This window comes from Rhamphochromis sp. 'chilingali', assembly GCF_963969265.1.
Source record: "Rhamphochromis sp. 'chilingali' genome assembly, chromosome: 15".
Classification (NCBI taxonomy): domain Eukaryota; kingdom Metazoa; phylum Chordata; class Actinopteri; order Cichliformes; family Cichlidae; genus Rhamphochromis; species Rhamphochromis sp. 'chilingali'.
In genome coordinates this window covers 21280698-21341645 of record NC_137942.1, presented here as the reverse complement: position 1 = coordinate 21341645, position 60948 = coordinate 21280698, and the positions used below count along the sequence as shown (strand labels likewise).

The 60948-nt window shown below is 39.8% G+C and overlaps 2 protein-coding genes across 3 annotated transcripts; both read right to left on the bottom strand.

Moving 5' to 3' along the window:
• Window positions 1–18157: 18157 nt before the first annotated feature.
• On the bottom strand, window positions 18158–21834 carry nptx1l (neuronal pentraxin 1 like). The gene is made up of 5 exons (XM_080905655.1): window positions 21309–21834; window positions 20822–21029; window positions 19946–20190; window positions 19655–19834; window positions 18158–19323 (listed from the first exon to the last, which is right to left on the bottom strand). The coding sequence occupies exons 1-5, from the start codon at window positions 21750–21752 to the stop codon at window positions 19102–19104; spliced, it is 1299 nt and encodes a 432-aa protein (XP_080761781.1). The 5' UTR covers window positions 21753–21834; the 3' UTR covers window positions 18158–19101.
• A 22330-nt stretch (window positions 21835–44164) lies between these two features.
• LOC308411318 (uncharacterized protein) lies at window positions 44165–46479 on the bottom strand. 2 transcript variants are annotated; one of them, XR_013974365.1, is made up of 4 exons: window positions 46426–46479; window positions 45605–45722; window positions 45327–45495; window positions 44165–44814 (listed from the first exon to the last, which is right to left on the bottom strand). XR_013974365.1 is itself a non-coding variant. In XM_080905202.1 (3 exons), the coding sequence occupies exons 1-3, from the start codon at window positions 46293–46295 to the stop codon at window positions 44715–44717; spliced, it is 960 nt and encodes a 319-aa protein (XP_080761328.1). In that variant the 5' UTR covers window positions 46296–46389; the 3' UTR covers window positions 44165–44714. The 2 variants fall into 2 exon arrangements, 1 of the variants encoding a protein (XP_080761328.1); XM_080905202.1 differs by lacking the exon at window positions 46426–46479 and having other exon boundaries at window positions 45605–46389.
• Window positions 46480–60948: the final 14469 nt, after the last annotated feature.

The following is a 60948-nucleotide window of genomic DNA, read 5'->3' as shown; positions in this document are numbered from 1 at the left end:
TGTTTCAATAAAATATTGTTGTTGAATTTTGCTGTCTTTTCAAGTTTTGCATTGTGTTATTGTTTTGGCCATAAGTTTAACAGTTTTGCAAACAGTATGTAAGCACATGCAAAATGTCCTGTCCGTACAAAGATTTTTGGCAGTTGTTGTGTCTGAGTGAGAAGATAATTCATGAAATTTGAGAGATGTAGTCATTGAATGCATTTTGTGCCAAAACAATGATAACTGATCCTCAGTTTAGCCCACATAGACTTCTGTTGTGCTCACTGTGTGAGGAGTTTTGCAAACGTGACCTAAGTATTGAGAAATGTGTCCTAGCGTCTGTAAAAAACTGTAAGAATTTAATGTTTGCTGAGGTCGTCATGAATTGGGGAGGCCAGAGAGGGTGAACCCTGTGGAGCCTTTTGGAGCACGACCATCTTCTCTTTGGCATTTTCTGTATAGAGGCCTCAAGACCAGATTGTTATCTAGTTTGGGAGATACAAAAGCTCATGGTTACTTTGGGATTGAAGAATGGACAGGGCAGTGGGTATGAAACGAAGCTCTCTGTGAAAGAATAAACCTCAGAATCGGGGTGATCATAGCTCCTGAAACATGTTTGCTCTCTTCCCCGTGATATCAAGTATTTCCATGATAAAAATATTCATCCTCTTATACCTCACTTTTGAAACCTTGGTCTCACCAATTTGTACTATAATTATACTGCTAAGAAGATGCTCTGACCTTGTTAGGGCAGATAATGTGCTAGAGGTTTGGGTGACTTTTAAGGTCGCAGCCTAACACAACAGTTCGCACATTTGGATGCTGAGCTTAATAAACTTCATTCACTTATTTGAATTTGTGTGTGTGTGTGTGTGTGTGTGTGTGTGTGTGTGTGTGTGTGTGTGTGTGTGTGTGTGTGTGTGTGTGTGGGTGGGTGGGTGGTTTGGAGTCATAGAACGGCTTATTTCTGTGTAGTTTCAAGAAAATCACCTCTCATTTATCCTGACTGACTGCAAGTATTTTCCAAGGCTTTGTAAATGTAATGCTGCGATAACCTAGATACCGTGTTTATTTCTTGCTGAGCCCTTTTTGTGACTTATTCACAGTTTGACCGAGGCTATTGTCAGTGGGTTTCCTTTTTCCTTTTTTGTAATGCTTTATGGAATGGAGGCAGTCTGGGTCATCAGAGCAGAGCTATCAGCTTTTTGATGTGACTGGTTGGATTATATCTCTGCTACTAAAGTCCTCAACTGTGTGCCAGAGAAGAGATTTAGATAATTCTAGTTAACATTCCCTTTGAACTCTAAGGTGAAGGTTACACAGAGGACTGCAGCAGTTAAAAGGAAGAGGCTAATAACGGGCTCAGCTAATACAGCTAGCTGCATTTCTTCTTCTTTCATTTATTTATTTAGAGATTTTAGGCTCCTCTTTTCTTAAGCAGAGTTTTTCGGTCCCCTGCACTTTAGCTTAAAAGTTGTAAGTTTCCCATGACTAAAAGAAGCACACAGATTTGTTACTATATCTATCCTCTTTTGATTACACTTATCAGGGTTGTGTTGGCCTGGAGCCTATCCCAGCTACCACAGGAAGAGAGGCGGGGTCCTGGAGATCGCCAGTCTGTCACAGTGCTATATGGCTGTAGCAGTAAAGAACACATATCTGTTTTCAAAAAGATGGAGCTGTATATTCTGTGCCGAGCCTCTGTGTACTTATGCAGACTGTTGGTAGCAGTCCTGAATACATCTCAGTCAGTGCAGTCCAAGCACGACTGAGCATCAGGTGCCTCACTGGCCCACAGCTTTGATGTCCTTGCAGCAGGTTTAGAAAACCTTATTTTTCTGTTGTATGTAGGCATTAGGTGGTCAGTGAGCTAGTGCATCTTTTAAAATAGTCAACAGTGATCCAGTATGTTCACCTCTCTGATCAGGTATTTCCTTAATTGTCATTATTTTTCAGTTCATGGGTGATAACTACTACATAATATAATATCTTTGACATCAGACTATTGTCACTGCTGTTGGAAAAAAACAATTGAATGAACATGGTTAAATTCCAGTCAATTTCTGATACCCATTTTAAGTCCTATTACTGTTTTTATTACTATTAATTTAAAATTTTTTAGTAAGTCTAGAGTAAATTCATAAACAAACTACAATAAAAAGTCATTAAGTTTTAATCTGACTCTCCCTGTCACGTTTTCAAGAGAACAGTTTTTGAGCCGACACGATGACAATGTGGGTTGTGGGAAAGCAGCCAGTAAATATGCAGAAGGGCTGGAAGAGGAGGCGTAAAAAGTTGAAGTTGTCACACACAAAAACATACACACACATACACCTACAATGTGCAGGTTGCTCATTAAGTGTGCCATAGGGACTTGGTATGTGAACCTGCCTAGTGCTGCAGTGCCGTGCTGCAGAATAGAGAAAAGATGGGACAGTCATTGCCAGAGGAATGTTTTCTTCCAGGTGAAAGAGATGACTGTACTATTCTAGTCTACTGTCAAAAAAGACTCACATAACTTTCCAGTCTTATTCTCCTCAGTGTGGCAACTATTGTACAAGCAGCAGCGTAGTTAACAAGCTGGAGGTGGCTCTAGTAATTAAATCATCACAGATTTATGTGAAAACATATGCGCTCCAACAAGTGTTCAAACTCTTAAATGAGGCCTTTTATAACATGTAACATTCTGCAACTAAGTTTCACACAAAGTACTGTCTGTACAAAATACCCACAAGCTGTCAAAGAAATCTGTTTTCTTAAACACATGGTGAACATCATTTGAATTATGCTAATGTATCAAAAATGTGTTATTCCAAATGAATATCCAATCCCCCACAGCCTAATGTGCACCTCCTGACAAAATGTAACTGCAGACCACATGAGCTGTGATTGTGGCCATGCAAACATGTGTGAAAATGTAATCTGTAAAGGGCTGCTGTTGTTTTTGGCTTCTTCATAATGTTAATGCAGTAGCCAACATTCTGCCAATGTAGCCATCTTCCATTTCCTCATTTTCACTGCTCTGCCAATCCATGTTTAAACTCATTGCAATCCAAAATTCTCTTGTTTTAGTACAGCAGTAATTTCAATATTGTTTTTGGGGTTTTTTTTTTACATTCATTACCTTGATCCCTAACATAATATTGTCATGACATTGCTTAATTAAAAGAAGCAGCTAAGAAATGATGATGAAAATATCGGATAAAGTGGGCTATACTGCAGTTCATTTACACCTGGATTTGCTTTGTTCAATGAGCCAGTAACCTGTTGTTTGTGTGAGAGTATAAGCCTAAGGTCCTCTCGTTGTCAGCAGTCAGTGTTTTATTATGAACATTAATTGACACGTCAATTTTAAAAAAGCTGCTTAGAACTGGTTGAAAAAATTGCAGTTCCTACATTTTTTGAAATATAATGTACACATATTCTTACAAGATATAACTCTTGAGTAGAAAACAGTAGTTCGCAAAAATAAATGCACTAATATGCATGTAGAATATAAAGAGAACGGACACCCTCTTTCTGTCTGAGAAGGTTCTCAGTCATCCAGGTCATCGTAGAAACCTTGGCTGATTGTGACCCACACCCGTTTTCACACCTTGACTCATGTGATTAGGTAGAGGATCAATAAGAGACCCATGACCCTCTTGGGGACACTCCCATAGAGCTTAAAATCTGCGACTCTCCACCAATTGCTCTTAGAACTGAAGAAGCTTCTTGGATGAGAGGTGAAACGTCTTTAAGGAAACTTAAAGAAGTCCAGACGCTTTTCTTTTTTACACATTTACACAGGTTTTTAACAGGTTAAATTAGGGAAAACACAATCTAACAGGATCAAAACATCACATATGTAATTTATTTAACAAAAAGTAAGCCAACATTCATAAGCAGTGAGTGAAATCTTAGTACACACTTACTGTTTCCATAGGATATAATGGGGTAAGTAGCAGCTGGGTGCTGCCAGTCAAATGCGCTTGATTCTTTGATCATCGGCAAGTGTAAGCACCTCTATAAAAGCAGAAATTCTGTTTATTTGCAGGTCAGATGTGGGCTAACACAACGCCAATGAGGCAAGATATCAGCAGTGACCATAGAGAAGCCATTGTTGCTGCCTGTCGGTCTATTAAAGGTTATAAAGCCATTTCCAAGCAATTTGAACTCCATCTTTTTACACTGAGAAAGTTTATTCATAAATGGAAAGCATTAAAATTCAAGCCTTTGATTTATGCAAAGTACTTAGTTTTTCACACGCTGGTCCTACATTTTGGCTTTTTTAATGATCTGAGATGCTGTATTTACCTAAATGTAAAAGGAAGTGAGGACTTTTTTCATTTGTAAGGCAGACTCAGTATTTTTTATTATGTCCTGATTTGTAAAACCTTAGAACTGAACAAGAATGTACTTTATTTTTTTCCACAACTGTAAATTCTATATCAGAAGTGACCCCAAAGTACTAATTGGGTGCCATTATTTGGAGTGATATATCAATATTTTATTTTATTTTATTTTATTTTATTTTATTTTTTTACTTCAACCATGCATCAGTCTTTGTACCATTTTGTGCATTAACTTGATTGTGCCTAATCTTTCCTTGTTAAATGACGTTTCAGTGGGTCAGCGCTATAGGTAAATATTAGCTTCACCTTGTCATATAAAGGCACTTAATTATAATGTATATTATTTCCATTAATTAATATAGTGAAATATATTATTATATAATATTTCTTTTTCTTGTTGGCAGCTTGTGAAAAAGCAGATTGTCTCACTTATAAACAACCCTGCAAATACCGTAAACAGTAATTGTACACAAAGAGAACCAAAACCGCTGATGACCCTTATCATCAGGTCTGATTACTGAAATTGTTGTGCACACGTGTGTCGCAAAGAGGACAACTTAAAAGTCTGTTTTTTAATTTTAATATTTGTTTGTTTATTTTCTTTTTTTTTTACTGATGTTCTTAATTAATCTGCGAGTATTTCAGGCACACCCTCAGTAGTGGCTTGTTCATTGCCGTCTGCACCATGCTGAGGCCAGGGGCATATGATGCAGCAGTGAAAAGGATCTCTGTGTTTGCTGTCTGTTTTTGTAAAGTAAAATCTGTAGGAGTGCTGCTTGAAGTTGCACAAAAGCAAGTAGGCAAGAATTTCAAAAAGTGGCATCATGGAGATGTCTGCTTTTCAATTAAATATGCCAAGGCAAGTACAATTCAGATATGTTGCTGGCTTTCATCACAGTGAAAGAGGACTTCTATCATTTAATCTTCGTGTGTTAGATGGATTCTTAGATTTTCTTCTTTATTGGGGTGTTTTTTCACTCACTTCCTCTGGTAGTATTATATCCACCCTGCATGTAATTAGGAGAAGGATTTTTGTTTCTACTGGCCACACCTTTAAGCATATTATTACAATATGTGCTACTGATGTCTTGTGAAACCAAGACCAATCTCCCTACATCAACTTTAAAACTCTTTTTTTAAAATCTGTCAATTCTGCTGTGTGTAATATCCTTGAGACAGTGCGCTCTTACATTTCCACAGGACTGAAGGTTTGTAGTAGAAACACATCTTCCAACCACTCATCGTCATTCATCCTGTAGCCTTTCTGGTCTTTCTCTGTCCTCCAATCTTCTGGCTCTTCTTCAGTCCATTTCTTTACTGATGTTGCTTAGCACTACATTTTTATATTTGCTGATATGTTTGTGTCTCTTTCTGAGTGAGCAGTAGTGCAGGTACATTCAGTATTGTGAAATCAGAATTATTAATGTGCAATGGGGGCACCACTTTTAGCTTAGGCGAAATTAAATGACCAGTTCATTTTCACAGGTTTCAAATACCTAACAATTAATATTTTAACTTTGAGCATAAGGGAGTCAGAGTGCACCAACTTCATTGTGTATAAAACATCTCTTATATGATAAAGTATGTTATAGGTAAGTCAAACCTTTGGACTGTGATGCTGTTAAGTCTCATAGTTGTCTCATAACAGCTTTGAACCCAACAGCACTCAAAAAACAATGGAGGACAGCAGGATGAGACATAACTTATTTTCTACTGCAACAACACAAAAGCCTGGTTGAAAATGGCTACCCTAACAATAGATGGTATGAAAAATGGATGTAGTTGCCATGAAAAGATGAGGGATGTGATACAACCACTAGTTGCTAGGGAAACCTGTTTTCTCCAACAGGTTGGCAGTGGTTCCTGCAGGTTTCTGGCTCTCACTGAGTAAAAATGGGTTGCAAAGGAATTGCTGCACCAAAAACATCTTAGCGATTGCCACTGTTGCCGATATTGTTCGTGTTTATTTGCAAATATGTGCTAAGTGTTAACTGAATTGTAGTACTTGAAAACTCGAAAAACTATAATACAGGTTCGTCTTCAAAGTAAAAGCCTCAGCACTGCAGCCAGCATCTTTCACATGGTGCAAACTTGTGTCGCACTTTTCAGTTTCATTACAGCTCAGAGAGTATTTGCCAGTGTTTGGGAAAACTTTTCTCTAAAACCTTCCCTAGCAACAGGTCACTGGCCGGCCTGAAGGCTTGTGTAACTGACGCTTTAGCAATCATTTTCCCAGCAAATGCCATCAACCTCCAGCAGCCAATCAGGGAATAGTGGTACTATCACTTGGCTAGCTGTTAGAGAGTTCTAGCTTATTGCGACTGGGGTCTTGTTCATTTTTATCTCACACAGTCACTATTATTGTCATACAGCCAAAATAGCAGACAAGTTAGTTGCAATGTTGGGTGAAATGCATTCCAAAGTAACCTGTTACTGCAATCACATACATTTTTTAGTAACAGTAATGAGATATATATATACTCAGTCACAATTATGTCATTACTTGCAGTACAACGGTTCATAAGTTATCTGCACATCTGTCTTTTTCTTAAATGCGCTTATGCTATAATCACCTGATCTGATTTAGCGTGCAGGGAGTAGGAAAAGGGTGTAGCCTTTGTGTGTTTGTCTGTTAGGGTTTTTTTGCATGAAAGAAAGCATTTGATGGTAAAGTGCAAACTGTGTCCAGGATAGAATCAGCCAATTACAATTGAATCAAGGTGATGATCATTTTGAAGACTAGATTTCTATTTTGCATGTTGTTTTTGGTTTTGTGCTCATACATAAACACTAAAAGAAAGATTACATGTGTGTCCTCATTAACATAAAAATGTGTCAGTGTGGGTGACTGTAGCCTCAGTTTTTTATAGTTAATAATCTTGGATTATGGCTAGTTGTTAGATAATAATGTGACTCTCCATTTACTGAAGACTTTCTCTGACAAGTAATTAAGTAATGCCCTGCATTACTTTAATGAAAATTAATGAGTAATGCGTAATAACACTTAAAAAAAAACAGCAACACTGTTTCATGGTCACTTGTCCAGGCATGTTTTTGCAGCCATCTTCTGGTGGCCTTTAAAGAGATTGCAGGCTTAAAGGTTTAAAGATTTGCAGGCTCCACATGGGCTTCGCTTTTCAGTCTGAGAATTTACATCTATTTGTTACACTGTCTATGGTGTAATCATCACCTACAAGTATAAACAAGTTTAACTAGTATGAGCGGTTGACATTACAAGCAAGAGCAGCCCCAAAGTTATCACTTAGTCCCAACAGGGAGAATGAAATTATGGATTTTTACACCTGAAAATACTGCATTCAGTGATCCAACTGTGGAAACACCATCTAATGAAGAAAATCATTAGCTGTAATATGCCTAATTTTTGTTTCTTCTTTTTTTGTGGTATTTTTTTATTTTATTTTTTGCATTCAAACTAACCTTTGGTAACCTGGCAACATTATCCCACACAGGTTATGTTGACTTGGCTTAATTAACAACGACATTATTGAGGAAATTCAAAGCTACCCTCTGACCCTTTTTTATCCCAATCCCTGCATCACGCTCGTAGCCTCAATCCTGGTTAATCTTTACCTTTTGCTTCACCTTTGTGTCTTTCCACCCTTTACCCCCACTCTTATCCTAAAGCAGCATTTCTTTAACCTTATGCTTGTCCATTAAAGTTCAATAACTTTATTTTTTCTTCTAGCATCTAGTAGAGAGTACTCTCCAGCTTGCTGAATTATTCATTGTTATTGTATCAGTGGCAATGGTCAAACATCTGTCTAAAATAGTGGGAGCTGTTTCTGATGTGCTAGCAGTTGAGGCTAGTGTAACACAATCAGTGTGCTTTTAAGCTTTCCAGTCGTCCTTGCGTTTTTGTGCTGAGTGTTAAGTCCTTTGAAATATGTTTTTGCAGCGTCACCTTTCAAAGCTTCACTTGTGCATCCTTGAGCAACTCTGTCCAGTCCATCTCTTTGCAAATTGTCATCATGGTGCTTTAGAAAACGATAATAAAGACAAAAAGGCTTATTCATTTCTTTGTACATTATATGGGAGAAAAACATGACCTTCAGATGTTTTAAAGGATAAGCTGATTGAATACTGCAACAGTCAAGTGTAGACTAAAACCAGATTACCTTGACTAGAAAATCCATCTATTCACTACACTCATATGAAAAACTAATGACACCTTTACTGCTTGCACAGGAATTAATAGGGCAAGTAGCAGCCAGGTGCTGCTAATCAAATGCAGCTGATTAACTGATCATCAGCACACTGCTGGTTGCTCATCTGGAGCATTCAGGTGTGCCACAATCTTACCAGGAGTGGACATCCCAGCAAATTCACCCCAATTCACCCTTTACAGAAAACTGGAGGGGGAAAAAAAGGACTAAAATCAGTAACTACATTGAACTTCTTTTGCACAGGACCTGAGCAGCTGGCAGTCATTGAGTCAGCCATGAACTCCTCCGTATAGGAATCAAATGTGAGGCCATCTGTCTGACAGCTAAAACATGGCCCAAACTGGATCATGCAACAGGATAATCACCCCAAGCATAGCAGCAAATCTCCAACAGAATGGCTGAAAAAGAAAACAACCAATGTGCTGCAATGACCCAATCAAAGTCCAGACCTCAGTCTGACTGAAATGCTTTGATGAGACCTTAAAAGAGCTGTGTGTAACCAAACGTCCACAACAGTCAATGAACTAAAGCAATGCTGTGCAGATAAAGATAAATGGTCCAAAATTCCTCCACAATGATGTAAAAGATTTAGTTTTCACAGGACAGCACCGAGTCCTGTGCAAAACTTTTTGTGTGTCACAATGAAACAAAACCACAAAGAAATCATTGTATACACCTTTATAAGGTAAATCAGTATAAGACTGTTACAAGGGTAGCAATATCCTTCATCACTCTGTTAAATGGCAAATGAACTGGTGCTTATGTTTTTGCTTTTCTACTCAATGTGTCATGGTCGCTGTGTGGCAGGCAGGATGAGGACCCAAAATGCAAACTCACGGACTCAGGGGATAAACTCAAAATGCAGCTTTATTGCTGACAGGTGACAAACGAAAGCAGTGATACCAAAGCAATAAAAAACTAAACTACACTGGGAAAAGCTAATTGTAACATATACCAGAAGACACGGGGAGAACCACACACAGCATGAGGGAGAACGTGACGCCGAACAGAGGGAGACGCAGACAGAAATACACAGAGGGTTAACGAGGAAAGTGGGAACACACGGGGAACACAGCTGACACAGATAACCATAACGAGACAGGGCGGGGTGAACATAACACTGACGGGAGACGGGCAGAGTCAAACAGGAAGTACAGAGGTTCAGACAGGAGGAGAGAGAGCACGGGGAAAACACAGACATAACGGGCTGGGGAAACATGGAATAAAACATAAGGAGAGACGAGGGCTCACAGATACACAGAGGGGCACACAGGGGGTAAAAGCCACGAAGGGAAAACACTTAGGGAACAACACAACAGGGCAACTCAGGAAACATGGCCTAAATAGGGAACAAAATACAAACATACAAGAAAACTAAGAATACTGGGCCAACATGGCCCAGGACCATGACACAATGTGAACACTGAAAGTGTTTTCTTACTATAGGCCTAATTCAGTCATTTACACACACATTCATACAGGTGGGGAGTTTTCTGTGTACTTTACAATAACTTGCTCTAGGATACTTTGTCATGCAGGCCGTAGTATTGAACCACTGACCTTGTGATTGGTAGACAAGCCATTTTACCTTCAGAAAAACAGCTGCCCCGACTTATGTTACAGTTAACTTGACTCTCTGCTAACATCATATTTCAGAACTGCATACTGGGTTCTCCCACACCTCGTCACTTGTGAGTTGAACACATAAGAAGAAATACCCCACCTTTCCTTTTCTATAAGATTTTATTTTTCATATAATTTCTGCTTTGCATGCATAACATTTCTCACTTGACAATTATTGTTAATTTTCTTGTGTTTTGGGTAAAAAAAAAAAACAATACAAAATCGACTTTGCTGCTTCATGGTGCATCTTAGGAGAGGACACCTGTGTTGCATCTTTCTCTGCTTGCCTTGGTGCTGAGTACTCACAAACAGAGCAGACCTCCTCAGTCCACTCCACAAGCAGTGTGTGGGGGGTGGATGTAAGGCATGGAGGGCTTTGCAGTGGCTGTTTTTTGATTGACCTGATTATGGAAAACAGCCCCTGGCATAACTCCCAGAGGGTGTAGGGACCGTGGCATCTTCGTGAAATATATTCCTGTTGTGCCAGCTTCTGTCATAAGATGCCTGTAGATAAAGCCAAGGCAGACTGCCAAGAGGGAGAGTGTGAGAGACAAAGATAGCTAGAGAGAGAGAGAGAGAGAGAGAGAGAGAGAGAGAGAGGGAAGAATTGGGAGGGGCATTTTAAATATGGAAAATGAGAGCAGGAGGCCGATTGATGATGAAGAGGAGATGGAATAATGACATATCAGATTTACAGGCAAGATCACTGATGTTACTAACAATATTTATAACAGTGTGTATTTTTTTTCTTTGTACCATAGAGGTTTAATTCAATTTTCAATTCAGTTTTATTTACATAGCACTAGTTCACAACAAGACCCTATAATATTAGAGAGAAAACCTCAACAGTCAGACAATGACCTATGAGCAGCATTTGGTGACAGTGGGAAGGAAGAACTCTGTTATGATGAAGAGACCTTCATCATAACCAGATTCAGTGAGAAACAGCTCTCCACCTTGACTTTCTGTGGGCTGAGAGGAAAAAGAAAAAGAGAAAAAAGGCATGTCAATAATGACATGTAGTAGTAGCATTAGAAACACACGAAAAGTGAAAAGATGTGAGTGAACAAGAAACTCTGCATCAAGGGAAGTCTCAGCAGCCTGAGCCTATAGCCCTCCTGATCCCAAACTACGAGCATGTTCCACTGGAGTGGAGCCTAAAAGCTGAAGGCTCTGTCTTAAACATGTCAACAAAAAAGGGAAAATTGTCAAAGTTTGGCTGTTTTGTGACGTAGATGGACGGTGGACCCAATTGCAGGACTCAGAGACAAAAACGTAAACTCAAAAAGACAGTTTTATTGCTCAACTCTTATGAAGACACAAAATGGACTCAGAAGCACTGGGAAACATTAATACTGTACTCCTGGGTCTGGGTGCACACCACCTGGGTCTGGGTGCAATTCCCCCCTCCAGGGGCAAGGGTACCTAGACCCGGTTTGTAGAGTACGCTTGGGGAGTGTGATTGTGTGTACAGCGTCTCTTTATGTCTGTCTCCACGTTGGTTGAGTGTGGAGTGAGTGCATATGAGAGCATGAGGGTGGGAATGGATGTTTGTGTCTGTGTGTGCCTGTATGTCTGTGTCTATATGTCAGGTTGGGTATCAGACGCCACCTCTCTGGGGACACCTCAGGCCCTCCAAGGTTTGGAGGCCTATCTCCACCCACCACCACTTCCCCTGCCGGTGGCGGACTCCCTCAGGTGTCGGTGTGTTGGTGGTTCTTTGTGTCTGGGGGTGGGCGTCCGGGTACACACCGGCTCACTCCTTGGCGGCCGCTTGTCGGGGCCTGGGGCCTGGGGCTCGCTCGGGCCCCTTTGGAGGTGGGGTGCCCCCGGCCTCTTGGCCTGGGGCTCGGTCACTCAGGCACAGCTGGGGGCCGGCGGAGCTCACGGGCGCGTCACTGCAACTCCCCCTGACTTCTGCTCCGCGGCTGCTGGGCGAGCCCTCATCTGGGACTCTCCTCAGCTCTTACTGGGACAGTGGCGCGGCTGCCCCTCTGTTGGTCTTCCATGGTCTCTTGTGTTCTGGGGGCCTCTGGATGTCTGGAGTTTTGATCTCCTCCATACCCGCTTCACACCCTGGAGGACAGGGCTGTGGCCCCCCCACACTCCCTAGCAGATCATTACATGGAGAAACCTTTGGAATGCAAGCATGCTGATCCACACAGGTATGCACACATGGGTATTCACAGACGCGGACTAAAGCTTTCTTGGCTGCTGCCTCAAAGCACACTGTGCGCTGTCTATCTTGCGTGCTGCACAATATCGTTTATTATTTAGTAAATATTGATATCTATGACTAGCTAGTTTATTGTGATGGTGCTTTGTTTTCTCTATTATTATGTTACTCTTTGTTGTTTGCTGTCTCCTCTGTTTGTTTTTTTTGTTTGTTTGTTTTTTTTTCTCCATACAGGTGACCCAGGAGTTCTTTTTTTTTTCTCTCTCTCTTCCCCCCCCTTCTCACCGTCTCTTCTCCCCTTTGGTTTTCTCTCTTTCTCTCCCCCTCTTTCTCTCATTCATTCCCCCTGTCCTATTTATTAAAAAAAAAAAAAAAAAAAAAAGACAAAGGATGAACTGAAGCTCTGCCATCACGTAATGTCGCATACTGCTGTTTCTGATGTCATTTAGAAAAAGAAAAAAAAAAAAAAAAAAAAAAAAAAAAAAAAACAGAATGACTTCTCAACAGCCACCTTTCCACTGAGATCATTTTCTTCTGTTATTTTTTTCTTCCATTATATGTATCCAAAAAGAATTCTGTCCAATAAATCAGTATGAGAATTGTTTCCGTCAAGCTTTAGTTTGTAGCATAGTTATCTTAGCATAAGTCAGCTTGACTCAACTGTAGCCCGTGGAATCACCTGAGGAAACGATCATAATACATTTTCCATCAGTGTTTTGTTTTTAGTATGTGCAGCGGGTTGAATCAAAGCTGGGCAGCTAAAGCTTTGATACTTAAGACAATCAAAAATAATTCTCCCTCTCAGATATCTGGCAAACACTTCAAGAAAGCATTAAAGAAACAGTAGTTTGCGTTTGTGTTTGCCCAGAGGAAGGACATTTTTGTATACATTTGGACAGAGACACATTGGTTGATGATGTGAAACGGAATATCCCATGTTGGGAGAAATCAATTATGCATTGAGGGGCACTACCCTGACTGCTGAAGTAGCTGTGAGATTAAAGACAAGTATAGATGGATGTGTGCCTCATGTATATTCTCTCCAAGTAAGCCAAAATCCTCTTTGACTGTATGCTAAACAACTAATGCTCTGCTAACAGCAGCCTTTAAAACACTTGCACAACAACCTGTTATGGATGAAGAGTTTGTCCACTTCACAGACAGTCAGAGCTTTCAGATGTAACTGTGTAACAACGGGATGTTCTTCGTAGCAACTCTGAGATTAAATTTAAAAATTTGAAATTTGGGAGATGACCACCCCGCTTTAAAATAAAAATAGTATCAGCACTTTTGCAGCAAGTGCTACAAAAACTAATTTCTTTACAGGGATGGAAAAAAATAAAAACTCTCAGTATCACAGTTTTCCTATTTGTGTGATGAATCTTTTTTCCATTAAAAATGCATTCCTCTCAGCAGCATTCATCAACAGATTGCCGGTGTCATCAATATTACTTTTTTTTCCCAGCAAAAACAGCTCTTACTCAGCATCAGTGGGCCAGCTAAATTTCTCTCAGGCCCACATTGGGCTTTTGTTTGTTTTTCAGATCTGTCGTCATGAATTTTTCATTAGCCACTTGATGAGACATTTCTTGTGTTTTCCTTAAAGTATAAAGCACAGTGAGCGGTGTTATGGTGTGGGATTTTTTTCCACTGTGCAACTGCTACAGTGGCTTTGTTTTCATTCTGGCAGTAGTCAGAGTAGTTTGAATAAATTCATCAAAACTTAACCCAAATGGACATTTTTCACATAACAGCAAATACACTAATTTAGCAGTTTAAGGATATAAAATGTTTTTGTACCTGATAGAGATGTTTTATTTTATTTTATTCTTTAAGCTTATTATTTATGTTTAATAGCCTGAAATATGTTCATAACTATGTACTAGATTACAGTGACATTTAGTATCGAGACACTCATGGTCCCCAGAGGACAAACTGGAATGACTCTAATCTACTGACTGTCTTCTATGAACCTTTATGTTCAGTACTTTGATTCAAAACTGCTCAAAGAAAAGTGAAATTCTTACTTGGTTTGAATTGTAACCACTTCTCCCTTCAAGATAACCTCCTTCTGCACCTCCAGATCACTTTCATCACTTCCAGCTTCCACCTCTGCTATTTTTGCTCTACAATTCCACTGAAAGCTCCTTTCTGGTTTCTAAGTCAGCTCATTTCAGTGAGTGATAATCCTTGAAGTGAAAAGGGTTCTTTGTCCAGGATGGATGGTGCAGAGGATAAAAAATATGGAAGCACTGTGGGTGTCATTACTTTTGCTAAAGGTTATACAGTATGTTCTTTAATTACTCCCCAGATAAAGTAATTCATTACACTGCTTGTTACATTACTTTCACGTCCCTCTTTAACAAGGTCTGAAATGCACTGTTACATAATTACTAGTTAACAATATAAAACTGAGCTACATTGCAACATGCCGACACAAACACGTATTCTAACACAAAGCCAGCAACACAAAGCAAAGTTAATAATCACCCAAATTAGACTTTAAAGCAATTGCCACAGTGATTCTACTGTGGAAATACGTACAGGTGGAAATGGAAGCTACATACAAGCCTGACTGCTCATCAAGGTCTCTGTTACTTGTGGGAGGTCAGGCTCTGGCTGCTGAGCTGGGGTCAGCGTACACTCAGCTTTAACGTCAGTCTGGCTTCTTTGCTAGCTTCGCGTTAACAACTTGTCTCCAGATGCTTGCAAAGAACATGCTGTGACTGAGTATAATGCAAGTTTTTTTTATCTGTCCTTGATGCAATTTGCACTTTAATATCTTACTCTTGTTCTTTCCTTATATAAAAACAAAAGTAATGCTTGTTTCTTCACTCCTTAAAAGTTTGCCATCCTTATTGCACACAAACCAAACTCAGGTGTGCAAGAAGAAGACCCATTTGATTCTTTCTATCCACCTGTTGTCCTGATAACTGAAGAACCTTTGCAACACAAGTAACAGCACAATGGTAACCGGAATATAATTACTGAATTTAGTAAAGAAATGTATTACACTACTGCATTACTGAAAAATGTCCTGTGATTACTGTACTTTTGAATTGCATTATGCCTAACATAGCATTTTGGGTAATTTTGAATAAAAAAATTAAGTCTGTTTTTGTAAATCTTTAGCATACTGTAACATTTAAGTAGATTATCTGTGGTATGAAACCTCATGCTAATCAGCTAAAGACTGGAAAAAACACAAGCTGTTAGCCAATGAACGAGTCAGACACACCCACAACCATTAATATTTCTCTACACACCTTAAGTGTATCGTTGCATTTCTGTGCCACTTTTCACTAGATGAAGATCTAAAACTTAGCTTCTATGCTAGGATTTAAATTGTGAACAGAAATGTTCGTTTATAGTGTGTGAGTGAAATGTATGAAATGAAATGAATTTAATAATTTCACAGAACTGAATGAAGTGCACCCAATACCAGAATGTCCTTGTTGTCTACAATGCCATCACCAAATACTGATTTTCTGTTTGTAAAAATATCGCAGCTCTGTCTGCATCTTCACTGTGCAATTATACAACAAGGACACTAACACATAATTCTTCATGAAAAAGTTTAAATCATCAGTCACATGTGATGGATTTACGAAGGCCAAAACATTGAAGTAAGAGGAGCCAGATATGGTGGAAAGTGAATCGCCTTATATCTGACATTTCCTCTGAGCTAATTTGCAGTGGAGTGCATGCAGACGCAAACCAATTAAGGCTCAGGAAAGCTGGGGAGAGGTCAACAGGCTGGCTATTATCTTGCTGTGCCAAATATATACCTGACGATATCTGGGGCAAGATTTGGGTCAAGAAAAAATGACCTGAATCGGACTGATGTGGTCTGTGGATCAACGGGGCCAGGTGGATGTGGGTAAGAGAGTAGGAGTCGATTTCTAACGAAGACTCCAGGGGCCACGCGGCAAGAGTTTATACTGTGTGAATGCCTGTGTGTGTTTCATTATGTGTCTGGATGTACTGTTCCCGTCCTGTGATTGTGAAGAACCTTTTGCTCGTTATTGAAATCCAATCTCATTTATGTCAGAGTAGCTGTCTGCAAAGCCTGTGTACTTGGTACAAGCTAAAGCTGGTCCCTATCTAAAGGATACAGAATAGAAATCAATTTGTGGGACGCATGACCTGACAGCTGTGGGACTAAATGACCTCAGAAACAACACTCTTAGGACTTAATCTCTGAGCAGTGTCAGCTATAATTCGTTTGGAGAGAAACTGTATAGACAGATGCATAACTTCTGCAACAACCTTTACTTGACAGAAACAGTCACGTGTTTGCACTACATGTGCAAGTATGAGCGTGTCTATATGATACTTTCCACAAGTTATTTCCCTTTAGTCTAGACACTGATGTAAGCAGTCAACAGCAGAGGTTTCCTTGAACTTTACAACCTGGAGATTGATTCTTCAATAAAGCAAGATGGTGTTTTTGAAACTTGGAGGAAGTTCACTTTCTCAATGCTCTCTGTTCAATCCTTCAAGTCCAACAAACAGATGATGTTCTTGTCTTTTCAAGTGATGTTTCATAATATATTTGTCCTCATGATATGTAAATGACAGTGAGATTACTGTATAAGGAATATTTATGATGAGAACAGAATACAGTGCCTGACATTATATCTAACGTAGTTTATCTTCAATTCAATCTTGGTTTAAATGGATTTGTACTGGATTTTATGAACACCACACAAAAAAAGAATCATTTAATGATTTAGATTTTTTAAGGTCCCTTACAAATTTTGTGGGAATCAATTGAAAAATCCAAAGCTTTAATCACTGAACCTTTAATAAATCTGCTTTGTTTGTATTGAGTGATGACAGAAGGATACTTTTTAGAGGCGTAACGGGACCTTTTGGGAGGAGAACCGTTTAATTGTAATCTCTGGTTCACTTTTGAAGATGTTTTTGTTATGTTGACAGTTAAGTGTTTTAAATGAAAAATCAGTCCTACGTTTAAGCTGGTCAGCTTTTTGCTCTTGCTAGCATTTTATCTTCGTACTGTTAACATGTCTATAAATTTGTAAAAACAAAAAGATTTTGGCCTGAAATTATTTGTTGCAACTATCTGGATAATCCATTAATATTCATAATTTTTTTTTCACCTTTTAAATTATGAGATTTTTTTGCTTAAACTGTAAACTGAGTATATCTGGCCGCCTGATGGGCCAAAATCAAAAACTAAACTTTTGGATTAAGCTTTTCTCTGTATGTTTTAACTCAGTTGGCCAATTGATAACTAAGCAATGAATAAAATAATGTTCAGAGCTATTTATGTTGTGTAATTACCAGCCCTAAAATCTGTTAACAGTTCTATATTTGCAATCTTTTGCACATAGCTAGGAATATAGCTTTAAAACAAAACATTCAGTTCAAAGTTAATGGGCCATTTGCTAAACGTACATGGCACATACACCATATAGGCAACATTTAATGTCTGTCATGTTTATTAAGTTATATATTTTTAGAAGTTGTAGATCTTAAACATGAAAAATGTTATGCTTTTGTTGTTTGGTGCTCATGGCTGCCCCTCCCTGAGCCTGGTTTTGCTGGAGGTTTCTTCCTCTTAAAAGGGAGTTTTTCCTTTCCACTGTCACCAAGTGCTTCCTCGTAGAGGGTCATTAGATTTCTCTGTATTATTTTAGAGTCTATAGAGTCTATAAAGCACCTCGGGGTGACTGTTGTTGTGACTTTGTAGCATATGTAAATAATAGTTAATTGAATGTTTCAAAATTCACTTTTTATGTCTTTTGTGTAAAAATAATTATATATGTACACCTGTATTTGATTCAAGTATCACAATTTATTACAAAAACTAGAACTTTTTTTCATCTGTCAGTGTTGCCATGCTTTAAGCATATAACAATACAGTATAAAACCTCAACCCAAAGGTAGAATAGTAAAAGCAGAGATCATAGATGCTGACGCAGCATTACAGAAGTTAAGACATGCTGTTACTGTACAGGAAACATTACGACTGAAGTACAAGCATCTGTAAAATGTGCCATTGGCATCAGTGATTTGCATTTTACCATAAGCAATCTGACCCTTCCTCAATTTAAAGTGTCACAGGAAATGCCCCCTTGGAAAATAATTTACACGAAAATAAATACAAACACAGAAACGCTCTGCAAATGATCATGGATGTGCTGAGATATTTTTCAACAGCCCAAGGCACTCAGGCTCAAACATTGGCAATAAATATACATCATTCTTCAGACAAATCACGTCAAGCAGGTGTGGTTAGAGAAAGAAGAGTGACAGAGAAACAATGTTGTCTAGTTCGTAACCTCTTGAAGAGCGCAGTCCTTTCAAAAAAACAAAAGTCCACCTGGCCTTTTTTCACAGTGAAAATCGCTGGCAGTCGAGACAGAAAAAAGACATATGAAGGACTCAGTCATTTTGTTGACTAGTGCGACATCTGTTCTCTAAAAACTACATTAACCTCTTACTGTATTTTTGATGCTGGCCTGTCATTTTGGTCTCTGAGGGCGACCTCTGCTCACTAGAATGGCATCACCTGCTCCTCCCGGATGCGCATTCAAGCACCACAGGGTGTCGGAGCGCTCCCCTTTTATTTTTCAGTGGCCCATCCCACGTGAGAATCTGGTAAAATATCTATCAAACTGCCCACAAGTGATGTTTTCAAATATCTATGACAACCCAGACGCTATTCACTGACACAATCTCCTCAGATTGGCTGACCTTTTGAATGAGTTTACCGAGGCCGTGACAACACTGGTTTTAGCAAAAACCACTGAGCTTCTCTTCCCTGCAGTTCAGTTCAGTTGAGCTGGCGACAGGCTTCGAATGTCCACTTCGAGGCACCTCCATAAATATCGAGGCTGGTCTCCATCCATGCAAAAACGTTGCCCACTTGCGCTTTGCTGCTGCATGTCGCTAGATTGTAAATTTCTCCCACGGACAGTTTACGATCCCAGATGTGAAAATTTGCCAGGTCTCCTACAAAAGCTTGCGTGGCATCGAACCCTCCTCCAAGCGTGTCCTGTGGCAAACACAGTTTGATTTAATAAAGGATGATGAGCCTGCTTCGTGAAGAGAAACCACAGTCTCTTTAACTATTTGGATGTTTATTTGCCAATCCAGTGGGATTTTTTGATGAGCTCTAACCTTATCAAATTTAAAGTATTAAATTTTTAAGGCTCAATGAATACAAATTATCCAGCTGCTTACATTTTGTTGTAATACAACATAAAATACTATAATGTATGATTTGTTGTGTGTTACTAAATCATGAGAAATAACATTTTTTTAAAAGGTGCTTCTTTCGACTGGCAGGTGTGGAGCATTAAAACCAGGCTGTGCTTACTGCTTACCTGCTCCTGGCCAAGGATCAGCAGGCCCTGAGATTTGATGGGATGATACGGAGCCAGGTTTTCTCCACTCCCCCTCTTGACACCATCTTGAAAAGCCTCCCAAACACCATCACGAGTTGTCCAAGTCACGCAGATATGATGCCACTTTCCGTCGTTGATGAGAAATGGCAGCTTTGCTACCTTTAAAAAGTTCAAATGCAGGAATTATCAGACCTACAGTGGAAACGAGAATGTCTTACAGTCTAAAAAAAAATCGAGTGTTATTCGATTTTTCCTGCGTTTTTCTCGTACCTTGTCATTTATTAGAATCTCCATTGGATTGTTCCCCCACTCTATGAGAACCAGCTCGTTGGCTTGTCCAGGAACTGCGTAGGAGAAAGGTGTGCCCACTCCCGGGGAGGCGTTGGACTTGAGCCACATGCACACGGTGAGGGCATACATCTCTGGCAAACTCGTTTTCACTTTTGCGTACATGTAGTTGGTCCTCAGTGGGAACGTGAGCTGAAATTTATCCAGCGGCCTGTTTTCTCTCTGACCTGCCGTAGAAGAAACAGGAAAACAGGCTTGAACTCGTTTTAGAGGACGTGTTCTACCCCACACAGATATATCATTCCTAGTGCTCACATCCTGGGAATATTTCCTGGGAATTATACGTTACACAACAAATCCACAATGGTGACGCGCCAGATTTGTTTTAATCTCGCGTGCTAAATCCATCACAGGAGTGATAACGCTGTTAACGGCCATCTCTTCTTTTCATATTTGCCCGCACCTCATTGACTATATTTAACAGAAATCGCCGTAGACGGTTCTTCCGGAAAAAAGGAAGAAAGAAAAAGAAAAAAGCGAAAGAGAGCGAGTGAGCGGATGTTGTAAATTCTCGTGTGTCTCTTGGAGCAAATGGCGGTGGCAGGTCACTTAGTGCATGTTTGAAATGGTCTAATCTGGCCAGAGTGGGAGTTGAAAACTGCGGGATATACACTGTCCCACCGGCTTTGTGCTCAACATTAAATCGGATATATAATAATGTAGCCCACTATCCTAGATTGGACCCCCCCTCCTCTTGACTTTCCATTTTTTAAATCAATTTTCTTATGATTGCTTGATCGTTACAGTCCCCAGCCCATATTGCTTACAACTAATCCACCACCAACTCTTTCCACTTACCTTTCTCCAGGTCGGTGATCCTCTGGTGTAGCGATGTGAGTGTGGACTCCACTCTCCCACGCTGCTCTGTCTCATTGCGGAGTCCGGGTTTGCCCTCTTCGATGCCGTTCACTCGGGACAGCACCTGCTTCTCCAAGTCATCGATTTTACTTTGGAGAAGGTCTTTCAGGCTGTTTGCCTGCACCGAGTTGTTGCTTCTGCTGAATTGCTGTCAGGGGGTAAAAAGTGCGCATTTAGGTGAAAAAGGTTCAGATTCCAGATTATATTTTATTTTGGAGGGTCACTGCCGTAAACTTGAACGAGCAATTTAACCTACACAAAGAATGTTTTTATGTTCATCTTATGTTCACACTGCGAATTAATTTTAAGAATCTAGACTTGTTAACCTATTGTTTTATTATAATTTTTGTATGTTTTCCATCTTATTTGTCGCAAAACGAGCTGTACGCAAAAGTGTTTATATTCTCCCCGGAAACTGCAGCCCTACCTCCAGATTCTCTAATCTCTGCTTCAGCGACTGTAAAGTCTGTGATAGTTGCGTCAAAGTGTCCGCGGGGCCTCTGGACACGTCCCCCATCGTATTTTTGGTCCCCGCTTCTTTCCTCCTGCCCCCGGGCCGCGCGTCCCCGAGGTCTGTGCCGCTCTGGCTCTCACACCGAGCCAACTTCGAGGTGAGCTCTCTGATAGTCTCTTTTTGGTTCATGATCGTCTCCTTCTGCTGTAAAACCGTCTCCCGCAGCTGCATAACCGTGGTCTTCAAGTCCTCTCCCGGCACACTGTTCTGCAAGGTGGCCGAGCATATGTCCATATCCTTGGGTACGGACGTGCAAATGAACTGCGTCTGTCCGCCAAAGTCTTGAGACGAGCTCTCCAAGAAGACGCAGGAAAATAGAAAAAGTTTCCAGCAGATTTCTCTCTTTGCGGCCCGCATGTCGCCGTCTGCGCCGGGCTTCACTTTTTATTTATTATCGTCTTTAATTCTGTGCTTTATGAGCCGCAGTGACTTTCGCCAGTGTCCCCCTTGTTGTTGTACTCCGTCTCTGCAAGTGCGGCAGGTTTTTATACAGCGTGCCCGGTTCTGCGCAGAGCCGCTCTCACTGCATCACAACCGGTGGGAAGGGAGGGGGGGTCGCGCTGCCCCCGTTTAAAAGGCTCCGGAATCCGCGTCACATTCAAGAGATGAAACCCATTTCGCTCGCGGACTCCCACGTGTTAAATCTTTCATGGCTTTGGCTGTTTGTCATTTCTCCCCGTGTGATATTAATCTGGAAAACGCTGATTTGTAGATGGTAGTGGTTTGGGAGTTGGGGGTGTTGCTTTGCATGGCGGGGTGCCAGCAGAGCCAGCTGTGTTTTGTTTTGTTTAGGGTACACCTAAAGACTCTCTCTCACACACATGCACACACTCACACACACATGCTGCGGGTGGATGCAGAGATCAGAAAGTTGCAGCAATTTGTGGCTGAGAGAGAGATAATGTGTGTGTGTGTGTGTGTGTGTGTGTGTGTGTGTGTGTGTGTGTGTGTGTGTGTGTGTGTGTGTGTGTGTGTGTGTCCCACAGATTCAGCACCGGGGACAGCTCCCACCACTTTACAGTATCAGCAAGAGCAAAGAGAGCGGCTCGTGTACGCGTTTAGTTCGTTTGAACGTGGAGAGCGTGTTTCATGTTTTCGTTTCAGCCTGTTTCTCCCGCTGTCATCTGGATCATACACGTCTATCTCATGGTGATCTGTGAGAATTCAACGTGAAAAGCGCTCTTCCCCCACAAACTCAGAGGCTATCTCTCTCTCTCTCTCTCTCTCTCTCTCTCTCTCACACACACACACACACACACACACACACACACACACACACACACACACACACACACACACACACACACACACTCCTTATTTATCCCCAATGACCCGCTCTTGCAGTCAGTGGTCTGCTCTGCGCAATAATTATCTCAATAATTCAGTTTCTAAAATGATAATCTGTCCCCCAGCAATTTAGCCCATCTATTATTCAGGAAGGGCATTTTCCCTCCCGTTTCTCACTATCTTTTTATTCGGTTGGTGATTAAAATAAAATGAAAATACTGCAATTCAGTTACGAGAACATATTGTCTTTCAAATCAAATTTGATCTTTGGAAGAAAAAAAAAAGAACACAGGCAGGAGAGACAGGACTCCACGTGACAGACGGATGTTTGACAGAGGTGGTTAAATAGGTCATGCCATAATTACTCTCATCTATAGTGGGTCTCTGGGTTGTAGTTGCAGGTGCTTCTTTAGGTCAGGAATTAACACTGGATGATTCATTTGCTATATAACTGTGGTGTTAGTTTTATTATTGGATTACAAGCAAGTAGTCAAATAAAAAGTGTCCTGTTAGAATATTCACTGCTGTGCAAAAGTCATGAACCACACTTCATGACTTTATAATTTGGGAAGTAGGTGCAGTGATTTAATGAAACCTGGGCAACAATACACAAGGGAAAAACAGTTTATACAATTCTAATGAGCTTGAAAGTTAACATTTGGTATGACAGTCTTTATGCTTCAGCACAGTCTGAACTCTCTTAGGGAGCTTTCTTGTCATTTCTTTAAGTAGCTCTCCAAGCTTCTTGAAGGACATTCAAAGCTCTTCTTTGGATGTTGACTGCCTTTCTGTTCTGTTCTCTGTCTGTCTGGGTCCCACACTGCTTCAGTAATGTTGCGACCCAGGCTCCTGGGAGGCCAATCCATGGCTGATAATGCAACCGAGTTCAGACCCCTTCCAGATGGTAAAGCATGATGGATAAAAAAATCTGTTGGTACTTTTCTGAATTCACAATTCCATCAGTTTTGACACAGTCCCCCAAACCCCTGGCTCATTTGCAGCCCCAAACCATGCCAGAGCCTCCACCTTTGTTCAAGCTTATTGCTGACAATTTGAACAAAGAATTTCAAACTTGGATTCGTCACTCTAGAAGACATGTTGTCACGGATTTTCGGTCCAGTTCTTGTGTAATTTGGCATAACTCAGCCTTTTCTCCCCGCTTCCCTTCCTTAAGAATGTCTCCTTGACAAGCACTCTTCCACAGAGATCATTTCTGATGAGGCTTCAGCAAACAGTTGATGGATCCACCGATGGTCCAGCTGAATTTTCGTAGGTCCTGCATCAGGTCTTTGCTGGATTTTTCCCTTTTTCTTCAGGACATGACTTTTTGATATTGGTCATCTACCACCTGCTATGGACATTCTTTTTTTCAGGCATATTCTTTATTTGTTTTTCCAGCACTTGTCCAGTTTCCCTTAAATTTTGTCAAAATAAAAACACTGAAAGACTTTCAGGAAGCCTGGAGAACTACCACTCAAGACAATGTCTGACTTCTTCAAAGTGAAATATAAAGAAATTAATTCCAGCTCAAGACTTTTGCACAGTACTTTATGTCTTTCTTTGCCTCACTTTTCACTTGTCACATCACTGTGCTTCTGTGTCATAATATGTGACATAACTGAGCATTATCAGGATTTACGTATGTATTACGTGTGTATTGCTAACTTAATGTCCCCTGAACTTCTTCTCTCTGTGGATTACAGTCTGTTTAAGTGATGCAGCAGAGTCTACTTTAAGTGGAATGAAAGGCCAGAGAGGTTTAGCGATTTTACTTTCCGATGTTAATCACTGATAGACGCTCTTTGATATTATGAAAAATAAAGATGAAACCAGTGAAAATGGTTTCTTTTCAGCATTTTAGTTTGGAATGAAAGTTGTTATAAAAGATGTTAAGGTGATGTAACTGTTCGGGTAGAGTTGCAACTGGAAGGCCGCTTATCTGGAGGTTTTCAGGGACGGGATGAACAAAGTTACAGAGGAAAATCCAGGTCAGTGGTCAAAGCCATTATATTTTGTGAGAGACCAAGCAGAATTCATCAAACCTTTTTGTGGAATTTTCTTGCAGCAACACAACTAGAGCATTCACAATACACCAAGCCGAGAATGTGGAAAGCACGGGGCCTATTACAGAGAAATGGTTCTTGGGTGAAATATAAACAGACAAAAACCCCAAAACTTTGATACATGTTGTGCAACATGAAGCCACGCTCTTTGGCCCTCCCAGGGCATCTTTACTGGCAGCGCCAAAGATGTGAGTAAACAACTTTTTGTCTCTTCAATATCAGCCATCTGGTAAATCTGTGCTGGTTATGTAATTACTGACAATGGACCACAATGCTTTTTTTTGCGTGTGTGTTTTTTACTAAGTCTATTCATTATCAGTATCGTCTTCCAATAAAGTGATTTGCCAGAGCTGTAGCCATTGCCGAAATGTGCTAGTTAATGAGCCGAATAGACAAAGAAGTGAAACTGTGTTTTTATTATTTCGATTGACTTTATTCCACATAATCAGGCAGAAAAACCTAGACATCATCTACCCTGTGGGGAAAAGAGAGCAGTGCAAAACGTCCAAAGTCTAGCTCTCATTATAAATTCATTATTCAGGGCTTCCCACATAAACAAGTCTCGGAGCCATATGCTTAAAGTAGAAAAACTTTCTGTAGCTCCTCAGAAACACGCTGCACCTCTTCCCTTCACCTACTACTCCCGCCACTTCTCCTCCCTCCAGTCATGTGAAACCCGAAGAAGACACTTGAAGCAGACTGTTGTTTTGAAGAATTTCCAGTCTCTCAGGTTAACATTTTCCACTGCGTGTCACAAGTTCAGCCTGTAAACATTTCTGTTTTGCTGTGACTGCTGCATCAGCTATTGAATTAGTAATGTACTTAGCTGTGCTGTGCGTGAAATAATATGATGGTTTGGATAAATGTTTATTTGCTGTTCAAGTCGTTGTGCGAGAGGTGACAATCAGTGACTCTGGAGATGCTAATCTCACGCAAGCAGCTGCCAGTCGCTCTTATCACAACCCTGTTCGGTATCACTGCAGCTCTGTCGGGGATGTGCTGCCAGGCCTCTGTCCACCTGTTCTGGTGAACAGCTTCACCTTCTAATAGATTCAGACACAGAGGAAATGCATTCTCCAGCACTGGGGATCAATACTTGTAATTGCACATGCTGTCAATGTGCAATATGGTTTTTCTCCCTGATCTCTTTCCTACGTTCTGCTAAAGTGCTGCGATAATCTTTTTGGTTTTAATTTGTCCACTGACATTGTATAATGCTAGGGGTCTAAGTTCAGTAAACTGTAACATATCATACTACAAAGTGTGTATATAATGGTTTAAATTACTAATTAACATAGCAGAAAAAGTGTGTTTCTTGCAAGTCTTCTTGCAGTAACTCTTATACTGTGGGTAAACCTGTTTATTTTCTCTTTAAATTGTGCCACACATATTTTTATGCCCAAATTTGAGCACACTGGCCCTCTTTGAGAAGTCAGGAATTAATCAAGCATAACATTTATTCGCTAAAAATTTCAAGGATAACAACCATAATTGTATTTTAGCATTAAAACTGTTATTTCGATTAAAGCAACGTCTGCATCTTCATGCACACATAGTTTGACCGTTCTTGATTTAAATAATATTTTTGGAGGCAAAGGTCTTTTGTGTATTTATGTAAGAATATCTTGCCAATACATTTTCTCATTTCTGCTGTGAGTTAGTAATAACAGTAATAAGGTCAAAAAGATCAACCTTGGCATCTATGAGTAAGAACACTGGGAGAATTTAAAATTTCAAGTGTGGAAACTCAACTTCTGCCCTCAAAACTTTAAATTAGAGTTTAAAATAAAACAAAACAGGCTTGTAATGCAGACATCTGCAAAGTTTGATCCAATAAAAATGCAATTCAGTAACACGAGTGGTAGGTGGCTATATCAGCGAACATGCACACTTTTTGCAAACTTTTGTAATAAACACTTCCTGAAGCCAATGCAGGGGGCCCCGGGGCCAGAGGAGGTGTGTATTTTTATCGACACACACATGCTACAGGTATGTGTGTGTGATTATTATACAGATACACACCCATTAATGTAGCAAAGTAACGCTAACATTGCAGAGCTTTATCACCTCGTCACTCCGCTTCATTAAAGCTGAACCCTTGCTGTTTGAATCACACCAATTAGAGAAACATTTGAACACCTAGAGTGGAAAGATATTTACTGTATGCCTGAAGAAGCTGCAGGTTAGCGCATTCTGCTGTTTTCCCATTTTAGCGTGACCACTACTGCCACTGTGTCTGATAATTACTGGAAGGTATTTCATCATTTCCATGAACAAAAGCCTAATTAAGCCGCCTCTTTGTGCAGCAGGCCACAGCCATCCTCACTACTCCAGAGGAGGAAAACACTCTCCATTTTGGGGTCACAGGAACTTTACTTTTTAGGAAAATATCAGACAGCACAAAGTCCAAAAAAAAAAAAAGCCCACAGAGTCTAATTAAAGTAACGACATTTTACTTATAACTTCTCATCACTTTTTTTGGTGATGGTGTTGGTGGGATGGGGATTATTTGCCTTATGGTGGGCAGATGGAGTTTTTTCATACTGTATTGCTTTCCTTATGTTTTATTAAAGGTTGTGATTTAATTGTTCGTTCCTTCTGCATGAGCCGAGCAGCCATCTGAAATTGATACAATGCATCATCTGACATCGGGATCATTATCTGCGCAACGTGGCAGTATTCTGCTTCTGCTTCAAGAAGATGAAGAAAATATATTACAGTGTGTGCGTGGAAGTGTTTTTTTTTTCTTTCTCCTTCCGAGTGCTCGGAGTACGCGGTGATTTGATACAGAATGCCGAAAATTACTGTTATGAATTATCAGTATTTCTTTCTTTTTTTTAAAGATTTTACAAGTATAGTCATTCATCATTTAATTCTTCTGATCTCATCTGCTGTCAAATGCATGCAAACTGTGAAGGCGCTGGAATATGAACAGAAAGCTTTATGAGCCGCTGTTGGTGTATGAAAAAAAAAGCAAACCGCCTTTTTTCGTAATGCAATCATACCACCACCGAGTGTCTTTGCTGTCACGGGCATGTTTAGATTTGATAGATTATCAGTTATTATGATGACATTATTGGTTTTTCTTCCTCTACACTGACTGTGTGCTTGCATCTGTGTTTCCTGCAGTGTTTTTTGTTTTTCGTCTCCTTCAACCACAGCCAATGAACTGATCAATATTACCAGCTTAAAAAGAATCAGTTATTTTAACATATATTTTTAAGTAAATTGCTTCTTAATCATGCATCAAACTCTGTTTTACAATACTGTGCAGTTCAATTAACCAATATTATGCTCAAACAGTCGGTCCATTTGATTTTCGTGGACATGGAGGCTATACTGAATGTCAAAAGAGGTGCATTAGGTCATCTCTGGCTCTGTTATGATGTCATAGTGATGTTATCAGTGGTTATTTAAGCCTGGGCCTGAGGATTTGGATACTTTGATGAGCAGAGCTGTTTGTGTGCAGCTTAATGACACATATGCATTAGGTTTGTAGTAGTATTTTGCTCTAAGAATTTCCAACCTTTATTTTCTAAACTGTGGGAGGGTAATCCTAGCCATCATAGAAGAGGACATGGAGTACACCCTGGACAGGTTGCTAGTCTATTGCAGGGCTAACACGGAGAGACAGACAGCAATTCGTGTAGACATTCACAGCTACAGCATGGCCACTTTAGTTTCCACAAGGATGCTTTACTTGAAACCTTTAGAGAATTCCTCTTACCCATCAGTTACTCAAAACACTCTCCCTCTTTGTCTTCTCATTGCCATCTCTATTGAATTTGAATATTGTTTTGGGATGAATGCAAGAGGCACAGTATTCCTTCAGGTCCTGAAGGCATTCTACATTATGAATTAGGCATCACACATTCTTACATCCACATCACAAATGGCCTTGTGGAGTGGATTTCAATCTCACCTCGGATCCCTTCAGTGCAGCTGGAGGCTGACTGCAGACTCCACAGACACTATGTTGCTCACCTTTATTGCTTTACATGAAATGCCTGCTGTTCCATTCCTCCATGAGTGTGATCCTTTTACAGCGATGTGAAAAATGATGCCCGCTAAACCGCAACTGTGAATTATTATTATTACTATTAAATACAGCTTAAATCAAAGTGGGAACCCTCTTCAGAGCCACCTTTCTACTTGTACATCATCGGTAACACAACAGGCAGGTTTCTATTTGGCATCCAAAGTGAGGGTTGTAAGAAAAGATTAGGCATAATGCAGAAATTGCATGCAAGTGTGATATAAAGTCATATCACTCACTGGTGCGGTGCACACTTCTCTGCTCAGCTTTAGTCATTATTTACTTGATTTCCACACGAGTCCATATGTTCACGGCACGTTTCTGTGGCACAGACCAGCCAACCGGGCGGGCACAAGCACAGTGTAGGTGGGAGCCTCATGTTTGTGCACCACTCGGCTGTCAAAGAAGCCGTGGAAGCATGAAGCGCTGTCAGGAGATGCAGTCTAATGAAGGGATGTACTCTCGCCGAGCAACACAAAGGGAGAGTGACTGACTTGTTCAAGGCCTCTGTCTGGCACCTTTTCTCTGCAGGAGGGACTGAAGACATCATGCTGGATCATGCCTAGCCAAAAGGAAAAGAAAAAGAAAAAAAAGTTAAGGCGACTCAAGGAAAAGTTGTGCTTCTTCATCTTATTAAGATTCAAGCGCGCCCACGCTGTGTTAGTAGAAGGACGATTGATTCCAGCCTGTTAATCAAGAGAAATGACAAATTACAAAAACTTGCAGATTCTGTGAAATTTTGATGCTGTTTCAAATACAGACTAAATGCTGAAAGTAATAATAGGAGTAACAATAATGATAATTATAAACAAGAAGCACTCAGAGACTGCTTTAGCTATTATTTACTTGCACCGATGCAGCTCACTATCTGGGCAGTGTTTACTTTTAATAGAATTGTATTGTATTTTGTATATATTAATTTTGATTTCCTTGTTCTTTTTAAACTTTGTCAAGTTTGTAGTGCAGTAAAAACTAGTGAAAAGTGCTTTTGCTGTTTGCCCATTTTAATATACTTGACACGATTTAGAGCGTAATTATTTTTTTTATTTAGCTCTAATTCATGTTTAGCGTTCACTTAGCAAGAAATATTAAGTGGAAAAATTTTTTTTTGACCATAAGTCAATTTTATTTTCCCAAAAATATTAATACAATCATTCAGGAATTCAAATTGTTATGTATTTAAATGGTTATAATCTGTTACTGGCAGTGATGGGAATAAAGGGGTTACAAGTAACCGCGTTACTAACGGTGTTACTTTTTTCAGCAACAACTAATCTAACTAATTACTATTCCTATCGTTACAACGCCGTTACTAACAAGAAAATGCGGTCCATTACTGTTTTTTAACAAACAGACGGTTGAAGCTGTCTTCAGCTTACGCATCTTATATCAGTTGCACGGAAGTAGCTGACTATGTAAGTAATCTGGGCGCTACAGCTTTAAACAGCTGCAATCACTTTCTGGAACAACACCTGGAGCTAAGGGGGCAAAACAATCGTATGAGTGCTGCTGTTTGACTGAAGAAGAATAAAGTAGTCGTGGTGAGACAATCACATGACCACTTCAAGATTACAAAGCAACAAGGTGATAGATACCAGTTTTTAAATTGTGTTGATAGGCCACGTAAAACCACAGTCATGATAAACAATATATACACGGTGTTTTTTCCTGAATAGTTTCCTCACATTTGCTGTCTAAGGACAGCGCAGCAAGCACTCTCTGCTTATGAGCAAAAAATAAAAAAACAAAACAAAAAACAGCCCGTTTGTGTTGGAGGAAAAATGTACCGTGTCAACCAATCAAAAATGATATGGCAACATGACATTTGGTTGTTTAGAGAGAGAGAGAGAACGGGCTGGAGAAAGATAGACAACAGAGAGAGAGAGGGCGAGTTTTGAGATGTGAGAGATTTGTGATATTTAGCGTGTGTGTAGTTAATATGTTGTCTTGTGTAGTTAGTGTGTAGTGTTGTGGATTGTTTTGTGTTGTGTGTCAGAACAATGAGCTGCTGTCTCCAAGTAGAAAACAGGAGTGATACACCTGCTGCTGTCAGACCTGCAGGTATCAGGCTGTGATGTTTTCCTTTATAGTGGACAGAAATATTTGGAGCAGCACAAATAATTTGTGTGGCCTCTTACTGAATGCAGAACAGCTGATTGTTCTGTAAATAGTTTGAAATGGTTATTTAAAAAAGCGTAAAAGGTAAATGGATGCAAAAAACTTTGTTGTTTGCAAAACTTGTGCATAGTATTTAAAAATTGACAATTTATATTTGAATTACATTTATGAAGTATGATTCAATAAACATGTTTGTGGTTGTTACGGTAAAAATATCACTTTTCTATTCGGATTTTATGGGGGTTTTTTGTCTCTTTTTAGATCTATTGTGTTAATACAGTATATCAAAATAAAAACATAATTGTAAAATCAGACACGTGAGGTTGTGCTGAGAAGGATGATACCAAACAAGGCAAAGTAAATCGTTTTTAAAGGTGAAATGTAGAGGAAACATCAAAAGTAGTGAAAAATGGCCGATTATACCCTGGACCCAGTGGGTTAAACATTTTTTTTCAAGTAATGCAATAGTTACTTTTCAAGTAATTCATTACTTTTTGAATCGTGTAACTCAGTTACTTTTTGAAGAAGTAACTAGTAACTATAATTTATTACTTTTTCAAAGTAACTTGCCCAACACCGGTTACTGGGATGTACATAACAAAGTCATCATAAAATTGATTAACTATTTTCAAAAAGTATCCCATGGCAACAGGTTCTACTCCGCCTGACAAGCTTTGATCTTTTTTAATTGTCCCACATAGCATTTTTATCACTTTGACCTTCAGATTACTTTATTGACCTTGAAGGAGAGGTCAAAGGCCAAATGTGATGTGATAATATGATTTTTTAAATCTTTGTATGATACTTTCTACATGTTCACAATACACACCACACTTATAAGAATCACAGCTTTTTCAGTTACAAGGTCTTTTGTCAATTTTCAACAAATTACAATAAATCTTAGGTTGACCTTGGTGGATGTAAGTCAGATCTTAATGGATTGTTACATCCCTACAATTTTTTTTATCAGAAGAGTATATCAATGCTTTATGAAAATAGCTGATTAGTGTAACTGCTAGTCACCTTATGCATTGCTGACTATAACAACATTTGTAGCATGCAGGAAAAAAAAGATATTTTATCATAGTTTAAAATAGAACACAAATTGAATCCAGGACACAGGGGTGAGCGTGTGCAGCTGTTTATTACAGTAATACAGACATTATAATGTAGGACCACTGAAGTTATATATAGTGGTGGCCAGGCAGCTGACAGTACAATACTCTAAAGCACTAAGAAAGTGTTACAGTATGAATCTGTCACTGCAGATTATAGTAAATAAAGAAGAAAAAGCCTAAAGCATGCAAAACAAGCTGCCACTACTTTTCTGTAACTTAACAAGCCCGTTTTATAATTTGCCTGAGTTGGCAAATGTGGAGCACTGCATGATGTAAAACTACCTTTTGCTACATTTTCCTCTAGAAGAATATTCACTGAGCATGTCTGGATACACACAGTGGGTTTAAAAGAAGCTCGACGTGAACATGACTTCTGTTTGTTTACAAGAAGACTCGGGGGACACTTTTAAATACAAGATGAAGACAGAAGTGTTTAGATTGCAGGACACTGTCAGTGAAAGGCCGAAGCCTTATTGTATTATGTATGTGTAGCAGGTGGAGTCGCTACAAAAATAGATCAAACGTGTCCACGCAGGCAGGACCCGAAGAACCGTCGGTCCTCGAGTGAGCAAGAATCTGTATGTCAGAAACTGAAAGCAGACATACTTCAAAGCTTATTCAGTGCCGTGTGATCCCTTGACAGGTCACATCGAGCTTACGCATGTTTGATTATTCTCCAGGCTTCCACCTGTATGTGAAGTCCACCAGACACGACAGGTATGCAGCTGTGCTTGATCCAGGATGCCGTATAGGAACCGGGATATTACTGTGATGTAATGTGGGAGCAGATAAGGCCAGGAAAGTAAAGATGTATTGATTTTTCTGTACATCAAGGTCGCTTCCTCTCTCCATGTATTTCCCTCTTTGGGAGTGTGTTTGTGTGTGTGTGAGAAACTGAAAGCATGGCACATTGCACACACGAAAGCTTTTTTCCTTGACTAAAGAATGTCTGATCTGAGGAAGTCACACTGTTAGTATCTTTGATGTTTTGTACAGTCACAGAGAGCGATTGAGAAATAATGCAAAAATAAAAACAGTTAAGTCACACCTTAATGCTTTTAAATGAAACTGATCAGCAACTTGGTAATAAATGCTGTCCCAAGTCGATGCATTTTTAACCAGTGCTTTGCAGCGTCACAAACATCTTTGCTTTGAAAATGTAGTCCTGTATCAAGCTTGTTCATAAGTGTGTCTACATCTGTGTGTGTGTGTGTGTGTGTGTGTGTGTGTGTGTGTGTGTGTGTGTGTGTGTGTGTGTGTGTGTGTGTGTGTGTCTTTAGTACATAAAAAAAGAGCAGGATCAGTGCCTCCACATGAAGGCTCCCTCCCAGAACCCCTGCCAGAGAGAAGCCAGCATCACATCTGTGTGGAATACTAAAATCGTGTCAGAAAGTGCAGGCAAATATTTCTGTACACCAGCTCTTCTCTACAGGGAATGAAGTTCACATAACTGCAGCAATCTCTATTTTTTCCCCAACTTCTCAGCCTCCTTCCTTAACGCTTTCAGTGTTTTTAGTGATCTCTCTGTTCAGATTTAAATGTGATATTGGACTGTTTTGCTTCAAAGGACGATTTTGTTCTCTTTTATTGCCCCATTTTTTGTCTTTTTAATGCAATGACCACTCCCCACAGACACACACACACACACACACTCTGCCAGCCTTCTCTCAGGCGAGAACCAGAGAGCCCCCACTTGCCCAGCAGCATCAATAATACAACTAGAACACCCCCCAACACCACTTGCTTCTAAAAATAGACCCTCTTTTTTCTTTAATATTTAATTTGCCCCCTTCTGTCTTTCTTTCTCTTTCATTTTAGCCTTTTTCTCTATTCATTGTCTCTAAATAGGTGATGAGAAAAGATGTCAACAGATGAGTGTTTGTTTCCACTTTTCTACTTCCTACTTTCCATCAGTGACTCTGTTTTCCTGCTGTCCAGCTGCAGCGCTCTGCAGGACCCATCCTTTTAATTTGTATGTGAGTAAGGGCCAAAACTTTTAAACTAGTGTTTTTGTTTATTAAAACACTGTAGTTTAAAAGCACTAGATAGATAGATAGATAGATAGATAGATAGATAGATAGATAGATAGATAGATAGATAGATAGATAGATAGATAGATAGATAGATAGATAGATAGATAGATAGATAGATAGATAGATAGATAGATAGATAGATAGATAGATAGATAGATAGATAGATAGATAGATAGATAGATAGATAGATAGATAGAAATTAAAGAGTATTAAGTTGTGTGAAAATTAAAGTTTTCACCTGACTCTCTCCACCCTCACTGCTTCCACAGGGATTAAAAAGATAAATAGCAACCTGGTGCTGCTAATCAGATCGAATGCACTTGATTTACTGATCATCAGCAAGTGGGAGAACCTCTACAAAGCAGCATTCACCTTGCATTGTGCTGGTATTGTGCAGTTAACACACACATTAAGGTGTGTGTTAACACAATGCCAAGGAGGAAACGCATTGATAATGATCTGAGAGAAGCAACTGTTGGTGCCCATCAATCTGGGAATGGTTATAACGCCATTTCCAGACAATCTGAAGTTCATCATTCTAAAGGTGAGAAACATTCAAGACATCCCAGCAAACTCACCCCAAGATCAAACCGTGCAATGCTCAGAGCTACATCAAAGTCTACAGACCTCAGTTAGCATGTTAAATGTTAAGGCAAAGTAAATTAGGAAAAGGCTGAACAGCTGTGGCTTGTTTGAAGGGGTCGCCAGGTTTGAGTGTCCCTCTATAAAGCACATTAAATAAAAAAGGCACAAATGTCTTGGCATGAACATTTGCCCACACATCTGGAACAATGTCCTTTGGACAGACGAGATCAAAGTGGGGACATTTGGACACACTTCCATACTTGACCTCATACCAGCTGTTAAGTACGGCGGTGGTGGCGTGATGATGTAGGCTTATTTTGCAGTTGCAGGTGTTGTAATAATAACCCAGTAAGTCCAGACTTCTGAAGCAACACTGTAAAGACAAATGGACCAAAATTCCTCCCCAATCATGTGAGAGAATGCTAAAGATTATTTCAAGTTATGGCGGCTAAATGTGGGTCTAAACTCTTGAATCATGGGGTGTACTTAATTTTTCACAGGACTGCAGATGACTGCAGTGCAAAATAGATTGTTTTCTTCTCTTTAAAAAAAAACTAAACCATTGCTTATGTGGAATAATGCTGCTGCTAAACTTCAGGCGATAATTATTTAGAGCTTGCATTTGATTAGTCAAGCATTTCCTAAGATGATCCTGATACAGCAGCTCCATAAATACACATTATTAGGTGTTTGTGGTTTAATCTCTACCAGCCAAATTTCCTCACAGCACAGTTTTTGTATCCACCAGAACTAATTTTCTAATCTTATCATCCCTGTTTGTAGCTCATTAATATGCTGCTAATTTGATGAATTCTGTACCGGAGATATTAAGGGTTCCACACAAACAGCACTGCAAAATAACATATTACTGAGTAAACAACCGTGAAGGCTTTTGTTGTTAAATGGCAGATGTATGGGAAATCCTTGTATTTAATTGCTATTCCTGGACTCATCATACTTGTGACTGATCTGCTGCTGTGGTTTAAAATGACTGTTAATCATTTTTAGGTTCATTTCTTTCAGGTTTCAGGTTTCCACTCTAAACTCTGTGTATACCATGTCTTATAGCAGGAAAAGTACACGTAGTAACAGGTAATTATGACTTTGATTTCAGTAAACTATCCCAGCAAAGAGAGCAAGAAATGCAATAGTTGTAAAAACTAAATAATAAGGCAGAGGATTTACATTCAGATAAGTTCATCTTTATTTGAATGATCAATAGATTGAACTTAAATATTCCTATATGAAAAAAGGGATTGAATTTTAAAAAAGAAAGAAAGAATATAAATAAAAGGTGTAGCTCTTACTTCTGTTTGTTAAAAAGTACAAGAAAAAGATTCCTTGCTTTCTCAGAGTACTTCTCAAACAAGATGGGGGAATTTCCTACTGTGACTGTCTGTAAGCTTTAATCTGCCATCACAGCGACAGATCCAAGCAGAAGGGAAATGCTCACAGAGAAAATCTTGTATGTTTTCAAACCAAAAGCAATCGTGATTCATGCATTCTCGGTTTCTCCGAGAACAGTTCATTTCCCATTGAACAAATACGGTTTTCATGTGGGAGGCGATTTCAGGGGTGGCTGAGTGCACCTTACCCAACGCTGGGTGCACACGTGCGTTTTCCTGGGCGGCTTTTAGTTTTGTGCCCTGCGCCCGATGCTGCAGTTCTGCCCATGAGACTCCTTTGACCCCGCCTCAGACCAATGGAGGGGAAAGAAGGGAGGAGAGGAACGCTCTGCTGAGAGTTGACTTACTGTTTGTTATGTAAAGTGTCCTGATGGGGCACAAAGGTGCCAGCTGATGGGCAGAGAGTTGCTGATGGTGGTTTCAGCTCTGCTTACACATCAGTGTCTCCTTTTGTAATTTAGATCTCTAATAAGCAGGTTTTTTAAATTAACACCACCTCTGGAAAAACAAATACAGCAGTTGGATGGATGTGAAAAAATGACTTTAATATAGGATACAGGAACTAGTTTCAGCGGCATATTTAACTTCATTTTCTTCTGTTTTTAAAGTTATTATTCTCAACACAGAATAGCCTTTACCTTCAGCGTGTTGACTAATTTAGTAAAATTACAATTTAGCTTTTCACGGTGCTCATTATTCATCTCTTTCTAGTTTCCACTCTGATACATTAACTTCATACGATAGTAAACAATAGATTAATTCTCATTGTTTTAGCCTCATAAATCATTCCAGATTATTGTCTTAAGATGTTGGCAAACACATTTTCACCGGCATCGTCTAATGAGGTGTGCAAATTGGTTCTGGCAGGCAGGATTATAGGCGCATTTGTAGTAGGCCACTGTGTCAGGATAGAGCTTACCTGAGCAACATCTTAATGTGATGGATGAAGATGGACTAAACTCAAATGGTGTTGCTTGCGATGAAACGCTGCACAGAATTCCAAATCAGGTGTCCAGAGAGTAGAATGCACAACATTGCAGCGTAATGCATCATTACTTCAGCGCTGCATCCTCGTTTTTGATATCAAATAAACTTTGATAGCGAGGAAATGTGAGCTTTTCTAGTCAGTCATTCAAAAGTATAAATAACAGTGATGTGAGAGCAGATTCGTGATACCAGGAGGGACTTTTCTAAGGCACTGGATCCAGCAACCTTCTACCTACTTTAAAATCAATCACAGTATAAAGCTCTCTGTTCTCGGAAGACTGAACCTCTCACACAGGCTTTCTTTCTTCTGCTAACCTCAGAGGGATCTGTCTGTTACCAAGTCAAAAGTTTGAAAACTGTTTTCAAATCTAAATCCGTGGGAGAATATATATTGTCTGGCAAAGAACTCCCTCAGATTCTGAGCAAAACTTTCTGAAAGCCCTTGGCGCGGCAACTGAACTGGCATTAATGAACGTGCTCGCCGTGATGCCATCCTCTGCTGTGTCACCAGTGTGAGAGTGAGCGGAGGGGTGCTTCCCCTCCACCTTCTTATTATTATAATGCATCAGTGGCGTCTTTAATGTTTTTGTTGCGACACTCAGATGTAAATAAGTTATTAATGTACAGTGAATGCGTCAGGGCTCGGAGCAAAAACATCCAAGTAGAACAAGTTGAATCAGATGAGGTTTACACAGTTCAGTAAATAGAGAATGTGAGCTGCTTGTTTTATTGTCTTAACTCTATGTACGATAGAGACAAGACTCAATAAAACAAAACGTTGCAGCGTAGTACCAGTGGCATGCATACAGTATAACTTTGACTTTGACCTAAAACTATCAAAAGAAGATTGTTATTTCAGTCTGCAATCATGTTTGGTGGCACTGCTTTGGAACATTTATGAGTATTAGCAACATGTCACAATACATGTCACAATGTCAGGTTACTCGTTCTTCACTTTTGATCCATTTTTTAGAAAAAGGACCCATGGTACTCAGAGGAATGACAAATTCTGACGCATTGGTATGTGTCAATAAAGACGTGCTTTATTGACGTCTTTATTGACCATAAGAATAGCTGCAGAGAACAGGCAAAGACCACCTTCCCTAACATCTGATGCAGATCCTTTCATTTAGGTGTCTAAGCAGGGATGAAATATGACAGAAACTGCTCAGTTCAGAAAACATTTTCAAGGGTTCCTCCCACTAGCCTTTCATGGGGTAAAAAGTTAAGGCAGAAGTACCGAGTTTCCTTCTAACCCCAGCAGTTTGTTTTCAAGTACCTGAAAGCTAACTGCAATCCCATCAGCCACAGCTGTACTTAGAGCTTTGTTTTAATGTTACCATAGCAGCATGGCAAAGTTAAACGGGTCGAAGTTATTGTGAGCATGTTAATAAGCTGCTAGTGAGGGCTGACTGAATGATTTTTCTCCCTGAAAGTGTTTATTCAAGGTTACTGTAAGATTGTAAAGTCAGTGCAGATGAAGGCATCAGAAAGAAAGTTCAGTCCTGTGGGCAGAGGGATAAGCAAGATATTCCAGGTTTTCTTCTACCCAGAAACACTTTCCAGTTCCTCCTCAGGGAAGGCAGTCTCTGCGAGAGGAAAATATATAATAAGAGATATAGAATCTCTCTTGTGGGTGTACCCCCAGCTCTCTACCCGATTGGGTAAGCCTTCTTATGTCACAGAGGAGCTGTGGTTCTACTCGAAGCTCCTAACCCTTCCTCTGAGGTTGAGCCCAAACACCCTACAGAGGAAACTCGTTTAGGCCACTTGTATTCACAGCCTTTCTCTTTCAATCATTACCCAGATCTCACCACCACAGGTGAGGATGGGAATGTAGATGTACTGGTAAATCAAAAGCTTCTCACTTTGGCCAAGCTCTGTTTTCACAACCACAGTCCAGTACAATCCCCACATTATCACTGATGCTGCCAGTGATGATTCTTGATTATGTTGGGGCATTGAGGAAAATTTCTCAAGGGGCTTCTCAAACTCATGTCATATCATCTGAATCCAACAACAAAAATAACAATAACAAATGTTAAAGTTCAAAGTAAACAAAAGAAATATTGCGATGCTCATGGAAGTTAAATTATTCAATCGAGTGTCTCTCCCGCACAGCTGAGGCTAGACTAGCAGCATTTGGCTATTTAACATTATATTTAATGGTTATTAGCTGCTCCACTCGCCACTGTGCTGCTTTTCTCTGCTTCCTCTTTGTTTCCACTCACTTCATTTTCTTTGTGTTGTTATCATGTTATCAGTAGGTTTATTTAAACAGAATCCAGTCCGGTGGGACCCCGTTAGGTCTCACTACTCTCATTGCAAACTTTGCACATTGCTTATGCTCTGGCTTATAGTTTGTGAGCCTTCGAGGTGCCCCCACTGGCCTAGGGCCCCAAATAGTCCCTATTTCCACTTAGTCGACTAAGAAGTCCCTAATCTTTACCAAAACAATCTCGAAAAGTTGTAAACTAATACCTTCTGCGTGTCCAAATTTTCCAGAAAAGAATGACAAACAAAAGTTAAAAAGTTAAGTAAGAGCAGCCTTTTGGCTCTTGTGTATTGTCATTTGGGATCAGGACAGACACACTTCCACAGTAACTGATGAAGGAAACAGCAAAGCAATGACGATGAAGAGTGGCCATCGACTGCTGAGGCTGGGGAACGAGCCTATGTTCGTGTTAAATGTAATGTTTCACAGATTTGTGAAGCCCAGCTCATGCTAAGTCAGTTTATTTACCATTCTCTTACTCCCTCCTCCCCTGCTCACTTACTCACTCAGCCAGTTTTCTGGGCTTTTTCTCTCATTTTCCCTTTTTTCCAACTTATGTTAAACCACCTTGGGTCAAGTACTGTTCAAGGTTTCGATCTTCCTGCTTGTAGAGCTTTTGCAGATATTTTCCAGTGTCAGCATATTTTTCTGCAGCATTGAGAGCATGGAAACACGTTAGCTTGTTTCCACTAGCATGCTACCTTCCCAGCACACAATATTTTAGGCTTGCTTTGTACCTTTGCTCAAGAAGGCCTTCAATTACATCAGGAATTCAGAGAGACGCTGCCTTGCGGTTCGTACTTACACAAGTGAAGTCTCATCAGTGAAAATCCTTGGATGTCAGTGCTGAGATGAAAGCTAAAAGCCATCTTCTCCCAGCAGAGGCACTGCTGGTATGAATGCTAGTACTAAATCTGAAGGGGAAAAATGGCTGCAGATGCTCTACATGCATATAACAGTACCTCTATATTTACTTTTTAAAAGCCCTGCTCGTCATGCATGCAGGATGGTTTTGGGCCAGGCATCGCAGCATCTTCTTTAAAGTGGCTAGTCCTCACTCCTCAGCATTTCTTGAAAAAAGTGTACTTTGCCAGTTTGAAATACGTGTGCAACCAAAGGATCTTCTACCTTTTCTTAACAAGACCTTCAATTACATCAGGAATTCAGGGAGACGCTGGCTGGTGGTTTTCAGTTACACAAGTGAAGTTTCATCACTGAAATTTCTTGGATGTTTGTGCTTAGATGAATAATAAGCCTCACTGCGAGTAACTTTTCTAAATCCTGATTTTGCGTCCTGAGAATGGGTTTCTTTTAAACTCAGAGCCCATGTGATTCCTGTAAGAGCTCAATATTTTTATTGTATTTGCCTCAGTAAGGCTAATTTAATATCTCAACACCAAATACTGCCTGTTTACACTGGAGACACCTCTCAGGGCTCAGCAGCTGTCAATTCAAACTCAATGTGCCTCACAGGTGCCAGATCCACTCTGCCTCTTGTAAGCCTTGGTGCATCGATCAAAGCAAACTTCCAGCCAGGGATTCAAAATGCAATACTGTGCATTTCTGCAAAGTCAAACTGACCAGGCTTTCAACTTACTGAAGGTTCAATATTTTCTGAGAGCAACACTAACACCAGAAAATAAATGTGATCATGTGGAGTTTTGGTGTTAAAGTACCCCATATGGAAAGATATATATAAATCTTATAAAGTTTGTATCTGTCTTGTGTGAAACTTGTATGAAAAGCATATAAGAGTGAAAACAGATATAAGATCCCTTGAAAAATTATATAATGAAACTTGTATGTTTTGGATACTTACTAAAACAATATATGAAAGTAATGAGAAAGTGGCCACTTTCATGAGTAATCACATATAAGTTTTTACTATTTCTTTTCCATATGGGACAGTATACATACAAACATTATTGTTTATGGGACTGAAACATGAATGTTCTGTTTACTAGTAACATACAAAGCACTGGTCCGTGCATATTTCTGTCTCAGTTTTACCAGGCTTCCAAGAAAACTCAAAGAAATGTTTCCATATCGTTCAAAGCTAGTCCTCTGTGACGTCAAAAGGAGGCGAAAAAAGTTTAGAAAATAAAACAAAAATAAATATTTGTCAATACTTAACACATGGTTGAAGTATGATTGGTACAAAACCTCTTTGGTTAGTTTTCTGGTTCATAGTTTACGCACTATGAGATGTGAAGTGTTATGTATTAGCTCCATGGTGATAATCATAAATACATGGTACACACAATTAACACAGGTAACTATAAAAAAAAAAACATCAGCAATGTTAGAACCAAGAGTTCTTTTTTGGTTTTAAAGATTGATGTTTTGTTGACCCGTCCATCCACTATAACACTTTGCATGTAGACTTTGTGTGCTCTGAAAGGTCATCGCATCAAGTTTATCATCCTCTGATAACCTCGGTTTCTGGAGAAATGTGTTATTTAACATATAGCTTCTTTTAAAGCACTAATGACTGATGAGCCACTGGCATCTAAGAGGTAAGATTAGTCTCAGTGCTGACTTCTTAAATATGGACCCCTGTTATGGGCCCATTTCTCATTATGTTGAGTTTTTTGTGTTATTTTGAAATCTGTGTTTGTATTACACGTCATATCAATCATCTTTGGGTCTTTTTTTCTGTTTCCTGCCCTTGTTGATTCAGAAGTCTTAGTACATATGCATTGTTGGGGAGTAACAGAATGCATGTACCGGCGTTACGTATTTAAAATCCACAATATGAGTAACTGTATTTCATTACAGTTACCGTTTAAATAGGTGATAATGAGAATACAGTTACTTTGTTGAAATAAATCGATTACACGATGGTCATTTCCTGTTTCATATGTTAGGCTGTCCCCTCTCTAATTTTGGTAATTAAACAAATTGCTGGAAACCCAAACAAAACACACAATAAGAGGATCTAATGTAAGCGTCATGTTAATGTTGGTGGCGTCAGTTACACAGTGGACCCCAAGCCAGCACAGCAGAACCAGAAGTGCACGGGCAGGAATGCATTTCTTACTTGGAAATTCCAACACCAGCGAAATCTGACCATGCAATGCAAACTCTGTTTGCCACCAAACAAGCTGCTGTCAGCAGAGCAGCAAAACACTTCAACCTCCAACCTAAAGAAATACAGAAAAGACTTTTCTAACTTGCTTTTCATGCACAGCAAACATCTTTGGTGCCAAAGAACTTTGTATATAGACATTTGTAGTTCCAAAGACTGACCAATACAGACTTTGGAGATCCCCTAACCCAGGGGTGGGCAATCCCACTCCATGAGGGCCGGTGTCCCTGCAGGTTTTAGATTTCACCTTGGGTCAACACACCTGAATCACATGATTAGTTTGTTACCAGGCCTCTGGAGAACTTCAGGACATGTTGAGGAGCTAATTTAGCCATGTAAATCAGCTGCGTTGGTTCAAGGACACATCTAAAACCTGCAGGGACACCGGCCCTCGTGGACTGAGATTGCCCACCCCTGCCCTAACCTGTATCCTTCCTCTTCTACAGCCATAAGGTGGTTGTTTTGACCTCGATTGTAATTGACACTTATAAATAAATGTCACCCTTATCAGTGCATTAGCTGATATTTATTTAAACTAGATTTTCCAAGACTTAAGTTAAACTGTAAGTTTTAACTGTCCTGCAGAAGGGGTTATATTTTGAAATGATAAATAATCCAGAAGAATTTCTGCACAGTTGCTTTAAATGAAGAACTGCCTGTGGTACTATGTTGAGTTGTCCACCCTTAAAAGTTTCGTTTTTAATGACTCATGTTTGCTACAAATACAAGTGCAACAAATAAGCTGGCAAGAATAAGAAAAATGTGTATATGTGGTCCAAAAAAGTTTAATTTAGAAAGAAAAAAGTATCATCAAATATTTTTTTCCTCCCCACTTTCCAGAGCAGGATTTTGGCTCTGTGCTATAGTGACTCATTGTGTATCTGTGTGAGCAGGCATCAGTGTGAGCTATTTAGGGAGGTATGGTCACAGCGCCTGGCCTGCTGTGTCTGTCTGATCTCTGATGGAAGAGCTAGCTCTGGCTGAGTGGTCATGACCCTCCCACATAGTACTGGAGGTTGGGTGGATAGAAATGCAGACTGAATGGCAGGGAGCACAATACCCGCTCTTTAATATCACCGCCTAATGCATTTGCAGTAGAAACACCTGCTGGTGATTGCTTTCATCTCGTGGCCCGAAGAGATCTGGTGTCATTGTCTGTTTGGGTCTGTTTGATGGCGACTATCAGAAAAAGAGAATCTTTTGAATAGCTGCAAAGTTGTAATGCACACCAATCTTTCACTAATGGCTTCCCAAACATTTCAGAATTTAAAGAGGAGTTTTTTCCTTTTTCCTTCACTGTAAAAAAAAAAAACGTGCTGTTTTTACAGGAAAACCCTGGCAGCTGGGGTTACCAGGGACTTCCTGTAAAAACGCTTTACAGATGCAACTTGTAAATTGATTTACAGTGAATGAATCTCAGATTAAAACTGTTAAATCTACAGGAAAAAGAAGTTAATTTCACATAGATGTGATATATAAATACACTATTTCCTGTATCTTTTACAAGTAATAAATGCTTTTTGTGGATCCATAAACTGCAAAATTAACAGGGAAATATCGTACAAAGAACTAATTTAAAATGGTAGAACTACGGTGAAACTGTGCATATTAAATGGAGCTGCTCTGTAAATTATACATAAAATCTATGCTGAATATTATATGTTTTAATGTAAAATTTTAACCATAACCCAGCAAATTTCTTACTGCTACGCCTACACCCAAACATGTAAAAATACACATGAGAAAACACAAGAGAGGAAAATATCACTTTTGGGAAATTTATTTTGCAGCCACATTAGCAAAATGACAGCAAATGGATCCATTTTTCCAACTAACACAATATGCAAGGCACACAGCAACTACACAATTCAATCAAAATATAGGCTATAAAAGCTGTGGAACATTCCTGCAAAGCAAGAACCATGTTCATGAAACAAGCATTTGTTAGACCCTCCACCAGAAAAAGTTAAATAACCTGTTAAGACTTTAAAACAAAAAACACATATTGTGCCAAAAATGATCATAATCACCGTGCAACGCAACACGCACCCTGCTGTCACCACAACCATGGCCCTGGTCAGAAAACATCAGCAAAACCACGTGGTGAAACAAACCTACACATGTGGTCTAGAAACACTGCAGTAGCAGCATGTTGTTTTTTTTCTTTTCTTATGTAAATAAAGAACATCTTCATGAATTGGCTTCATGCATTCGACCAGTAAAAGGTTCCAGTACACATTGTGGAACAAAATTAACAAAGTAAAACTAACAGTCCACAGAGAGTCAAGATTTAGGCTTAGCGCCACTCGTGGTCGGCGAGATCCTAAATCAGGGTGAGGACTCGAGGGTTCACACTGAGACGACGCTTTGAGTTTTTGTTCTCTACTTTGGTTCCTTTTTCTGGGTTTATGGAGAAGAAACACCTGTAGAATAACAATCATATAAAAGTTTATTAAGCATTTTTATAATTGATCAGTTAAAATACACATACAAAGTAAGTAAAAATTAAGTATATACATATATATACAGTCATGGCCATGACCACGTTCAAGACAAAGTATAACCAAAATGCTGTGGGGAAGTGAACAATGCATGGTCAAAAGTATTGGCACCCTTCACGAGTGTCTTCTGCAGTGATATGTCACACTTTAGCATTGTTAAAATCCAAAGCAAAGGTTATAGGTAGTCAGACGTCAGTTGACGCTTGGTCTAGCCCTGAGTCTCGGCCAGGCTTGGACCCAGATTCAGACTGTTAATGTATTTAAAAAAAACCAAACAAACAAAAAAAACAACAACAAAAAACAGAAAAAACAACTGAAACCGGCTCCAAAGCCGACCGAGACTCAGAGCCAGACCTGGACTCGAACCACATCAAAGCCAGACTCCAGATCCCAGAGTCTCAGTTATAAGAAATAACAAAGCCATATTTGTTCACCTCTGAAGAAACTCTAAAGTGGAAGCCAGCTCAGATGGATAATGGATGTTGAAATTGTAGTAGCTCCCGAACATGAGGCACAGTGCAGAAATGAAGGAGGATATGTTTGTGCTGACGAGGTGCCGATCAACACTCAGCATGTATCTTCTTGAGGAATAGCAGGACTGTCCTGTGAAGAAATTATTTAACAGGTTATATCAATAAACACGGCAGTCACATGACATTCTATAAAAAATGCACTTAAAAAAAAGAGAGAGAGAGCTATGAAACAGACTTACCACACATGATAATAGTGGGTGTCAGAGGCACTTGCTCCAGTTGTACCTCATCTGCCAGACATGTATCTTCAACACAGAGAAGCATGGACTCCTCCTTCTCTTCAAAGTAGCTGAGTAGCTGTTTAAGGTAAAAGAGACACATGTTTCTGAGATAAGAATGACTATCCTTCTCTGGCATATCACTGGCTGAACTAGCAGATGCCATGGTTTCATGTGTGTTTTCTGAATATTCTGTACTGTCATTTGGGGGCTGAGGACGAGATTCCTTGTACATGTCATCAATACCATCTGGGGAACAAGCTTTATGCTTCCTACACATGTGAGAAGTAAATGATGACTTTTTTGTAAACATATGCTTACAACCACTTACTGGACATGACACAGACCTGCCCCCTGCAATATGATCATTTAAGTGAGACACTAGCTCTTTCACTGTTTGAAAATGGCGGGCACATAATGAAACTGCACATTTTAAATCTGCAACAAGAGCTTTAGGAGTAGCTTGAAGTGCAGGTGCATTGTGCACACGATAAAAATGCCCCTTGAAAGCAGAGTACGTGGTGAATGTTTGGCTGCAATTGGCGCCAACACATTTAAAAATACAACAAGGCTCATTCTTATGCACTCTGCAATGTAGTACATAGCCTCTTAATGTGACCAATACCTTTTTACAAAAGACGCAGATGATCATTTTTAGTATTTCTAAAGTTTGCCTGTGCTTTTCAGCTGAACTAGCATGCTAGCGCTAGGTTATGAGCCTTGGTCTAAATATCAACTGGTGCTTTTATCTCGAAAAAACGTCGCCAAGATATTGAACTTACCGTGCAGACTTTCTGACGAACAAACACAGATCCTCAAAAAACACTTGAAATCGTAAGTTTGTAATTTGTCCTAACAACGTAGTTGCTGAAAGTTCAATGTTTTCTTCTCCCGTCTTCTCTCTCGTGCTGGCTCGTTAGCTATAGTCGTGAACTAGGCGCTCTTCTCCTCCCGCCCTCACGTCATTATCCAATCAGAGACGAGCTTCAGATGCACATTCAAAATTAGGCGCGCTCAGTGCAACTGTGAGTGGCCTGAAGTAGCTTACAGCTCTGTGGAGATGAGGCACCATAGAGATCCTATGGGAGGCACTGTAAGTTTGTTTAGCCTTTAATAATGAGACATTGCTGACCTAACCCAAAAAAGTATTCTAGTCTAAGTATCACATTGCAATTAAAAGAAACATAAAGAATACAAGCATTATGACAGAAGCATTACTTAGTCGTTAAATAATAATTTCTTATTGGTTACCCTACAATAGGCTGCAAATGATTTAAGAAAAAAACATGATGTAAACAATATTAATTGTATATTTTTATATAGCCTATAAATGGAGAGGCAACCTCTCAGGTTCACAATGACATCTTCTGTGAAAACATTTTTATTAGTCCAATCCATGACTTTGCATCATTTCATGAATCATGTTAAAAGTAGGCCCAGTACATCCATGCAGTTGTAAAGTGACTTACATATACGTCATGTGTTTTTAAGAAAAACTGACTAAAACTGTGATTTTTACAGTATTTGCATGTCAAATTAACATGATTGTTTGGTTATGAGTATTACGGTGTTTCACTGTTTTTATTCACAGTATTTGTAGTTTTAACCAATAAATTTGATTATAATCACACATTCATGTTGTAAATATAACAGGAACATTCTGTTTAAAGGTTTACAATAATTCACTGTGATCGAAACAGGAAAGTTGTGTTTTGGGGTTTACTATACATTTCTGTAGGGGTTTTACATGGTTTTTATGTCAATTTCACTGCCCTTTTTTACAGTGTTTCTTTGTTTCCCTCTTTTTTTCAGCTCACATTAAATCTTATGGGCAGATTTCACAGCTACAAAGAGTAACTGGGTGGCCAAAGAGACATGCTGTGAGGAACTGCTCTCAGTTCTGACTTAACCTGACTTTTTTCCGTCCCCAGAAACTCTTGGCCTGTCTTGACCTATCGATTTGTGTTCTGTGCCTGGTGCTTTGTTTATCTGACCCAAGCTTGGCTGGAATTTATTAGGAAGACTTCACTCTGCTTTCTGCTTTTGTTTCAAATGGTCGTGGCAGTAGGATTTTCTTGTTTCATCTGAAAACTTGTTTCTACTGGAAAAATGAGAAATGCGTGGGAGCTGTTTCGTAGGGTAGGTTATTTCGATTTTGGAAGGTTCATTTACTCAAACACGGAGCCAACTGTTATTGTTCATTCTCCCCATCATCTGTGTGCATTGCCAGGGGCATGTTTACAGCTTAGACTGTGCGCTGTATGATGGAGTTACAGAGTAAAGCTGTGGCTGATGGAGGGTATCAGGTGTTTAACTGTGACCTTTCGTTTCACTGTCTTTAAAGGTTATCTTCTGATTGGAGGGAATGCATTTCTTACTGGATACAATATGACAAATAATGTAGAGCAAAGTGACTTTGAAACATATGCTGTATTTAAATTAAAGGGGGCTCCAGAAAGGACTAAAATGGACGATGGCATATACCCTTCATTATTAAAAGAAACAGTCCTTATGCTTAATGTGTCAGTGTCGGGCTTACTATCCTGACATGTCAGTCATATATTATAGAAACTTATAGTTTACCTCCTTATAATTACACTATACTTGAATTAGAATTAGATGTGGAATAGAAGTTTACATTTATGTGCCTTCACTCTGAGGGAAAAACCTCCACCTCCAACACTTTATCAGTCCCAGTTGCTGAAAATAAAAATGATCTGATCCTTAGCAGCTCTTAAAATTAGGTAAATAAACCTCGTGGCATATTGCACCAAGTAATATTTTTGTAAACAAAAACTAAGCCAAAATTTGGAAGTCATCATGTGTGGAAAAACTAAGCACACCCTTACTGCTTCCATACAAATTAAAAGGGTTAGTAGCAACCAGGTGCTACTAATCAAAATCACTTGATTAATTGATCCTCAGCCAGTGTGAGCGACTCTGTGAAAGCAGAAGTTTGGGCAGGTTGCAGGTCTGGAGTGTTCAGGTTTGCCAAAGAGGAAAGAATTGCGCGGTGATTTCAATGAAGCAATTGCCCATCAGACTGGGAATGTTTACAAGGCCATTTCCAAGTAATTTGAAGTTCATCGTTCAACAGTGAGAAAGATTCAACACAGTTGTCAGTCTTCCCAGGAATGGATGTTCCAGCAAATTCACCCCAAGGTCAAACCATGCAATTCTCAGAGAACCTGCCAAAACCCAAGAGCTGCACCTCTGACTCTACAGGGATCAGGTAGCATGTTAAATGTTTAACTACACGACAGGACAATTAGAAAGACTAGCTGTATAGCCTCTCGTCTGTAAAAAAAGATGTGAAGAAGAGTGTGCAACATATCCTCCACAATGATGTGAGCTTATAAAGTCATACAGAAAATGATTAGTCTGTGTTAAATAAATGATTTGGCATAATATGTGATGATGTTTATTTCTGGTTGTATTTACCTGACTTTAAGATCCATTAAGGACCAGATAATCTTGTCCTGATATTAAAAAGCAGACATTGTGCAAATTTAAATATAATATATTAACGTGCATAACTCTGAGACTTCGAGTCCCTTTCTGTCAGTGTGAAGTCATTTCACTACACATTTTAAATCCCTGAAATATCTTAATGTAAGAAAAAAGTGCAAATTCAACAGTGGGTCTCAGTTTTAAAGAAATGCTGCTGTAGTGTAAAGGAGAGAAATCTGCCAGCATGAAAAAATAAATTGCTAAATTACAAAAGAATTGCCAGGAAGCACTCCTTTTGGAGTCTTTGCCAGGCCAATTCTAGCCCATGGGCCTTATGTTTGACACCCCTGATATATAGAGAGAGGAGGTAGATGAAAAGAGACTGGAGGGAAATAAAATTGTCTTGTAATTTCATGCAGGCCTACTTGGAAATAAAAACATAATCTCTAATTGGTTCAGGTGTTGTCGAAGACGCTTCATTACAGCTCAGTTAAAAGCAAAACTTAAATCCTTTATTTTGAGCTGTCTGATCATTCATTTCCAAACACTGCCATCCAGGGGTTTGCTGCCATTGTTCTTGGATGGATCTGCAGTAAATGTTTTCCTGGAACTGCACTCAAAAGAAAATGTGTGGAAGCTCTGATTGAAACAGCTTAGCACAGAGCGGTGCATCCTAGATGCATGTTAATGTGGATATTTAGTAAATCAGCAAAGTGGGTTGGATCTCTTGTCTCCACTCGTACGCTCCCTGAATTTGACACAACAGTTTTTCCTCAGTGCAGGAATTGTGCACTTTGCTTGTAGCAGAAAGCACAAAGGCATTAACCCCAAAACGCTCCTCTGTTGTCAAGCAGCCCATTTACTTTAACTTCCACGCTTTTTTCGGATAACTGGAAGCAGCAGAAACAAACAACGGGAGACGTGTCCAGCTGTTCCTTTCCTGCTGCTGCATACAGTACTGCTCCAGCAGTGGTGTTACTTTAAAAAACATTTTTCTGGAAGCTGCAGAGAGCCTCCAAGAGACTGCGAGCCTTACCACGCAGAGGTTTAAAGGAATAGCCTTGTAGGCAGAGCCTGTCAATACAAACCACAGAGAGCTGATCCAACCTGATGCCGTGAGCGTGGTGAGCAAAATTTGATACAAGCGAATCCATTAAAAATTGACTGAATGTCATCAATAAAAGCGTAGAGGCCCACTGCAGTCCTTGTAACAAGAAGGCAACGAAACTCTCTCCCAGCAAACCTCTAACTACAACACAAGACAAACCCCAAGGCTGAAATCTTTGGCACTTTTTTCTTTTTTTGTTTGGACCGCCTCCTCAGAGTATCTCCTTAATCCAGTTAAAATCATTTCTGTAGCTGAAGCATCTACATTTATATTAGCTCGAGCCATGTGTTTTCACATTCACATGCGCCATCCTTCTGTTTATTCATGAGTTTGTTTCCATCCAGAGAAGGAGATAAACACACATATTTTCCCAAGAGAAGTGGGGAGAGTTATAAAAAAACTGAATTTCTCATGCAAGTTTATAACATCGACACACTGACTGATTGTCGCTGATTGTCTGCATCACCTCCGGGCTGCGTCCATCCAAATTTTGAGGGCCGTGCCGTATTAGTAAGGGGCTCTCCTCATCAACACAGCTGTGTGTGGGTTGTGCACTGTTGATCCTCGGAGACGCAGCCGAAGCGAACATCTCTCCCACCGCCTTTTATCTGCGCTTCACATACAGCTGGAGGCAGAACTAACAGGCGCAAAAACTTCCATCGAGTGATATCATTATTTGAGAACTTCTGAGAAGCCCCCAGTGAATCACAGTGACATCTGACTTGCCATATATTGATAGTGCAGTTTTTGTTAGCTCATCAGATGACAAATTCCATTTAATCCACCCACGGCTCAAATCATCCGTACAGTATTCAGAGCGCGATGGTGTTTACCCAGAGTCACGACGCAAAGACCCGTTTCATTGTGTTCTGGTTGTTTTGTCATTTAGATGAAACGCGATGCAGTTTTACCTCTTCGGCACTTATCAGATGCCGATCTCTCCCTGTCAGCGAGGCGCTTCTTTTAAAATGGCCACCAAACTTGTAGACACAAGACTGGCAGCTTGGTTTTCTAGCCATATTCAAATCTGTTTGCTAGACGTCCACGCAGGGCCTGCAGGAAAGAACGAGCAATTGTTCTCTGAAGCTACGGTCTCCTTCTGAAAAGCAAACTTTAAAATGGGTAAGAATGGCAAGCAGAAACAAAGACTGCTGATTACTTGACACGATTCCAGCAACTTCTCTTCTCAGTCTTGGCTCCAAGAAACAAACGGCAAACAAAAAGCACACAATGGCAAAAAAAAGCCCTGTAGGTTGTTTCATTATGTCACTACATTTTCTTGAGTTCACTTTTTTCTTCCAGCTTGAGCCTAAATGAACCCACCAAATAAAATTCTACCAGCTTGTGTGTTTCTGTTACACAGAGTGCTTCAGTTTCTGTAAGGTTTTTTTTTTTTCAAGTATTGACATGAATTCCCCCCCCCGAAAAACCCCCCAAAAACCTCTTAGATGAAATCAAAAGCAGTTTTTGCAGGAACTGTGTGGAAAATATCCACGACTATTGACCCAGTTCTTTGATCTTGAATGTTTATGTAAGATTATATTTTTTAAGTTACTTGAAGACGTTTCACCTCTCATCCGAGAAGCTTCTTCAGTTCTAAGGTCAAATGGTGGGGAGTCCCAGATATAAACCTAGTGGGAGTATCCCCCCACAGAGGGACAAAAGGACCCCCTGATGATCCTCTAATAAGTTTCGGGTGAGTTCATTGTGAAACCTGGCCCCACCTTATCATGCGAATTCCTGAGATCAGATGGCCCAGGATGTGAAACTCTGGCTGATTGGGACCCACACCCAGTTTCACACCTTGGCCCAGGCGATTAGAGGATCATCAGGGGGTCCTTTTGTCCCTCTGTGGGGGGTCACTCCCACTAGGTTGGGACTCTCCACCATTTGACCTCAGAACTGAAGAAGCTTCTCGGATGAGAGGTGAAACGTCTTCAAGTAACGTAAAGAAGTCCAGACGCTTTTCTTTGCAAGCTCCTTTGACTACGATGACCTGGATGACTGAGAACCTTCACAGACATAAGATTATATTGATTTTCTGCTTTTTATGCAGGTCCAGGTCAGTTTTGGTAATTCAGTAATGCATTATCTGTCTACAGTGTTAAAAATAAAAAATAAAAACAATAAAAATTAATAATAAATAACAACAAACAAAAAGGATCTTTTTTTAAAGATGAAAATGTCCAGGTGTTCTACCAGTATTATAATCCATCTTTTTACAGGCGTTCCTTTTTTTTATAAATGACCAAATTCACCATGTAATTAACAAATATAGAAAAAAATATCTGAAAATTATTTCGCTTTATCGTTTACTGTAATAAAATGTCCATATTATTGTTAATCAACTGTGTTTAACAAGCGTGTGTGTGCATGCGTGTGTTTGGTATTTATGATGCAGACGTGAGGTTGGAGGACAGGTGATCTGTGACCTTTGCCTCCGCCCAGATACCAGATGCTGGCATCATGTGGCAACAGCCAGCTGGAGGGATCAATGGCCTACATAGCAGCTTGTCAGATGGGAAGGTTTAACACGGGCAGCAATTAACCTGCAAACGTGGCAGAGATCAGAGGTAGCTCTGTTCAGAGAGCATCTACCGGGCTGGGTGGGTGGGTGGGGGTTGTTGTTGGTTCAGTAACCAGCAATCCCAAATTAAATGTCAAGAGTCAGAGCTCACAGACAAGAGGGTCTAGCTGCTGTAGCTTGACTGGACTCATGATTAAAACAAACAAACAAACAAACAGACAAATGTTTACTATTTATAGAAAATGGGGGGGGGACTGCAATCTCTCACAATCACATCAAACAGCCTCTTAAAACCTTTATTGCTTTAGCCAACCAACAGAAGCTAATGTTTTTTTCACAGGATCTGTTGGAAAATAAATAAATAAAAACCAATAATAGTTTGATCAGTGTGTTTGGCGAGTGTAGCACTAACCTGGGTCTAGATAATGAGGTCTTCTGACTTTGGATGAGCACATGCAGCTATGCAGAGAGACGTTTGGGTAATGATGGTACCTGTTCTCATTTTTTTGTGAGGAGGAATGAGGAGCAAGCATGTTTCCAACCTGCTGTGTCATTAAGGTGCAGGTGGGTGATTAAAAAGGTCAAAAGTGACAGAGGTGGGCTGTCTTGTTACAGCGCTATGGCACAGCTTTATATAAAGCTCTAACTAGGGCAACAGAAGCTGTCAGAGTGTGACAGGACAGGTGTGCAGTTTAGTCATGATGTGTGTCTGTGCTGGTATATAAGCTCTTCTTCATTCTGTGCCCTATTCTAAGTTTCTAAACAGACAAATCAATCAATACTGTCTGCCATGGCTGGCCCACTGCAGGTCTTCATGGTGAGGATGTGGGCGTCGCTGTGAAATGCTCCTTCTCGCCCACTACTGCATGTATCAACTTGACTCATTCTTACCTGTTCATCCTTATATGCACCAGAGCCGAATCACAGGGAAAATCTCGCTGCAGTGAAAGGGATTCAGGAGATCGGACTGAAATCTGCACACACATTCCTCCTCCTCCTCCGCTGCTCTTCCTCATTTTTGTTCTGTGTGCTTGTGTGTTCAGCATATCAACAATCTCACCTCTTCTGTGAAAAAAATACGCTTCTCCCGAGTCATGCGACAGTTTTTGTTCTGCAGTGCGTCCCTTCAAATTGATTTTTCAGGAGCGGCGGCCTGCAGGCTGATAATTCAGCGTGACTTGGACAGCTGTATGACCAGACAGAGACTTGATACACGCAAACCTCATGTATTTCTCTCTTTTGGGGGGGGGGGGCTGTAGCACTACAGCGCTACAGCTGTCAGCCTCTCCCTTTAGTTATCAATCAATTCCCCGCTAATAAAGAATTTATTTTGTTATTTAAGATACCCCCCACCCCCTCCTTTTTTATTGTAGAGGCAGTGCGTAAATCATTACAGGAGTGAGACTGGGGAGGGAGAGAAAAAAGAAAGGTTAAGGAAAAGTGAGGAAAAAAAATAGAAAAGTGGGTGGATGGGTGAGTGGGGGGGGGGGGGGGGGACATTCACTTGCAGGAGGGGGAAAAATGCAGAGAATTGATAGGAGAGAAGCTCGCTGTCTCACATGGAGGGAGGTAGAGAAGGTCAAGGGGATGGGGGTCCGCTGCTCTACAAATTACCGCTCAGCTAGTCATTGACGTTTCCTGATAATTTGCAGCCCAGGGGGAGACGGAGATCGTTAGTGATTGTAGTGGATATATATGAGAAGGGAAATTTATTGCTGTGGACTTTTCTTTGGGTTTCAGTGGCAGATCTATAAAGACATTGCTCATGTGACAAAGGGCCAGAGCTTGAGCTCTGGGCTTGTACCTGTTCAAATTAGTGCAAATTTTGGTATCGATCCGATACCAAGTAAATACAGGGCCAGTACTGCCAATACCAGTACAGATACAGATACTTTCAACCTTGGAGGACATCTTAGGTTGGAGGACATCTTAGGTCAACTGAACTCCTCCTCTTGCTGTTTAAATGTCCTGCCAACAAGTTTTTTCAAAAAGGTCTCAAAGACTTTAGAGTCAGACCTGTTACAGATCGTCAACTTTTCTTTAATATCAGGTGTGTTTCCAGAATCACTAAAAACTGCTGTAATAAAACCTATACTGAAAAAGGACAATCTTGACAAGACACAAATGAACAACTACAGGCCGATCTCAAATCTCCCATTTTTAAGTAAGATCATTGAAAAAGCAGTTTCTCAACAGCTCAATTACTTCTTAAAACAGAATAACTGCTATGATGCCTTCCAGTCAGGTTTTAGACAGAACCACAGCACTGAAACCGCTCTGACTATAGTGTTTAATGACATATGTCTGAATACAGACAGTGGAAAAATGTCAGTCCTAGTTTTACTGGATCTCAGTGCAGCATTTGATACAGTTGACCACAACATATTACTCAAACGACTGGAGAACTGGGCAGGACTTTCAGGAACTGTACTAAACTGGTTCAAAACATACTTAGAAAACAGGAAATACTTTGTATCAATAGGTAACTTCACATCTGAGCAGACAAGTATCACATGTGGAGTTCCCCAAGGTTCAATCTTGGGACCCCTTCTGTTTAACATTTACATGCTCCCACTGGCACAGATTATAAAGAACAACAAAATAAACTATCATAGCTATGCAGATGACACACAAATATATATCACAATGTCACCAGGAGCCCGAGGCCCTGTACAGGCTCTTGGTAAATGCATTGAGGAAATTAATGACTGGTTGTGCCACAATTTTCTCCAGCTAAACAAAAACAAAACTGAGGTAATAGTCTTTGGCGCCAAAGAAAAACGATTACAGGTCACCAGAGAACTTCAATCTATACACCTAAAAACCACAAACCAGGCGAGAAATTTGGGTGTAGTGATGGATGCAGACCTAAACTTAGAAAAACACATTAAGACAATAACAAAGTCAGCTTACTATCACCTCAAGAATATTTCAAGGATAAAAGATCTGATGTCTCAACAGGACCTGGAAAAACTAGTCCATGCATTCATCTTTAGTAGGCTTGATTACTGTAACAGCATCTTTACAGGTCTACCTAAAAAAAAAATCAGTCAAACAACTACAGCTCATTCAGAACTCTGCTGCTCGAGTCCTCACTAAGACCAAAAAAGTGGACCACATCAGTCCAGCTCTGAGGTCCTTACACTGGCTGCCTGTCCGTCAGAGGATAGACTTTAAAGTTCTGATGCTGGTCTATAAAGCTCTGAATGGTTTAGGACCAAAATACATCAGTGACCTCCTGACCCAGTATGAACCTTCCAGATCCCTCAGGTCATCTGGATCCGGTCTTTTATCAGTTCCCAGAGTCAGAACCAGACACGGAGAAGCTGCATTCAGCTTTTATGCTCCTTATATCTGGAACAAACTCCCAGAAAGCCTCAGATCAGCTGAAACACTCAGTTTATTTAAATCCAGGTTGAAGACTCACCTGTTCTCAGCTGCATTTGAATAAAGCACCAAATCCACACTTTAAGCTTAAATTTCAAAACTAACATTTTAACTACTGATTTTATCTATTGTTCTGATTTTATCTGTTTTGATTTTATATACTGTTTTGTTTGTTTGTTAATTTGTTTGTTTGTTTGCTTGTTTTAATCAATTTTAAATCATGCTTTTTATTTGTTTTTGTTTCTAATGTCTCTGTAAAGCACTTTGAATCACCTTGTTGTTGAATTGTGCTATACAAATAAACTTGCCTTGCCTTGCCTTGCCTATAAAGGCAGCTTATGTGAGGGATTTATGCGATGAAGCGTCATCAGTTTGCAAATTCTGGACACAATTTCATGACCATTAAAATTTTACTTACCACAAAAATTAGTTAACAAATCAAAGATCCTTTTCATGTATTTTGAAAGTGAGTTTTGGGGGCAGTTTGGTTAATTTGTGTTGTTTAAAGGTGCTTTAGGGTATAGATAAAATAGATGTGACCATCAACACAAAAATGTTCAGACATTTTTCATAGTGCACATGTGGAAGTGAATTTTTTTTATTTCCAAAATTAAATAATATATTCAACACAATTCATTGGGCTACACACTGAACTTAGAAGATAGAAACAAAGTATCAATGGCACCACTCTCGAATCAATACGATATTAAGTATTATTACTAGCAGCACTAAAATATCTCTGGATACAGTATAAATGTATAGTGGCAGTGAATGAGCTTGTTTGTTGTTGTTTAGTACTATATATAACATTTTTCATACAGATATGCAGTACATCCAATAATTAACGCTCCAGTTGTTTGCACACATGATAAAACGTTGGCCATAACGGATTATGTATAATTAGGAAGATTGCCGAAAGCACCCTTATATCATTAGACAACATAAAACTAATAACTTCCAATATGGAAGACTGCAACACACATTAAGCCTGATGTGGCAACTGGGTGTGGTTTACACTCAGCAGCAGGAGCAGAGGTGGAGCAGAATGATTAAGTTCAGCAGTGGTGGGACGGGTGATTGTCTCAGGTGATTCGAATTCACTAATCAGCCTCTCTTATATGCAGTAGGATGCTGGGACCTTGAGGCTATCGCATACAAAAGCTACATCAGTCGCAGCCACACCAGGCTGTGCAACAAGCCAATAGGAATCCAGAGTTGGTGTATGTCTCAGAACAGCATGAAATATCAAAATGACTGAAATGTTGCTGTTTGTTACTTGGTATCTCTTGGTGTCAACAGTAATTGAGTGTTAAGTGCTTGTGTTGCCACTGTCTCCATAGTAAAATGTTGTTTGATACTGTCTGTGATACTGTCATCTAGGATGCAAGCAGCGTTGCTGCAGCAACAGAAGGGCTTGGGGTCAAATCTGCTCTATTTGGATGTGTAAGAGATGTATGTGAGTGAGAATACCTTAATGGTCTGTAATCCTGATGAAAATGAATTACAAGTGTGTCTCACACTGGCAGTTCTGTTTGCCTGACAACGCATCGCTTCAGAAAAATACAAAAATGTAGTAATATGAAGTATTTGCACTGAAACCCATAAAATCATATCACCTCAATGTCTGGATCTTTGATAGAGTTTCACAGGCTTAGAACAGAAAGTAGAAAAAGCCTGTTATGTGAATCACCGTGACTCACTTCTGCTTCTTGTAAACATGAAAAAGATGTCATCCTTCCTTATTTACCCTTCATTATTTATCATTTAGCATTAATGATGCCCTCACGGATGTAGAAGTTTCCCACGCCAACCACCACATTCTTACTTTTTGTCAGTGTGCTGATAACACTGGTCTAAACCCAAAATGCTTCTGCAATAAATCCAGTGAAGCTTTACCAGTTTTAGGTACATTTTTGGATGAACTGAAAATGATGCATGTTAGTTTTTTTTTCTAATTTTTATCATTTGCTACTTGCTACAGTTCAAAGGAAAAAGGGTTTCTAAGTTTCTATATGAAGCTAAAAATGACTGAAGTACATTTTAAACCCAAAACTTGGGGTTCGGTGCTATTTTAAGATGGTCACTCTTCCTAAACTATTCGTTGAGTTTTGATTAAACTTCTCAAAGCAAGAAATTTGCAATGCTGCAAAGTAAAGTTATGTTTTTAAAAGCATTTTTTAATCTCCCAGATGTAATAATTAATCTTCTTGCTGATGAAAGCACTTTAGCTTGCAACTGTGAAACGCATGTAACTTTTGCATTCCCTCTGTTGGTGCACTGCATTGTTAAATAATTAAATAACTTTGGTTTTGGAAATATCCATTAAAAAGCCAAGTGATGAAACCAACTCTGGGTAGTTGCTGAAAATGATGTTTCTCCATGTCATTGCCTGTATACAGATTTCTCTGGATTCATTGAATAATTTTACGATACAAATCCAACAGTTTTAAACTGAACGAAGTTCAACCTGTTAAATCATTTGCCAACAGTCTTGCATGGAGAATCTATTCACTCAACTTTTTTTATTTTTATGTAATTCAAGGTTGATCCATCAAAGAAGGTTGAGTTATGCAAAATTACATAAGAACTGGACTGAAAATCTTCATGATTATGAATCCAAGTTTGAAATATTTTGTGTTGAAATCATCATCAGGATGTATGATGGATGTCCAGTAAAACATGGTGGTGGCTCGGTCATGGAGCTTGTCAAAATTGATGAACGTTTCTGTTTGTCCAATCAGATGTTGTTCTATCATGCATTATCATCTGGAAAGAATCTAACTGGCTACACTCCCAATCATGGGTTGGCCTGGACCTCAACATTATTGAAGCTGTGTGGGATCATCTTGACAGAGGAAAAAAAAACAAAGGCAGCAAACATCCAAAGAGAGATTTCAGCATCCTTCAGGAAGCCTGGAGAACTATTTCTAAAGACTACTTAAAGAAATTACAAGAAAACGTGCCTAAGAGAATAAAGAAAGGCCATACCTAATTTAACAAACAAGCTTGTTTGCACCTATTTCTCAATTTCTTAGAGATGAGAGGTTTCTCGACACTTTTTGCACAGTGCTCTATTTTTCAAAGAAGAATATTTGACTGAATTGCTTTCACTTTCAATCTACGTTTTATAAAACCTCCACAGATTTTTGGGAGAGGCTTTAGAAATGTGTCCTTGAAACGAGTACTAATAATTCTGCTGCACATCTTTATTTTTCTAGCTTCAAACTGAGTTGTGTGTTTCATCCTTAAGTTTAATAAAACAAGTGATAAATGCACTTTGACAAAAATGCTTTTATGTGTCTAAATCTGGAATAATTCGGTGTATAAAGTGTATGTAACATGTATAACAAATAGGACAGACCAATGCCGTAGGTGGAACAGGCAGATTTTTTTTAATATACATAGATATAAAGAGACAATCAATAATAATGTGGCCAAAATATCAGTGTACTTACATTCATCACTGATTTTGTCTCTGCATTTTACTGGAATTTAAATTGTCACTCAAAAAACATCCATCTAATATGGGTGGTTGTCAGATATGTTGCAGGAGGTATAACGTATGATACATTCCTTTTTTTAGATCTGTCTGTTACGATGCACATAAAGAAGTAGAATTTTATGAATGCAGGTTGTCCAAGAGAAGCTGTCTGACAATGCAGTGTCAGCCCCATTTTTAAACCAGGTCGTGTCTCCACACTCCTCTCTGTGACAACCTGCCTTTCCCTCCACCTTCAAGTGTGAACTGTTTGGAACGGCTATGAAAAGTCTTCACTTTGCAGACGTGGTCAGACTCTGCTTTGCAAACTAGCGTATTTAAAGCGTATAGCTCCACCTTTAGTTATATTTGACCAGTTTTCAGACGTTTGTCTCAGAGGTTTGAGGTGGAAGTTTATGTTTTCACCTCGCTCACCTTTGCTTATCAGAAACGCTGGTAACAGTCGCTCAGGGCATCGGTGAAGGTCAGGTTTTTTTTACAGGAAGTCAGCAACACAGTCCAGGGAGTGATGGAGTGTCCATCTGCTCAACTTTATCGAATACGTTGACAAGTGATTCATTCTTTGCCTTCTAAGCATTTTTTTTCCTAAAATGACAGATGCCTCCAGTCCTCTACAAAGAGATGAATGTCAGGTGGTATCTAGGTCAACTAGTCGCAGTGCATGTTATAAGTAACGCGCACGCGTGTGTGTGTGTGTGTGTGTGTGTGTGTGTGTGTGTGTGTGTGTGTGTAATTACATATACATGAGGGATTGAGAATCACTGCCTGTTCATACAGATTTATGCTCATGTCACCGACAGCTCTGTTATTCATCACACAGTTTGTGTTTTAAGTTGCGTGTGTGTGTGTGTGTGGGGGGGGGGGGGGTAGACTCAGCAGCAGGAACACACAAGTTAAAGTACTCCTGCATACACATCACAGCCCAGCCACACACACATGCACACACATCTAGGGATCCATGCATGCTCACACATACACACACAGAAATACACCCTGAGCACAGGTAGACGCAGTTGAGCTGACTGTAGCACGTTGGCACTGGTCGTCCCCCCCCCCCGGGTGCTCTCCTGCTCCGTCACCTCGGGCCTGACTCAGCCCCAGCGCTCTCTCCTTAGCACACCTGGACCCAGCTCACGAAACCGTATAATCTTAATTCGCATCTCCCAGAGAGAGATGTAATTATTTCACATCACTGTGTTAGCCTCCCCTGGAAAATTCGTTTTGCAGTATCACAGATACCTGCAGATCTCGAGTAGATTGCAGATTTTTAATAGCTGGAACTCTGCTGCTGACACTCGCTGGAACAGAATTAATGTGCGGCTCTGCAGTGTGTG

Bases quoted from the DNA above. Each gene is read 5' to 3' on its own strand.
- LOC308411318 (XM_080905202.1), bottom strand. From the start codon at position 46,295: ATGATCATCTGCGTCTTTTGTAAAAAGGTATTGGTCACATTAAGAGGC. The intron at 45,496-45,604 runs GTAAGTCTGTTT...ATTTCTTCACAG, and splicing joins ACCCACTATTATCATGTGTG to GACAGTCCTGCTATTCCTCA. The intron at 44,815-45,326 runs GTGAACAAATAT...GTTATTCTACAG, and splicing joins ACTTTAGAGTTTCTTCAGAG to GTGTTTCTTCTCCATAAACC.
- nptx1l (XM_080905655.1), bottom strand. From the start codon at position 21,752: ATGCGGGCCGCAAAGAGAGAAATCTGCTGGAAACTTTTTCTATTTTCC. The intron at 21,030-21,308 runs GTAGGGCTGCAG...ACCCCCTGACAG, and splicing joins AGAGATTAGAGAATCTGGAG to CAATTCAGCAGAAGCAACAA. The intron at 19,324-19,654 runs GTAAGCAGTAAG...TGTTTGCCACAG, and splicing joins TGATCCTTGGCCAGGAGCAG to GACACGCTTGGAGGAGGGTT.